At 37.9% G+C, this 72,089-nt stretch overlaps 1 protein-coding gene across 2 annotated transcripts; it reads left to right on the top strand.

Annotated features, from left to right (window-relative positions):
• The first annotated feature begins 12,657 nt into the window (after window positions 1-12,657).
• VAMP7 (vesicle associated membrane protein 7) lies at window positions 12,658-66,869 on the top strand. Of its 2 annotated transcripts, XM_081792897.1 has the most exons (8): window positions 12,658-12,791; window positions 23,792-23,946; window positions 29,163-29,220; window positions 31,516-31,653; window positions 34,260-34,350; window positions 60,289-60,356; window positions 62,924-63,016; window positions 66,613-66,869. In XM_081792897.1, the coding sequence occupies exons 2-8, from the start codon at window positions 23,801-23,803 to the stop codon at window positions 66,679-66,681; spliced, it is 663 nt and encodes a 220-aa protein (XP_081649023.1). In that variant the 5' UTR covers window positions 12,658-12,791; window positions 23,792-23,800; the 3' UTR covers window positions 66,682-66,869. The 2 variants fall into 2 exon arrangements, with proteins under 2 accessions (XP_081649023.1, XP_081649024.1); XM_081792898.1 differs by lacking the exon at window positions 29,163-29,220 and having other exon boundaries at window positions 23,792-23,881.
• Window positions 66,870-72,089: the final 5,220 nt, after the last annotated feature.

The following is a 72,089-nucleotide window of genomic DNA, read 5'->3' as shown; positions in this document are numbered from 1 at the left end:
AATAGACATTGGATTTGAATTTCAGCTTTGCTATTAACTTTTAACAAAGTACTTAACCTCTTTAAACCTAAAATTTCTCATCATTTGTCACCATGTCCTTTTATATATCTACATAAGGAGATGTCTATGGATTGTTTTAAAAATTCTAGTTATTGCTGAAATTTGAAGAGATAGACTTCAAAATTATACCACCCAGATTTATTGGAATATTAACTGAAACCATGTATATTCAAAAATAAACAATGTAAGAAACATTGCCTGACACTCAGTAGGAACTCAAAAAAATGTAATCCCCAAGAGGGCAGAAACTGTTTTCTGTGCCATTAGTATTTTGGACATAGCAAGAACTCAAAAAATTATGTTCAACAAATAAAATGTTAATGTGTTTCCTTTCCTTCTTGTGCCTAATTTGTTCATAAAATATCTCCCATACCAATCATTATTGTACCATGCATATGTATTTGTCTATTTTACACCTCCACCTAGATTGTGAACACATGGTTTTACCCTTGTTTGTAGTCTCCCAGTTCATGGTCTTCAGTAGGATTCAAAATTTGAACATACCCATAACCAGTAAAGAAAGTGAATCAGTAATCAAAAATCTCCCAACAAACAAGAATCCAGGACCAGATGGCTTTCCAGGGGAATTCTACCAGACATTTAAACAAGAATTAACACCTGTTCTTTTGAAGGTATTCCAAAAAAAATGGAAGGAAAATGTCCAAACTAATTCTATGAGGCCAGCATTACCTTGATTCCAAAATCAGACTACAACCCCACTAAAAAGGAGAACTACAGACCAATTTCCCTGGTAAACATGGATGCAAAAATTCTCAACAGGATACTAGCCAAGCAGATCCAACAATACATTAAAAGAATTATTCACCAAAATCAAGTGGGATTCACTCCTGGGCTACAGGGCTGGTTCAATATTTGCAAATCAACATGATACATCACATTAATAAAAGAAAGAACCACATGATCTTCTCAATAGATGCAGAAAAAAGCATTTGACAAGCTACGGCATCCTTTCTTAATAAAAACCCTAAAGAAAGTCAGGATAGAAGGAGCAACGTTAACATTATAAAAGCCATATATGACAGGCACATAGCTAATATCATCCTCAATGGGGAAAAACTGAGAGCTTTCCCCCTAAGGTCAGGAACATGACAGGGATGTCCACTCTCACCACTGTTGTTCAACATAGTAGTGGAAGTCCTAGCCTCAGCAATCAGACAACACAAAGAAATAAAAGGCATCCAAATCGGCAAGGAGGAAGTCAGAATTTCACTCTTCACAGACAACATGATATTCTACATGCAAAATCCAAACGTCCACCAAAAAACTGCTAGAACTGATACATGGATTCAGCAAAGGATATAAAATCCATGTACAGAAATCAGTTGCATTTCTATACACCAATAATGAAATAGTAGAAAGAAAAATCAAAGAATTTATCCCATTTACAATTGCACCAAAAACCATAAAACACCTAGGAATAAACCTAACCAAAGAGGCAAAAGATCTATACACTGAAAACTATAGAAAGCTTATGAAAGAAATTTAAGAAGATACAAAGAAATGAGAAAACATTCCATGCTCCTGGATAGGAAGGACAAATATTGTTAAAATGTCGATACTACCCAAAGCAATCTACATATTCAATGCAATCCCTATCAAAGTAACACCAGCATTCTTCACAGAGCTAGAACAAAGAATCGTAAAATTTGTATGGAACCAGAAAAAAACCCTGAATACCCAAAGTAATGTTGAAAAAGAGAACCAGGGGCACCTGAGTGGCTCAGTTGGTTGAGCATTCAACTTCGGCTCAGGTCATGATCTCATGGTTCATGGGTTCAAGCCCCATTTCAGGCTCTGTGCTGACAACTCACAGCCTGGAGCCTGATTAAGATTCTATGTCTCCCTCTCGCTCTGCCCCTCCCCTGCTTGTGCTCTGTCTCTATCTCTCTCTTGAAAATAAATAAATAAATGTTAAAAAATTAAAAAAAAAGAAAAAGAAAAAGAAAACCAAAGCTGGAAGCATCACAATTCCAGACTTCAAGCTGTATTACAAAGCTATAATGACCAAGACAGTATGATACTCGCATGAAAACAGACCCATAGATGAATGGAATAGAATAGAGAACCCAGAAATGGATCCACAGATCTTTGACAAAGCAAGAAAGAGTATCCAATGGAAAAAAGTCTCTATTGCAAAAGGTGTTGGGAAAGCTTGAGAGCGACATGAAGAATGAAACTGGACCACTTTCTTACATCATACACAAAAATAAACTCAAAATGGAAGAAAGACCTAAATGCAAGACAGGAAGCCATCAAAATCCTAGAGGAGAAAACAGGAAATAATCTCTTTGATCTTGGCTGCAGCAACTTCTTATTTGACATGTCTCTGGAGGCAAGGGAAACAAAAGCAAAAATGAACTACTGGGACCGCATCAAGATAAAAACTTTGTGTACAGTGAAGGAAACAATCAGCAAAACTAAAAGGCAACCAGCCTTTAGTTGGGGGAAGATATTTGCAAACGACATATGAAATAAAGGGTTAGTCTCCAAAATCTATATAGAACTTATCAAACTCAACACCCAAAAAACAAATAATCCAGTGAAGAAATGGGCAAAAGACATGAATAGACACTTCTCCAAAGAAGACATCCAGATGGCCAACCGACACAAGAAAAAATGCTCCACATCACTCATCATCAGGGAAATACAAATCAAAACCACAATGAGATACCACCTCACACCTGTCTGAATGGCTAACATTAACAACTTAGGCAACAACAGACGTTGGCGAGGATGTGGAGACAGAGGATCTCTTTTGCACTGTTGGTGGCAATGCAAGCTGGTGCAGCCACTCTGGAAAACAGGATGGAGGTTCCTCAAAAAATTAAAAATAAAACTACCCTATGACCCAGCAATTGCACTACTAGGTATTTATCCAAAGGTACAAAAATGCTCATTTGAAGGGGCATGTGCACCCCGATGTTTATAGCAATATTATCAACAATAGCAAAATTATGGAAAGAGCCCAAACATTCATCGACTGATGGATGGATAAAGAAGATGTGGCATGCATATATGTATACACACACACACACACATATACACACTTATATATATAGGTGTATATGTATATATATATATGTGTGTATGTGTGTGTGTGTGTATACATGTATACACATACACACACAAACAATATACACCTATATATGTGTGTATACATATATACACATACACACACACACAAACAATGGAATATTACTCAGCAATAACAAGAATGAAATCTTGTTATTTGCAACAACATGGATGGAACTAGAGGGTGTTATGCTAAGCAAAATAAGTCAGAGAAAGACAAATATCATATGATTTCACTCATGTGGAATTTAAGAAACACAGCAGATGAACATAGGGGTAAGGGAAGCAAAAATAAGATAAAAAGAGAGAGGGAGGCAAACCAGAAGAGACTCTTAAATACAGAGAACAAACAGGGTTGCTGGAGAGATTCTGGGTGGGCGGATGGGCTAAATTGGTGACAGGCATTAGGGAGGGTACTTGGGATTCATACTGTGTGCTGTATGTAAGTGAGAATTACTAAATTCTACCCTTGAATTATTACACTATATGAACTAACTTGGATTTAAATTAAAAAAATAAAAACAAGAAACAAATAAAGGCTTACTAAATAGAAGCCATTAGCGTGTATGTTGCTTCAATCTTCCTAAATTAAAAAAAAAATTATTTGAGAGAGAGAGAGAGCGCGAGAGAGCATGCAAGTGGGGGAGAGAAGCAGGGGGGAGAGAGAATCTCAAGCAGGTCCAAGCTCAGCATGGAGCCGAACAGAAGGCTTGATCCCATAACCCTGAGATTATGACCTGAGGTGAGATCAGGAGTGGGATGCTCAACCAACTGAGCCCCCCAGGCGCTCCTCAATCTTCTTAAATTTCCATATGACTTACCATTATACTTAGAAACTTAAGTCTTATTACAAAAAGAATTTACATCTCTCAACAAAGTTCATGGTCTGCACGGCTGCATGAAGATGTACCAATTACCTTCAATGTAGAGTTGAGAGTGTTCCTGTGAGCCACAAGATGTGTGAATGAATTCTAGCCACTTTTTTAGAGCTTCTAAAACTCTACGGAATTATTTTCCAGAGGTGAATAAGATGGACAAATTATATATACTATAACATATATAATATACAACATATATATCCCTTGATTTTGTGTTACATATATACTCACTCACATGTTTCTAATACTCTAAAGCATAACATGAAAACCATTACCTTAACATGAGAGCTATTTAAAGCTTTTGTTTTTATCCTTACAGGGAACCAGTGCAGGCACAGATTTGAAAAAAAAAAAAAAAAAAAAAGTTGCAGGCTGTAGAGGGAAGGAAAAAAATCCTTAAGATATGTTGGGGAGAGCACGGGTTCAGGAGGCAGCCACCTATGGTTCTAGTCCCGGCTCCGCAGCCTCTAACTCCAGGGTGATTTCGAACAACCCCTTTGAGCCTTACTGTATTAGACTCTAGGGGTGAATTCCAGCGGTGCTTTCCCCTTATTCCTAACCCCAGTCTACTTGTTCTTTCGGAGAAATGTTCCCTGTGAACCCGGTGGGGAGGGAGATGAAACCCTGTGTTTTCCAGGAGCAGTAAAAGAGACGGAATAAAAGCAAAGCTAACCCGGGCTGTTAAGTCGCCTTGCTGCTCTAAGGTCTCCGGTCCAGCCCGTTTCCGGCACTTTCTCAAATCGGGTCACGAGCACCACGTTCTCTATCTAAGAAGAGCGGTCCTTGAATCCTCTCACCTATGGAGGGAAGAGAAGAACTACAGTGAAGGCTCTCTGTCTTGTCCTTCCAGCGCACCCTTTGCAGAGCCGTTGCCGCCAGCAGTGACGCGACGCCAGGCCTCCCCCTCCCTGTCCCTCAACCGTATCCTCCTCCCCGCTTTAAGCTCTGAGGCCCTTGGGTATTTCTGCCGAGGTCCCTGGGCGGTGTACTTCAAAAAACTTCGCCCGTTGCTAGAATTACTGTCTTCCAATCATTCTACTGTGAAATGAGCGCTTCCCGCTCCCTTCCCCCACCCCAGCAAAGTCGTCAGAAAAGTCCCCTTTTAAGTGCTGCAGCCCTGGAGGCAGGAACACTAATGAAAGAGAGGCAGGGAAGCAAACAGGTTGTGTACCCACCAGGGACTGATATTGGCAATCAACACTGACTGCCCACCCACTCCTTGTGTTCCCTCTTAAAGAGGTTCTGGGGGCGCCTGGGTGGCTCAGTCGGCTGAGCGGCCGACTTCGGCTCAGGTCATGATCTCGCGGTCCGTGAGTTCGAGCCCCGAGTCGGGCTCTGTGGTGACAGCTCAGAGCCTGGAGCCTGCTTCTGATTCTGTGTCTGCCTCTCTCTGACCCTCCCCCATTCATGCTCTGTCTCAAAAATAAATAAAAATAAACGTTAAAAAAATTAAAAAAAAAAAAGAGGTTCTGAAATTTACACAAGAGCCACAGGGTCAGGAAACCAAGACCTCCATAGGCAAACCTCGGCCCCAGTCAGTTTCTGTGCTGCTTAGAGCCTCCATTTCCTTATCTGGAAAATGAGGTTGACCATAATAATAGCTCACAGCATTACTATAATGATAGAGTGCAGTAATATATATTTACCATAGTAATACTATTTGGTACCAGAAGAGTATTAGTCCTTCTTGTTAGTATGCATGCTTTCAACAAACTGTAATTGAGCACTCACTCTGTGTCACCTTAAGGAGATACAATGGTGGGCAAGAGCATTAAACTTTCTTCCTATATGGAACTTATATTTTCTATAAGTAAATAAAATTTAATGGGGCAAACATACAGTAAAGAAGTAAACATTGAAAAATTATTTTGATCATATATTTTGTAAAGAAAATAAAACAGAAAAATGTTAATGATCACTGGTCATGGAGAGTCCATCTGAGGAGGAGCCATATAAGCTGGGAACTGAATTACAAGAAAGACATGTGCACATATCTGGAGATTCAGCATCAAATGCTGAGTAAACAGCGGATGCAAAAACTCAAAGGTGAGAACATACTTGGTCTGTTCCAAGGTGGAAAACATGCACTTCCAATATGATCATGCCTTGCAGATGTATTTCTACCCCTGCACATGTGAGGATAATTTATATGGGCATCTTCAACCTCACCAAGGAAGAGTTGGAGAATAGGAAATATATAGCTACATGTCCTCAATGTTCTCTTATCATAAAATGACAAAGGTCACTTTATGTGTGGCGAAACAATCCCAAGCCCCTTCCACCAATGAATAATTGGTTACATGGTGAAGGCCTGAGGAGTCACAATCCTGAACAACTTGGAATGAGCCAAGATGTAAAAAACCAAATGCCAAATTACAGGCCTCTTCCCTAGGGATAGTAGGCTTGTGGTTTGCTATTCCATTAGAATGTAGATTCCTTACATCATATGAGAAACAAGCCAAAAGATGTGACATATCTGGATTTTATGCTTAGAACTCAGAACTGGAGGTGTTCTTGACTTCCCATCAGAATTTTAAAGGAGGATGATTTCAACTCAGTGTTTTCTTTTCCTCCATTCCATCATTTTTATGCCTTAAACCTAATCACTTGCTACCTGATAGCAGCAGTATCTACCTCAAAGGCATTAGTATCCCTTATTTTTGCATTGGTTATAAAGATAATTCAAATTAGCCCTTCTTGTAATTTGACATCACCTTTGCTTTAGAAACTTTAAAACTTAAGAAAATGAGTTGCCTTGCCAGTGTTGCACTTCCATGTTCTGTACCAAGCCTCAGGCTTGCCCTTGGTCTTGTCCCTTTTTGAATGTTAGCGTTCTGTGAAGCAGTGTGTAGTTTCTGTTACACACCATTTGGTGTTAGTCATGCCATTAAAGAGAAAATTTAGTGAGCTCCCAATTTCTCCAGAACTAGAATTTTGTGGATAAAAGTAAAAAAGTGAAATGGTCACAAAATTTGGAATTTCTATGTATGGAGGTTCAGTGGTTTTTAGAAAAGGCTAATGAAATTGCTCTCCAGATGGGAGTTGATGTAGACTCTTTATGACTGGCAATAATGCTTCCAGCATTATCACAATGTCATCTCACTTCACCTAAAAAGTGAAGCATCTAAAGTAACTGCTAAGACTCTCTTGAAAATGAGAGGTCAAATCTGAGTAGATGTATTCATGGGTCACATCTAATGAAACTCTATAATCTACAACCAAACTAGAGGCACACTCTGACAGAAAAATGTTGTTCTGGAGAAAAAGAAACATACAAAGGTCATCAGCTTTTCTTTGTTATAGTGCTGGGAGAAGCAAGAAATTAGTCACTTATATGGAAATTGGAAAAACCCCTTTGTATATGTAAATTTCCCATGTGTACATAAAGTTAACAAAAATGCCCAGGAGGGCCTAGGTGGCTCAGTCAGTTAAGCAGTTAAACTTCCAACTTTGGCTCAGGTCATGATCTCACAGTGTTCGTGGGTTTGAGCCCTGCGTTGGGCTCTCTGCTGTCAGCACAGAGCTCGCTTCAGATCCTCTGTCCTCCCCTCCCCAACTTATTCTCTTTCTCTCTCAAATAAATAAAAACTTTATTTATTTTTTTTTTTTCAACGTTTTTTTTTTTTTTTTTTTAATTTATTTTTGGGACAGAGAGAGACAGAGCATGAACGGGGGAGGGGCAGAGAGAGAAGGAGACACAGAATCGGAAAGAGGCTCCAGGCTCCGAGCTGTCAGCCCAGAGCCTGACGCGGGGCTCGAACTCACGGACCGCGAGATCGTGACCTGGCTGAAGTCGGACGCTTAACCGACTGCGCCACCCAGGCGCCCCAATAAATAAAAACTTTAAAACAGTGCACTGACATCCGGCAGTTTTTTGGGGAAATGGCTCCTGCAATTAGAGAGAAAATGAACATTCTATTACTGATAGTTGCACACAGACACTGGAGGTTTAAATTAAAACAACTCTATACGTTTTTTTGTTTTGTTTTATTTTGTTTTTGCCTACTAGCACCATGGCTATGTATAGCCATTAGACTGAGAAGTAATAAATCATCAAAAACTGGATGTTGAAAGTGTTTGGTACGTTATGAGAAGCATTGTTCTACTGCAGATGTAAATAAATGGCACGTTCCCGATATCATGAGAAATTTCATTCCTGTGTGGGAAAGACACCTCAGAGCTGCTTTGCCAAAGCTGGTGTTGGAACCACTGATGCCTCGGAGAAATAGACTAGGATATGTGATGACTGACTGGAATGAGCTGCAAAGAAAAAATGAACTGTACCATACTCAAATGCCAATGATTTTGTAGATATTGGTAATGTGTTAGCTCCCTCTGCTGATTGTGAATTTCAAAGGCGAACAGGCACTCTTGAGGTAGGTCTGTTTTGAGCATAGAACAAGAAGAAAATTTGCCCAAGACCAAATATCCAGGAGAAAAGAAGCATAAACAGCACTGGTGATCAGTGATACATTGCAACATCGTGCATGATTTTGATGCCAACACAACAGTTACTCGATTTGTGAACCACAAAATAACACATCAGGATGCAATCTTGTTAAGCGGAATGTAAAAACAGGGTCTCCCAGATACCACTAGAGCTCTGTATAATATATGTATTTTATTTTAGCCCAACAGATATTTCTGGAGCATCTAGTACATGAAAGCCGGTTTGTAATCCAGACTCTATCATTTCTTAGCTTTGTAATCTTTGTCAAGACCAGAAGATTTTTCATGTGTACAATTAGGAGACTGGATTAGGTTATCTAAGCCATCAGTTCTATAATTCCAGGCTTGGCAGCTGCAGGAATTGAAATGGAAACTGAAACCTTTGCTCCATAAACTCAAACTGTCTAAAATAATGGATTATAAAGAAGAAATTCTATTCTTCAGCAACTTGATGAAATGGTAACAGAATTTCTGAATTGAAAATTATAAAATTATAAAGCCATCTATTTAAATGGTTCTGTATGCACGTTAGTATACACATGCAGGAACATTTTTCTTGGAAACTACCCAACATATTTTTAAAACTGTAGACATTAATTTATTACCAAGATAGTATATTGGCATGTTAAATAAAGCTAGATAAGTTTTTTTAAAACCCATACATCAGATCATGTCACTGCTCTGCTTGAACATCTCTAATGATTTTCTATCATACTTAGAATAAAATCCAAATTCCTTCTCCTGGCTTACACAGCCTTGCAAGACCCTCTGGCCATAAGAAAATAAGATGTAATAGAACTCCAAGCAGAGAGAGCTGGTGCAAAGATCATAAAATGGGAAGGAGCTCAACATATTTAAAGAGCAGAAAGAAGGCTGGTGTGATCTCCTCTCCTAGCACTCTTCTCTCACTTCTACTACCTTCCAGCCACTCCGCCTTTATTTCTGTTCTCTCTTATCTTATTGTGGCCAATTCTTTCTTGACATTCAGGTTTCAGCTTAAATGTTACCTCCTGAGAGAGACCTTCCCTGATTTCCCAATATAAAGGCTTGTGCTAGAAATACAAATTTTGGAACACAGATATTACTTCATGAGAGAAAATGGAGTAAGAATTGAGGCTTTGATAGAGCCCTAAAATCTCTAAATGAAGCAGCATTTAAAGTTCACAGAGCTCTTAACTCAGGATTGTCTGGCTCCAAAACTCATTCTCTTTCTAAGAAACTATTCTCTCTCACAAAGAATAGGTACTGAATAAAATTAATACTAATATGAAAAGCATAACTTTGCAGGTGGTGGATAAAGCTGAAAGAAGCAACATATACTTTGATGTAAAATGAAGACGAGGGGCGCCTGGGTGGCTCAGTCAGTTAAGCGTCCGACTTGGGCTCAGGTCATGATCTCATAGTCTGTGAGTTTGAGCCCCACATCAGGCTCTGTGCTGACAGCTCAGAGCCTGGAGCCTGCTTCGGATTCTGTGTCTCCCTCTCTCTCTGCCCCTTCCCCGCTCATGCTCTCTCTCTAAAAAATAAACATTAAAAATATAAAATGAAGACATGGTATTTGAGATGGGTCTTGAAGAATAAATAAGATTTAGATAGGAGAGGCAGCATGTGCAAAGGTGCTGAGGCATGAAAGAGCATGGTATCGAAGTATTAATTCCACGTAGGCAAGGACATTGTCTTGTTCACTGCTATATCTCCAGAATACATAACAGGCCTGTCTCATAGTGGGCACTTAGTGCATATTAATGGAAGGAATGGATGGTTGGATGAATGAGTGAATGCCACCATAGAGGAGCAGGCTTTAACACAGAGTGTGTAGGTGAGAGAAGCAGAATATGAAGAAGGAGGGGTAGAGAGAGGCCAGATCACAGAGGGCCTTGAATTCTCTGTTGACAATCTTAGACTTTATCCTCTACAAAATGAGGAGCCAATGAAGGCTTCAAGTAGGATTTCAAAGTGATCAGATTTTGTTTTAGATAGAGCAATCTCAAGTGACAAGAAGGGGCAGGTGGGGAGATGGTGAAGGAGATACTATAGGTACAGAGACATTATTTCTGATTTCTAGTGCTCTGATAATTTTAGTCATGATTCTCTGAATGTACTTCAATTTGTCTATAACCCACTCAGAGCTGATAACAATAACTAAGGAATGGCATATCCTGCACGTATTAGATTGGAACCACATGTATAGTGCCTTGTGACCAGTACTATACTTTTGTTATGCTTGGAAAAATACAGAGGAATGGAATAGAGGTAACCTGCACAAAATATCTCACCATTTCTCATTTTTTCCTTTTATTTATCTCCCTGAATATAAACTAAATAAAAGTAAATGCTACTTACCATTATGTAAGACCAAATGAAGGAGAACCAATGACAAACACCATGCTTGTTTGATAAATACTTATTGTCCTTGAGTGCTTACTCTCTGCCTCACACTCTTGTTCATTAATCATTGCAACAAACCATGAAAACAGGTGCTATTATTATCCTTATTTTAAAGATGAGAAAACTGAAGCTTGAGAAGTGAGGTATTTAGGAGACAGAATTAGTATGGCTTGATGATTGTATGGATGTGAACTTTGAGGGAGTGAAATCACTCAAAATGATAGCCAGCTTTCTGGTGTGGCAACTGATTGCATGGTTGTGCTGTTCACTGACATGGGATTAGAGGAGAAGGAGGAACAGGTTATGGGAGAGGGGAGAGTAGAAATGTCTTAGGTCAACTGAGGACTATGTTAAGTTTTAAGCACCTGAAAGAGATGCCCATATGTCATTAGGTATTTCAGTCTGGGTTACAGGAGTCTTTTCTGGGCTCCCTATATGTAGGAATCATCAACATACAGATGACAACCAAACCAATGGGAATGGTAAGATCACCCAAGAAACTTGTGAAGAATGAGAAAAGAGTGTAGGATGGAGCACTATAGAACATGAACATTTCAAAGGAAAATGATGAGCTGCCACAGAACTGGGAGGGGAACAAGGAATGCACACCATCTTAGAGATAAAAGAATAGAGGGCGCTAATAAGTGGATGTTTGTGATCCCCCTTTTTATATGTTGGAGCCCTGCTCCTCAATGTGATGCTAGTTGGAGGTGGTGCCTTTCTAGGTAATTAGGCCAGCTGGTGCCCTTGTAAGAGATGTGTCAGAGAGCTGATGTCTCTCCATCATGTGAGGACACAGCAAGAAGGCAGCAGTCTGCAAGTCAGCAAGCAGGTTCTCGCCAGAACCCAACTGACTGGCATTCCGGTATGAAACTTCTCAGTCTCCAGAACTGAGAAATAAATTTCTGTTGTTTAAGCCATCCAGTTTATTATATTTTGTTAAAGAAGTCCATTCTAAGACAGAGGATTTAAAGAAGGAGGAAATAAGCAATGTAAAATCCTGCAAGTTTGAAGTATGGGAATTGTTGAAAAGTGACAATTGTTTTAGCAACACAGTTGAGAATTTTGACTAGAAAAGAGAGGTGGGAAAAAGACCACAGGTTAAGTCTGTGTGTGGTGACAGGTTTGGGGGGGTGTGGGATTGAGAAAGGCGACTTTGTAATGTTTTAGAGGAGAGAAATTCTGCCAGTCTTTAAATGCTGATAATAAAGAGGGAATAAACAGGGAGCCGTTGAAGAGTCACGAGACAGAAGGGCTCATCAGTGGAGTTAGACTCTGAGTTGGCAAGACTGGAATACGAATGAAAAGCGGACGGGGGAGCTTAGATCAAAGGAGAGGAGTTATTATTATTATTACTACAAAAGCATGGGAGAAAAGATTGTTGAGGGTCTAAGGAGGTCACAAAATTTCGTGGCGAAAGTAGAGAGTTCCTGTGAGACTAATTCTATTTTATTTGTGAAGTAACAGGAGACGTTAACTGCTGACACTAAGCGGGGAGATGGCGGGGTAAGCTTCGCTCTTCGTTTATCTCGCAGACTCAATACTGGTGGACTCCTTGTGGCCCTTTCCTTTTGTGCGTTCTTTTCTTTTGCCTGAGAATCAGCGCTTGATGTTGTTTATGACAAGTTACCTACCAACTGTGCAACAGACCGGGCTATAAACCAATTGGAACTACCATTCCCAGAATGCAGTGCGGCTGCTGGGAAGTGTTGGGGATGGGAATGCAGCAGACCCCGCCCCCCCAGCCCACTCCCATTGGAGGAGCGCTCACATTCCCAGGAGGCCGCGCGCGGGCGGGGCGCTTTACGCGGAAGCCGGCGGCGTCGGGTCCCAGCCTCCTCTGGGAGCGGGCAATCGGCGGTCCGGCTCTGACTTGCGCCCCTCTGTCCTGAGCCCACGCGCTCTCAGGGGGTGCCCGGACAGGTAAATGGAACGGGGCACGCTCGGCAGGAGGCGGAGAGACGACGGCGGAGGGAGGGTAGAGGTGTGGACTGGAAGGTGCTGGGGTGGATTGAGGAAGCAGTGCAAGGGTGACTTGGGCTTCTCTGATGTCGACGGTTCGAATTGTCGGGTAGGTTCAGTTTTGGCGAAGTGCGTTTTCTGCCTCTGAAAAGGCCTCGAATTAAAGAGTGTCAGAATGCGTCACTTAAGTTGTTACAGGAGGAGGAAAATGTTAACTTTCCCTCAGTTCGTATTCTAAAAGACCTCTCTTGAGTCTTTTGACGACTCGTCTCTACGCCCTTGTTTTGATGACGTCACTTTTCTGCTTCATCTCCTACTTCTGAACTCCTTCGTGGGTTTCTATCCTTCCGCGTGCCGTTTCTTCACCACCCATTGTTGACATTCCTCTTCTGCCTCAGTTCGGATAGGTACTCTGTATCTCTACCCAGATCTATTTCCACAGCGTCAGACCTGTATGTTGTTATAATTGGCCAATATTTAACAAACTCTGGCCATGTACTGGACACTTCGGTAAATGCTTTATATCTCCCTCTCCCATAACCCCCGCCCCAAACGACCAGTTGTCAAGTCCTTTTCTTTCTGTCTTATTAATTGTTCTCAATTACCTGTACCTCCATTGCCCCACACTTGATCCCAGAGACATGTTTTCCCTTTGAATAGCTGTGGCTGAGACCAGACCGATTCATATGTCTAACAAATATTGATTGAACAGCTAATATGTTCTAGATACTCTTCCAAGTTCAAAGGATATAGCTAGAAACAAGACATACGAGATTGCTACTCTCATTAGTTCACGTGTTTGTGTGTGTGTGGGGGGGAACAGGAATAATCCAGATGATGTGATGTGGTGGTGGTGGTAGTTAATATAAAATAGAACAGGTTGTTGACTTAGCAGGGTAGGCTTCTATCCTGAGAAAGTCAGAGGGATTGGGTTGGGTTCAGAACATCACCCTGAAAGAATATTTGTAACGCCAAGAAGAATACACCACGTCTGTGACCAGACTCCAGGCTTTTCATAAACACATTTTCCTCTGCCATATCAATATTTGTTCATCATTCTTCTGTCTCCTCTAAGGTTATTACATCAGAATTGGTAGTTTATCTGCCATTGGCTTATTTCCTCCTAAGACCAGGACAGAAGAGTTGGGGATTAGATTAGATTAAGGCAGCTCAACTGCTTTATCTTACTTAAGGAGATAATTTAGTAATCAAAATATCCTTCTTACCAGGTCCTACTGAATATAAAGTTATCTGTTGTTTAAACCAAAACATGCTCAGTATTCATTCATTTAACAAATATTTGTGGGAAAATTATATGCCAGGCACTGTGCTGGGCACTGGAAAGCCAGTAATGATAAAATAGACTTTGACCTTTCTTCCAAAGAGAAATAATTTTAACAGTATGTTAATGAAATGCTTTTTTAAAAATCTGAGTTACATATATTTTTTCCTTTTCAAATTTTTATTTCTAGTTAACATACAGTGCATTATTTTTAAAAAAAAAATTTAATGTTTATTTATTTATTTTTGAGAGAGAGAGAGAGAGAGAGAGCAGGGGAGGGGCAGAGAGAGGGAGACAAGGAATCCGAAGCAGGCTCCAGGCTCCAAGCTGTCAGCACAGAACCAGACTCAGGGCTTGGGCTCATGAACCATGAGACCATGACCTGAGCCGAAGTCGGACACTTAACCAGCTGAACCACTCAGGTGCCCCAACATACAGTGCATTTTTGGTTTCAGGAGTAGAATCCAGTGATTCATCACTTAAGTACAACATCCAGTACTCATCATAACAAGCGACCTCCTAATACCCATCACCCATCGAGCCCTCCCACCTCCCTCCATCAACCCTCAGTTTGTTCTCCTGTCTTCAAGACCCTTATGGTTTGTTTCCCTCTCTTTTTCCTCCCCCCCCCCCATATGTTCATCTGTTTGTTTCTTAAATTCCACATATGGGTGAAGTCGTATGGTATTGGTCTTTCTCTGACTTATTTTGCTTAGCATAATACCCTCCAGATCCATCCACATTGGTTAATTATTTTTGATGGCTGAGTAATATTCCATTGTGTATATATACCACATCTTCTTTATGCTGAGGAAATTCCTAATACATAGGCTGACACCTGTTTTTTTTTTTCTTCACCCAGGTGAAATAATCACAAAACTTTAAGAAATCTGAACAATTGTGTACATTTTTAGATTATTCACTGGTTATACTTTATTTCATTTATTTGTTTATGTCTTTCTTTCCAATTATACTATGGCTCCCTTGAGTATAGAGGTCCTTTCTTAATGGCCTTCATGCCACCAGTGTCTACTACATTGGTTGCCATATAGTAAACCCTTAGGACATATGTGTTGAACTGAAATAGAAAAACTATTTGATCCAATCCATTAATTACTTAACTTATACAAGGCCTTCTTTATATAAGGTCATTAGACTTATCCCTAGTCCTCCCCAACCACCAAATGTGGACCATTCCATCTCATCAGGCTAGTTTACCTTCCCTAATTTGATCTCATTTCTATAGCTTCTCTTGTTCCATAGCTCCCCGCTAGAATGAGTTCCCATCCTTTCCTGAGCACTTTCCATGCCCCTCTCCCATTTAATTTATTGGGCCAATTTAATAGTATAAAAGGGTGGAAAAAATCTAATTGCCATTATGTATTTCCTGTGGAACATTCTGCTAATGAACTGTTGCAGGGATTAACATAACACACCCCCTTGCAATAATATAAATAATGATACAGAATGTGTTCTTTTGATTTTACACTGACTATAACCATGGGCTATGTCAGAAGTTAATTCTTCCACTTCTTTTTTGTTTGAACAGTTGCACATCCTTTATTCATAAAACACATTATAGTATCATTTGGTTTCTGCTTGGTTCAGACATATCTTTAAGTATTATTTTCTCCTTAGCCTGAGATAATTGTTAATGTTATTCTGCTACTCTGTCATCTTCAGCATGTCAAGTCTTAATTCTTCAAATAAAAGGTTTTTATTATGCAGATAGATTTCAATTGTAAATTGTTACTGCAAAAGATAAATTATGTCTTTGTAACTGATTAAAAAACACAACAAGAATACAGGAGTTCTTGAGTCATTATTGTCATTATGATTTTAGGATTTGCTAGCTTAAGAGCAGCCAGACACATGCTTCCAAGACATTAAAAATTAGGCACTGTCATTTTAGAGAATTTCTTGGCACTTAGGCCTTCATAATGCAAATGCAGCATGGAATTGTGTGCCATTGCTCGTTTATAAGGTGTATGTGTAGATCCAGAATATTTACATAAATTTTTTGATGTTATCAAAATAAAAATATAGAATTAAAAAATTAGGAGTGCCTGGGTCGTTCAGTTGGTTAAGCATCTGACTTTTTGACTTAGGTTATTATCCCATAGTTGGTGAGTTTGAGCCCCACATTGGGCTCTGCTGTCAGCGCAGAGCCAGCTTCAGATCCTCTGTCTCCCTCTCTGCCCCTCCTTCTGTCTCTCTCTCTTTCTCAAAAATAAATCAACGTTAAAAATTTGTCAGAACACATAGACTTGAATGTGAGAAAAATTGACTTGGCCTTTTTCTTTACTCAGTTCTCTAAAACAGTCTTCAACCTCTACTTGAAGATGCCTCCACTGAGGAGCAGTGTTTGTATTGTTGCTGTGCTATTTTGTTAGCAATTTTTTTTAATTTTTATTTTTATTTTTTTTTCTGGATGGGGTATGGGAAGCACTTTGTTTTTAATACAGGTAATCCATTACTTACTAATGGATATATTCCAAAAATTCCTTTTTAAGATTATTTGAAACTTGATGCCTTTTTCTTTATAAATAATGCTATTCAGGGCATTTCAGTTGTTATGCCAACTGGTAACATCTTACTTAATCTTTAATTTAATGGACTTAAAGACCTTCACCACAATTTAATAATTCCTCTATAAAAAACTACATCTAGAATTCTCAGTTGGATTCCTCCATAGCATATCTTTTTTTTGGAATCCCAGCAACTGAAACAAAAATGACCTTTCCTTGGAATCTTCTAGGCAGTAGAAACAGGTCTTTCTAACTCCAGGCTGTTGGAGGTTGCCCTTATGGCCCATCACCCTAAAGACAGGCCTATAATGTGAGTAAGGAAAGAGGATAATGGTTTCGGAGAGAAGTGGGAGGCAAGTTGGGATGATGTGAATACATGTAGAAGAGAGAGTAGGAATGATTGGGGGGAACAGTGAGTTTCTAAGATGTTTTGTGTCCTCAAAAATGACATGTTGAATCTTGACCACTGGTACCTATGAATGTGACTTTATTTGGAAATGATGGTCTTTGCAGATGTAATTAAGATGTAAGTTAAAATGAGGACTTACTGGAATAGGTGTCCTAATAAGAAAAGACACAGAGACTGCTGTGTGAAGACATGGGTACACATGGAGGATGCCATATGACTATGGAGGCAGAGATTGAAGTGCTGCATTAAAAGGCAAGGAATGTGAAGGATTGCCAGCAAACTGCCAGAAGCTAGGAAGAGATAAGATTCTCCCCTACACATTTCAGAGGGAGCCTGGCCCTGCCAACATCTTGATTTTGGGCTTCTGGCCTCCAGAAGTAGGAGACAGTAAATTTCTCTTGTTTTAAGCCTTTGCAGCTTTTGATACTTTGTCAAGGAAGCCACAGGAAACTCATACAGGACTCTTAGCAGGAAGGAAGTAGAATTGGGATAACGGCTCTGGGACCCAGAAAGGAATGAGAAAGAGAACTGTGTTGAGACAGGGCTTTCCTTTATATTTCATCATTGGGTTTTTTTCCCCTTCTCTTTTCTCTCTGGCTTATCTTTTTCGTTCTTTTTTTCTTGAATATTATATTTATATAGCATGTTAGGATTTATTAGACATTCACATACTGCTAATAATTAGCAGAGCCAGGTTTTCTCACTTTAAATGCAGTATTCTTTTACAGCTGTTTCTATTATCCCAATACTCATGAAGACATTACAGGTTCAGGGGTACCTGGGTGGCTCAGTCGGTTAAGCGTCCAACTTCGGCTCAGGTCATGATCTCACAGTTCTTTAGTTAGAGCCCCGCGTCGGGCTCTGTGCTGACTGCTCACAGCCTGGAGCCTGCTTCGGATTCTGTGTCTCCCTCTCTCTCTACCAGTCCCCTGCTCACACTCTGTCTCTCTCTCTCTCAAAAATAAATAAATGTTAAAAAAAAAAAAAAAGACATTACTGGTTCAAGTGATGGGGATTAAGGAATGCACTTGTGAGCACTGGGTGTTTTATGTAAGTGTTGAATCACTGAATTGTACACCTGAAACTAATTTTACACTATGTGTTAACTAAACTGGAATTAAAAACTTAAAAAGATGGGGCTCCTGGGTGGCTCACTCAGTTAAGTGTCTGACTCTTGATTTTGGCTCAGGTCATGATCTCAGTCATGAGACTGAGCCCCACGTCAGGCTCTGTGCTGGGCCTAGAGCCTGCTTAAGATTCTCTCTCTCCCTCTGCCCCCCCACCCCCACATGCATGCTCACTGTCTCTAAAAAATGAAAAAAAAGCTGAAAAAGACATTAAAGATTCTATTGCAAGAGAGTTACAGTGGGGGAAGATGAGACTTGATAATAGGTGAGGTTTTTAACAGTCTAGAAGAGAGTAAGAAATTCCTATTATTGACACATGAGAAGAAAGTAGAAATTTCTGTGGCTGTGTACCTGATGTTTAACAGACATTTGTTCCTAATTATATTCCAAATAATGCACTCCCTGTTCTAGGTGACTGTACTTCATGTAAACTTCAAGGCTGCTGTCACGTTCTAAGTCTTCTTTTTGTAATGTTAAATGTTCCTAGTTTCTCTAGCCATTCTTCAAATGATAGCATGTCCAGGTTCCTTAACCATAATGTTGCCCTTCCATCCAATCTTGAAATACCATACTCAAAGTTGAGTTCAGTATTCCACATGTATTCTAACCAGCACAGAGTATAATGGTAATAGTACTTTAAAAGATCAAGACACTGTTTCTTAATGTAATTTAGGATTATGTAAGCATTTTAAGCAATTACCTATGTCAGTTCATAATGAACTCCTGGTCCACTAAGACAGTAGACTTTTTTTGTATTGTTGCCAAATTCAGTTTACTTCTTGAAGCTGCTAAGAGACTGAAGCTGCTACTTTTTCATCTGTTTCATGGACCATATAATTTCTTGTCTCTGTTTCTCTTTGTGGTTTTGTTCCATTCTACTGCATATCTCTTTGACTAATGACTTGCTTCTTTATTGAATTTTAGTGGCTCTTTTACAGCCTCCCTACTATGCATCAGTGAACACAGGTAGTAGCTGACACTTGTTCCTTCTTGAAGCTTGCTTTCCCTTTGGCTTTCAGGCCACCACACTCTTCTGGCTTTCCTCTGACTTTCTCAGTTGGTCCTCCTCAGTCTTCTTTGTGGGTCCCTGTTCATCTACTTTTCTCTCAACTATTTGTTGTGCCGTGAATTTTGTCTTTGGTTTTCCCTTAACTTTGGTTGTGCCTTTGTTTTTTTTTTTTTTTTTTTCTATATGCAATGTCTTCAGCAAATAAATCATGTTTAAAATAACAGGTGTAGATGAGCTCTTCTTGGCATGAGAGCATAGAACTAATACCCATGGAAAGTCAACATTTAGAAGTTAGCTAGAAGAGGAGGGCTCAAAAAGAAAACAAGGAGCATCCAGACATGTAGGAGTGTTTCAAGAAGGAGGGTTAGTCAGCAATGTTGACTGTTCCTAAGAGGTCAAGTAAGTGATAATAGAGAAGTGTCCACTGAATTTTGTAGCATAGAGGCTGTTGATGATCTTAGCAAGCATGGTTTTGTGGACTCTTTAGGGCAAAACCCAGATTATAGTAAGTTGAAGAGGTAAGAACTAGAGAAGCAGAGATAGTGTGTAGATTGTGATTTTAAGAAGTGAAGCAGTACCTGAGGCATGTTATAGGGTCAGTTGAGGCTTTTAGGATCAAGGGATATAATATACAAGAAAGTGATTTGGAAATTGTAACTTGATACATGTGTGTAAAGAGAAATCCAGAAAGAAGATGATGGCGAAGGACACAACCCGGGGGAATACCCTTATTTAGAGAGTGAAGAAGAGACCCTGGAGGTGTTTAGCTCAAGTGACAGATGAGTGCTTCTTCTCTGTGTGCTGTCTTTTAGTGTGAGATTCCAGAAAGGAGTCTGAGGATTCCCTGACCTCAAGCATTTTTATGGTCTGTTGCTGTATTTCACAAAATATGGTTGTGTGAATCACCTGCATCCAGACAGGCTTGTCTTAAATACGTATTTCCATGGTGTCACCTCAAGCCTACTGAATCAGAATTTCAGGTGATGATGCCAAGAATTTGAATTATTAATAGTGACTGTCATTCTTCTGCCCGGGATAACTCATTAACCTACATTTTAAGAACCACTGGCCTGTTGGATGAAACTGAACATGTTAACAAAAAACATTAAGTTGAAGAGTTAGAATAGAAAAGTACTTTGTCATCTCTTTTTATAAATTTATTCTATAGATAAGAGAAATGATGAGGAAGTTACATGGAAAAAATAGTACAAATTCATTATATGAGAAAAATAGACCTAAACTCATGCTGTATATTGTTTTAGAAATGTTTTGTTTATGAAAGACCTTACCATAATTTATAGAGCCATTCCTCTTATAGAAGGTTTGGGTTGTTTCCAGTTTGTTTCTATCATGGATGATGCCTTTAAAGTAGAGGCACTACATAGTTTGGGATAAGATTGTGGGTTCTAGAACCATGCCACCTGGGTATAAATTCCAGCTGTTACCACTTACTAGCTCTGTAATTTTGGGAAAACTGTGTAAGTCATCTATACTTCAGTTTGCTCAGTTTAGTATAAGTATCATAATAGTGTATAATTTGATGAAAGGATTGAGTGAGTTAATAATTGTAAAGTGTTTAAAATGGTCTCTGGCACACAGTAAACACTTAATAAATATGAGCTATTTTTATTGTTATTATGTATTTTTTGTGAATCTAGAGTCAAACTTCTGTTGAACTATTTTCTTAGGATGAATTTTCAGGATGGGATTACTGCATATGTGGAATTTAAGAGACAGAACAAAGAAAAAAGGAGACACACAAAAAACCAGACTGTTAAATACAGAGAACAAACTAGTGATTGTCAGAGGGTGGGGGGGGTGGGGGTTGAGTGAAATAGATAAAGAGGATTAAGAGTACACTTATGGAGGGGCGCCTGGGTGGCTCAGTAGGTTGAGCGTCCGACTTCGGCTCAGGTCACGATCTCGCGGTCCGTGAGTTCGAGCCCCATGTCGGGCTCTGGGCTGATGGCTCAGAGCCTGGAGCCTGCTTCCGATTCTGTGTCTCCCTCTCTCTCTGCCCCTCCCCCGTTCATGCTTTGTCTCTCTCTGTCTCAAAAATAAATAAACGTTAAAAAAAATTAAAAAAAAAATTAAAAAAAAAAGAGTACACTTATGGTGATGAGCACTGAGTAATGCACAGAATTGTTGAATTATTATACTGTACACCTGAAACTAATATAACACTGTATGTTAATTGTGCCTCAGTTAAAAAAAGGATGAAATGGGGCGCCTGGGTGGCGCAGTCGGTTAAGCCTCCGACTTCAGCCAGGTCACGATCTCGCGGTCCGTGAGTTCGAGCCCCGCGTCAGGCTCTGGGCTGATGGCTCGGAGCCTGGAGCCTGTTTCCGATTCTGTGTCTCCCTCTCTCTCTGACCCTCCCCCGTTCATGCTCTGTCTCTCTCTGTCCCAAAAATAAATAAAAAACGTTGAAAAAAAAAATTAAAAAAAGGATGAAACACCTCTATTTATGTCCCTTTGCTTATAGTAATTGCTTTTCAAGTGGTGATATCTGATTGTGTTGTATAATTTGTAAATGCACCCTATCAATGTGTGTGTGTGACATACATTACGTTGTATACACACACATGTACATATTTGGTGTATCTCTATATGTCTATGCATATCAACATGGTTTAGGGTCGTAAGTTTGTACAAGACTGTGACCTTTTTGTTAAGCCTGTTTTTAAGTGTCTTACATTAGTGTTAGTGTTAGTGTTATTGACCTTGGTCAATACTGTTTCCAGGTACACAAACAAATGGAAAGGTACCCTGTGCTCATGGATTTGAAGAATTAATATTGTTAAAATGTCCATACTACCCAAAGCAATTTTCAGATTCAGTGCAATCCATATCAAAATAGCATTTTTCACAGAACTGGAACAAATAGTCCTAAAATTTGTGTGGAACCACGAAAGACCCTGAATAGCCAAAGCAATCTGAGAAATAAGAACAAAGCTGGAAGTGTCACAATCCCCGATTTCTAGATATATTACAAAGCTGTAGTGATCAAAACAATATGGTACTGGAACAAAAATAGACACATGGATCATTGGAACAGAATAGAGAGCCCAGAAATAAACCCACAATTATGTGGTTAATTAAACTTCAACAAAAGAGGTAAAAATATACAATAGGGAAAAGACAGTCTCTTCAACAAATGATGCTGGGAAAACTGGACCACTGTCTTACACCATACATAAACTCAAAATGGATTAAATACCTAAATGTGAAACATGAAACTGTAAAACTCCTAGAAGAAAAATAGGCAGTAATTTCCTTGACATCAGCTTTAGCAACATTTTTTTCTAGATATGTATCCTGAGGCAAGGGAAAAAATAAAAAATAAATTATTGGGACTATGTCAAAATAAAAACCTTTTGCACGGCGAAGGAAACTACTGACAAAACTAAAAGGCATCCTACTGAATAGGAGAAGATATTTGCAAATGATAGGTTCGTGAGCGATTAATATCTAAAATATACAAAGGACTTACATAACTCAACACCATAAACCCCAAATAATCCAGTTAAAAAGTGGGCAAAGGACTTGAATAGACATTTTTTCAAAGAAGACATACAGATGGCCAACAGACACATGAAAGGAAGCTCAACATCACTAACATCAGGGAAATGCAAATCAAAACCACAATGAGATATTATCTCATTCTTGTCAGAATGGCCGCTATCAAAAAGACAAGAAATAAGTATTGGCTAGGATGTGGAAAGAAGGGAACCCTTGTGCACTGCTGGTGGGAATGTAAATTGATGCAACCACAATGGAAAATAGTATGGAGGTTCCTCAAAAAATCAAAAATAGAAATGCCATATGATTCGGTAATTTTACTAGATATTTACCCGAAGAAATCAAAAACATTAATTTCAATGGGTGTATGTTCCCCTATGTTTATTGCAGCATTATTTACAATAATAAACATACAGAAGTAACCCAAGTATCCATTGGTAAATGAATGGATAAAGATGTGGTGTACACACGTACACACACACACACACACACACACACACACACACAGGAATATTATTACTCAGGCATAAAAACGAATGAGCCATTGCCATTTGCAACAACATAGATGGACCTCGAGAGTATTATGCTAAGTGAAATAAGTCAGAAAGACAAATGTATGATTTCACCTACATGTGGAATGTAAAAAAACATGCATTAACAAACCCCAAAAAGCAGAATCGGATGTATAAAAGCAGAGGACAAACATGGTTGCCAGAGGGGAGAGGGGTGGGCAAAAAGAGGTGAAGGGGAGTGGAAGATACGGGCTTCCAGTCACGGAATCAATGTCATAGGAATAGAAGGTATACCATAGGGATTATAGTCAATATGTTGTAATAGTTTTGCATGGTGAAAGATGGTAACTACACTGTGGTGAGCATAGCATAACTTATAGAATTGTCAAATCACTCTGCTGTATACCTGAAACTAATGCAACATTGTACGTCAACTATACTTCAATTAAAAAAATAAATGAGTATTGAAAACATACTGGCCTTGGGTAGGTGTTGGTATATGATAGTTTTCTTTTGAAAGATAATGTCAAAGAAATATTCTAAGTTTTGTGTGTCTTTTTTCCTTTTGATAGATTGAAGCCATGGCCATTCTTTTTGCAGTTGTTGCCAGGGGAACGACTATCCTTGCCAAACATGCTTGGTGTGGAGGAAACTTCCTGGAGGTGACAGAGCAGATTCTGGCTAAGATACCTTCTGAAAATAACAAACTAACGTACTCACATGGCAAGTGAGTTCTGCTCTGCATGGGTAGAGGGTGAAAGAAGTAAATTGTATTATAATCAGCATAGTAGAAAACTGGAAAACGAGGTTCTTGGTGGATAGTTTAAATAAGCTGACAGAACAATAACCTTTACCAACTTAGAAACTGGTTTGCTTCTATTCATTATAAATTTAAATTATTTTATTGAAGTTATATTACTATTTTAAAGAAAGATATGGCAATGTTACTTGTAAAAATGACTTTGCTATAGAACTCTAGGATATGTGCAACATGGAACAGATAAGAGAGATGATATTCCTTTGTTCATTCTTTCAGTAAATATTTACTGAGCACTTGACTATTGCCAGGCACTGGGCTTGGTGCTGGGGATACAACAAGAAATCACACAATATTTGCCCTCATAGAGGTTAGAGTTTAATGGAGGAGAAAGTCAAATCCATAGATAATTGAAGTAGATGGTGGGAGGTAGCAGGTAGGGAGATCGCATTCTAGATAGAACGAACAGCTGGTAGAGAAATACGGAGTCATGAGATCATAGGGCATGTGTAGGGAACTGCAGGTGGTATTCTGTGACTGGCACCCAGCCTGGTGAAAACAAAGCTAAGAGATAGGTAGAAGAGAAGTCATATAGGGCCTCATAGGCCATGTTAAGAGACTGGACTTTACTCTGTGGGCCATGGGAAGGTGTTGAAGGTTTTCAGCTGGGTGTGACATGGTCAGGTTTTGCTTTAGAGTCTGGTGGGCAGTTGGAGAATGGGTTGGGGAGGGCACAGATGGGAAGTCTTAGTAATCGGATAAAAAGTGCCTCCACCTTCCTCATCAGTACTTAAAAAAACTTTTGTTATTTAACTCATCCTGATTTCCTTAGTTCTTATCTCAGAAGGAGGTTCTTATTGCTTTCCAGAGCTACCTCCTTGTATAATTTAGGACCTACTCTAAATCACTGTAAGAGAGATACCCCAAATTATGGTGTTACTTAAATGAGGTATCCCAGCGATGAGTGCTTCCAGGCTGGTGGGGTGGCTCTGTCCTTTACGAGTTAGTGTCTTCGATTAGCTGTGGCCAAGGCAGCTCCTTTAGTCTTGTTAACTCCCTGCACTTGCCCAGTGTTTTTAAAGGCCAAGTCCAGAAGTAGGCCGATGTTTTATTGTTCAGAAGTTTCTGCTTACGTTTTATTTTTCTCTACATAGTTATGTAGCTAACCTAGCTAGAAGGGAGGTTAGAATTTGTCCTTTATAGCTGTGCAACTGTATGTTCAGCTAAAATTCTATTGCTCTAGAAGTTAGAGGATATTAGGAGACAACTTGTGCAGTCTTCCATTCTGCTCTTTTGGGCCACTCAAATATCTGTGTGTACTTTTCTTCCCAAACCTAGAACACGTATCCTCTCTGCAGGAGATGGTCTGAAAGACTCCTGGTCGCTGTCCAGCTCAGAGAGTCTGGGTGACATGCAGTCTTCTCCATCAGGCCCAGGTGTGGCTCCTGTGACCTACTGACCATAAACTAAAAGAGAAGTCATATGTTCCTCCTGCTCCCCCTGCCAACCCAATAGACAATTGTAGAAGAAGAACAACATCACCACAGTGGAAGTTACAAACTCCAATTTAGAAAAGGGAACAATGAGAAACACGTAGAGGTCACTGCTTCCTAGCAGTGTTCAAATAACTACTTCACAGCCATTTCAAAGACTTCCTGTTCTGATCCTAGAGTGGTTAGTGGTTCTGCTTTATTGGAAGAACTCCCTTGTCTTTTCTCCCTGAATCTTGGCTTTGTTCTCCACGAGGCTCTTCCTGGTCCGTTATCATCTGGCTACATCCAAAATGGGTGTTAGAGAGTGTGTCATCTTTGGGAACTATACAGGTTTTGTAGTCTGCTGCCCGCTGGTATAGTTTACCAGTCCAGATGTGGTCTTAGGGGTCAAGTGATCCCAGTTTCTTGTGAGTCTGGCTTTATAATTTTGTCAGACTTATTAGGCTTGTGGTCTCTGTGTTCCGAGTCAGTTCTCAGGAAAATGCCCAGGAAAAGCACATTCAGACCTTCTAGAGGCAAGACCGGGAAGTAGGGGATATACCTTCCACTCGCAGTTTATCAACCAGAACTTAGTCACATAGCCATATCTAACTACAAGGGAAGCTAGAGTATGTAATCCAGTGAAAATATGGTTATAGGTACAAGAAGGAAACATTATGCACCTGCCATGCCTCCCCACCTGCTTCCTAATCTACCCCTGCCCGGTATTCTTTAGAGTGAGGCTCCATCACTGAGTTTTTTCCTTTTAATCTTCTTTGTTTCTTTCTTATAATCATGTTCCATCATCTCTATTAAAAATATCTGTAACTATTGTACACCAGAAGAAAAAAGTCCATTTTTTTTTACTGTATTACAACCATTTCTGCCTGAATCTGATCTTCCTCTTGCTATTTCTTTCTTCTTTAACATCACCAGCCATTCAGTTGGCTAAGCCTAAAATTTAAGAATCATATTTGACTTTCTCACCAAATCCTTGCCATTCTCCTACAAGACATTTTTCAATCCATTCCATTTCCTCTGTCCCCAGTTGTCATAGTGGTAGTTTAGGCCTTTATTGTTTTTCATTTTTAATAGCTTCCTCCTAACCATTCGGCTTCTGGTTGCTCCTTCCTTTAATCTGTTTTGCATATTCCTGTGATTACACTTTCTGGCTTAAAACCCATTGCTTTTAGAGTAAAGGCCGAACTCTGCCTTCACAATTTTGTCCATTCCTGACCTTTCTACCCTTATCTCTATAGGACTCCTTGCCATACCCTGTCCTAGCTGTGTTATTCCCGGCTTTGTTATATATGTATATATGTATATTTTTTCATGCTTTTGGACTGTCTTCCTCCTCCTAGCCCCCTGGTAAACTTTTGCTAATTTTACAGGTCCCAGATGAACTATTTTCTTCATTATTACTTTAGTCCTAAAAGGGCAGTTCTGATCATGTCCCTTTTCTTCAGCAGTTACTCTGTGCAGTCGGTAAAGTTATTAATGTGACTAGGAAGATTCTTCAAGATCTGCCACTGCTTCCTTCTCTGGTCTCATCTGTCACTACTTTAGCCTTTGGTTTTGTTCTCCAGCCATACTTAGCTATTTTCATTTCAGTGCTGGGTTTTTTCTCTCTTCCTATTCTTTGCAGCAGCTATTACCTTTTACTGGAAAATGTTTATCTTTTTTAAAAATCTGACTTTGTCTTTCTGAGCTTTGATATTTCCTTTTCTAGAAACTCTGAACTCCAAGACCAGACCAAGTGCCTCCCTTTTGCTTGTCTCCATAGCATCCTTTGTTTATTCATATTGTAGCACTTATCACTCTGTATCATAATTGCAATCTTTATTTTTTTCTCTGTCCCCTGACGGTAGGCTCCTCAGTGGCAGGGACCATGCCTTGTAACTTTTTGTGGTCTTTGCACCAAGTTACTCCCTAATGTGGTTTAGGAGAAACAAATTTTGTGGGGAAACTGATGACTTCCATTTTGAACATTGTGTTTAAGTTGTCACTGGTATGTCCAGTTGGGTATGTCTAGTAGACAGTAGTGTATGTAAGCCTGGAGCTCAGGAAGTAGGTCAGATCTAGATGTGAGAATCATCATCATAATTGTGGTAGCTGAAAACAAACAACAACAAAACATGACAGTGGATGCCACCATCCAGGTAGTGTGTGAGAAAAGAGCAGGGAGCTGAAGATGCTGGAAAACATCAATAGAGAGGGAAAAAGACTACCACATTAACCAGGCAAGCCTGGTGTTGGGAAATCTAGTGGAGAGAAAACACTTTTCAGAAGAAGGAAGTGGTCAACACTACCATGTTTCAGAGAGAGCCACTGGACATGGCGATGTGGAAGCCATTGATGGAATTGATGTGAACGGTTTTAGAGTAGTGGAGGAAGACATTTTGCCTGAGTTCCCCATACCTCCTTGTTATTCATATTAAGCTTCTATATGGACATTAAAAGTATAATTCAAGAGGTACTCCTATCTATCCACTTGCCCAAGGTAAAATCCAGGAGGCAAAATTGAGTTATCCCTCTGCTTCACTTCCAATAGCCAGTTGTCAAGTTCTGTTCTATTTCTTCTCTTTTCTTTTCCATTGCCCATAGTACTTTAGTTTATTTCCCTCCTCATTTGCTTACCTGCTCTACTACAGCAGTCTCCTGTCAGGTCCTCCTTTCAGTCTGTTTTCCGTGTTCTAGCCAAAACATCCTTTTACGTGGCCCATCTTACCACATTCTCCTCAGGCTAAAACCCTCTGATGCTTGTTCATTATTCTGGGGATAAAGCATAGTGAGGTTGTAACATATTCTATAACCTAGTATTTGCTTACTTCCATAGCCTCATCTGTGCAGCCAAATTGTCTTTCCATTTCATACTCTAGTCATGTGGACTCTAGTCATGTGGACTCTTGACTTTACTAAACCCATTATGTGTTTTTTTTGTTTTTTGTTTTTTTGTTTGTTTGTTTGTTTTTTGTTTGTTTGTTTGTTTTATCTCCAAGTGGTTTTCTACTCTGGAACACTCTGTTTGCTCTTTACCTTGCCATCTCCTACTTACTATTCAGGTCTTGGCTTACACATCACTTGCTCCAGGATGTCTTTCCCGTTACCCTCTGCTAAACTCTGTAGGTGTCTCCTTTATGTTGCCAGAGCACCGTGTACTGCCTCTCCTCATCCTATTTTACCATGTTGCTCTGTAATTCCCTGCACTGTGATCTTGGTGTGGGCGGGGACTGATGGTTTTGCCTATTTGTATCCTCAGCACCCAGCCCGGTAACTGGCTCCAAGTAGATGCCAAACAAATGTTAATGTTGAGTGTTTGGTAGAAAAAGTGTTTGCTTTGAGATCGTAAAAGAAGGCAAGGAAGACCGGATAACCCATTGGAGGTTGATCTTAATGATGTGTCCCTCCTAAGATGTCATCCTTTTTTCAGGCCTTAAGAGTCCAGTTGTGCTTTTGCAGCTGTCATTTTAATAGGTAATGTGCATACCGTTGTGCTATGTAGTTAAGGTAGAGACTTTCTTTTAATGTCTTATTTATTCTTATCAGTTTGACTTGAGAGAAACAGGTGTATAGGGGAGGGGGAGAGGGAGAATAGATAGTATCGGTAAATGATATGGTCACATTGGCAGTACTAAATTTGCTTATACATAGAAGATGGAAGTGAAAGCAATATTGCTCATAACCACAGTAAGTTTTATATCTTTTATCCTACAGTTATTTGTTTCATTACATCTGCCAAGACAGGATTGTATATCTTTGTATCACTGATGATGTAAGTAACTTGAAGACATGTTGCTATTTAAGTATGTATACTGTTAATAGAGTCAGTTCTTAATTATCTATATTTATGGTAGGTAAACATGATGTGAATATAAGTGTCCATAGATACATTTTTTTCTATACTTTGCATTTATCATATGGAGCAGCAAATGACAAGAAGAGGTGATGTCTGGGTACATGCATATCAGCTCAGTTTTGGTAGAGTTTTAGCTTAACTAATCTCTTGCAGCTTCTACATTTATCCTATTGTGCAGTGAGAATTGGTCTTCATAATCGTGACTTTTTTGTATCCAGTCCAAAATTTATTTATCTGAAATATTAAATAGGTTATTTTATTCAATCAATAATGAATTTTTTAATGTATATAGACTTTCAGAAAACAAAATCACAGTATATCATAATCAGTTTTGTAGACCTGTAGTTCACATTGGTAGGCTGTTTTTAGAGTTTGTAGGTTCTAGACCAAAATGCTCAGTAACTTAACAATGCCATCAAGGTCATTTCTCTCTCCTCTGCTATCCTTGGTGTCAGCTTCTTCCTAGATACATTTCCCTATGGTTGCATGCAGCCACATGCTTATTTATTTTGTATTCAGAGAAGAGGGACTATGTCTTCTCAAATCTCTTATTGTAAGAATGAGGGAAGTTCTCCAAAGCACACTGTCCTCTCTCCCTGCTTTCGAAGTGAACTTCTTTTCATGTCTTATTGGCTAGGAGTAGGTTACATACTTATTTCTAAATTGATCAATGACAAGAGGCATGGAATTGGCATGATTGCCATAGGTCAGGGTTTAATCTTTACTGTGCCACAGACTCCTTTGACACTCATAGGCCCCTCCTAGGATGTTTTTAAGTGTATGAAATACGTGATTAGAAACAAAACCAATTATATTGAAATACAGTATTCAGAGTATTTTAAAAATTGATAGAGTAATGTATATGCTTCTTTATGAATTCGTTAAGTAACAAGATCTAGTCAGAGGTCTAATGACTAATAATAATTTTGAAATGGTGATGATATAAATGAGATTTTGAGATATCTATAACTAATGGTATGTGAAAAAAAGATTTCTGTTGGTGACAGAGTGACAGATACTGTTTGGTACTGTTTTGGTTTGTTACCTACACTCAGATTTGAAATTTAAGTTAAAACTTACTGAAAATAATGTCATTTTTCTTTCTATTCAAGTACATGGACCCCTTGAATTCGGACCATTGACCCCAGCTTACGAACCCTTAGCATAGACTAATAATCATCTTGGGTGAAATGGAGATGAGTGTCAACCATAGTGACCATCACAATGATTTTTATCCCTGGTTTCACAGTAGTTTTTTTTTTTTTTTTTTTTTTTTTTTTCATTTTAGAGAGAGAGAGGGCACAAGGGGTGAGAGGGGCAGAGAGAGAATCTTAAGCAAGCTCCATGCTCAGTAAAGAGCCTGATGCAGGGCTCGATCCCATGACCCTGGGATCATGACCTGTGCCAAAATCAAGAGTTGGATGCTCAACCAACTGAGCCACCCAGGCGCCCCATTGTTTTCTAAAATTATTTTTAAAATCCAGCTATATCTGAAATTGCTCATTGGCTGGGAGTAGGTTACATACTTATTTCTAAATTGATCAATGACAAGAGGCATGGAATTGGCACGATTGCCATAGGTCAGGGTTTAATCTTTATTGGAATATATGAGAAATATCACTAAATTTGGGTTCATCAGAGTTGAGTTTTCTGTTTCTTGAGTTGTAATTTTATACATATGTAAATACTTTTTGGCTGGGACCAGACAAGAGGACATCACTTGATCTTTTCAAGTGTACCATCACTACTGAAAAAACCCAATTCAAAGTATTTATCAGTAGTGTTATCTTTGTGTGTGAAAGACTGCAGTATTATTATGGATTTATTAAGCATCTTCTTGTGCTGGGCCTTCTTATTAGATGCTGTGAAAGATATGAAGGAAGTAAAGCCCAATTCTTGCTCTCAAGAAGCTAAATTAGATCCTGTTATCTTTAGTAGGAAGTAATCAAACATTTGAATTGGACTCTCAGCTCTTTCTTTTACTAGTTGTTTAATATTTGGATTGGACTTTCAGCTCTTTTACTAGTTGTTTGACCTTTGGCAAGTTACCTTTTCAGAGCCTTTGTTTCCTTATTGTAAAATGAGGTCAGTGCTAGTTCCTCTTCATGGAATCATTGCTCAGTAATGTTAGCTGTTCTTATGGTTGTTGTTAATCATCCATATCATCTTTGTTTACTTTCTGATGTGAACTCTGTGTTGGTCTCTTTTCAGGATTTTGAACGTTCCCGAGCATTTAATTTTCTGAATGAGATAAAGAAGAGGTTCCAGACAACATATGGTTCAAGAGCACAGACAGCACTCCCATATGCCATGAATAGCGAGTTCTCAAGTGTTTTGGCTGCACAGCTGGTAAGATATTTTTAGGATGTAGTATTTTGATTCCTATCTTCTTTATTACCTTAAGGCACTTTGAATAAAGGAGACCTTGACCTGCAAATATATTTTTCTGATTTTGCCATTAAATGTGAACATAAGAAAACTTACCAGATAGAAAAATTTTAAATAACGTGATATTCCCTATTCTAGTGTTCAAAGTATCTAGGAATGGGGAAGGACATTAAATACCATCTACTTTAGCTACCTGTCTAGTGCATAAATCCACTAATATGCCAAATGGCCTCTTTAACTCATACATTAACCTTCTACCCTCCCATGAGCAATTGTAATTTTTGAACAGCTCAACTTAGTCATTTTCAAGTCTGCTGATCTATATGAATACCTAATCATCAGCTCGGTGAAGTTTTGTATATATATACACCTGTGAAATACCACCCTTTCCAAGATATATCTCCATTACTCTAAAAGTTCCTGATGTCCCTTTGCAGTCAGTCCCCTCCCCCACACTCTGCCACAGGCACCCTATGCTCTATTTTCTGTCACTATAAATTAGTTTTGTCTTTTCTAGAATTTCCTGTAAAGGGAATTATACATTATGTACTCTCGTGTGTCTTGCATGCTCCGTGTAAAGCTTTGGATACTCATTCATGTTGCATAAATAAGTAGGTCTCTTTTTTGCTGAATAATATTGTATGCATATACCACAATTTGTAATAAACCATCAAACTTTTTTCCAAAGTGGTTGTACCATTTACATTCCCACCAGCAGTTCTAATGTTTCTACATTCTTGCCAATGCTTGCCATAGTCTATCTTTTTAATTTTAGTCATCCTGGTGGGTGTGTGGTGATATTTCATTGTGGTTTTAAGTTACATTTCCCTGATGACTAATGATGTTGAGACCTTTATAAATGCTTCCCTTTTATCCATGAAACTATTTGAGTGCAAAGACATATGTTCTATGATTGTGTTGTGAATGAGAGAAAAAAGAATTATTATAATTGAATGTGTTCCTTTTCACTTCTGCTTTAAGTGTTTTTTTAAATATTCTTTTTGAGTATTACACTTATAAATATGCATTCTTCTGGGGATGAAGTTCCTTTAAATAGTTATAAATCTTTATTCAGTCAGTTCATTTGTTTCATACTTCCCACTAGAAAACAATCAAATATATGAAACCATGTAAAACATCACCAACCAGAAATATACCAATGCACAGTCAAAGGTAAATAGGGTGAACTGGCAGCAAAACTTTCAACTTAGCCAGTTCATCATTAGCTCCAGATCTGTGGGTGACCTATGAATGAATCTGTGCCAGGATTGTTATCTACAGATGGAGATAATAATAAAAGCATCTTCATCATGGAGTTTTTGGGTGGATTAAATAATGTTTCTTCTTTGAAGCATTTAGCATGGTGAAGTGACCAGAATATTGTATATTAAGCACTCCATGGATAGCTATGGATAATAATTTCAAAATATATACTGTTGGAGAGAGGAGTGGTAGTGGGTCTAGCAGTGAGGAGGTGCTGGGCGTAGGGAAGAGTGAGGGAGGAAAAAAAAATATATATGTATATATGTGTGTGTGTGTGTGTGTATATATATATATATATATATATATATATATATATATATATATACTATTATCAGTGTCTTAGATTTCTAGATCCTATAAGAAGCCAATGAAAATAGGATGTATACTCAGATCTCAACAGATAAAAGAACAGATGCTCAGAAGCTGGGCCAGTCCCTACTTCATCATACCGAAGAAGTGGGGAACAATTTGGGGTGCTTTTATTTGTCCTGTTCCCCCTGCCCCAACTACAGTCCTCTTTTTTCCTTTCTTGTGTGAGCATAGATTATAGAACCACATACTTCTGTCCCAAGGCAGAATGTATATTGATATATTATAATATACATACCTTTATATTATTTAAATAAGGTGATATTTTTATACTATAACACATGGTATCACTTTTTTATTTAAAAAATCTTTAATGTTTATTTATCTTAGAGAGAGAGAGTGCATGCTGGGGAGGGGCAGAGAGAGAGGGAGACACAAAATCTGAAGCAGGCTCCAGGCTCTGAGCTGTCAGCACAGAGCCCAATGCGGGGCTCAAACTCACAAACTGTGAGATCATGACCTGAGCTGAAGTCGGACGCTTAACCATCTGAGCCACCCAGGCGCCCCTAGATTGTCACTTTTTTATGCTGCCTATATTTTTCCCTAGGTCTGATAACAATTTTTAAATGAAATGGCATGTATCCTTTGTGTCAATACCAGCATAATTTATTTTTTTTATTTTTAATTTTTTTTAACGTTTATTTACTTTTGAGACAGAGAGAGACAGAGCATGAACGGGGGAGGGTCAGAGAGAGGGAGACACAGAATCCGAAACAGGCTCCAGGCTCTGAGCTGTCAGCACAGAGCCCGACGCGGGGCTCGAACTCACGGACCGTGAGATCATGACCTGAGCCAAAGTCGGACGCTTAACCGACTGAGCCACCCAGGCACCCCAATACCAGCATAATTTAATAACATTCCTCAATGTCATTCCTCTTCTTTTTGTTTTCCTATTGTAAACAATGTCTGGTAAGTTAAATCTTATTTTCTTATAGAAGCATCATTCTGAGAATAAGGGCATAGACAAAGTGGTGGAGACTCAAGCCCAAGTGGATGAACTGAAAGGAATCATGGTCAGAAACATAGGTATGTTTCATGGCATAGTTCACATGCATGTGGGCAAAAATGATAATAGATTACTTGATTGGGATCAAATTATTCTAGAAGGGCTGAAATAATACTTCCTTATTCTTACTATTGGAAACTAATTATTGGCTAAGATATGGGTATTACGTACTTATGATACTGCCTGCTATATGAATGGTTTTTTCTTAGTACTATAACTGTTCTTCATTCTAATTTGTTAGTTGACTTAGCAATACTAATTTCTGAGACTCTTACAAAAAAGTTCAGCAATGAAGAATAAATTAATCAGTTTTGGCTAGAGATACCCAGATAGCTGATGTTATCAGTAGATGCCTAAAGTATAACTATTTGACTTCCTTAGAAAGTTTGTAGCTCTTGATTGAGAGAAAGAAAGAATTGGTCCAAAAAAACTGACTGTTGTATTCTTCAGAGGACGAACTATGATAGAAATTCAGTCAGCCTGTGTTTTCTCAAGCTGTTCAGCACATTAAACTAATCCAGAGAAATTCATCAAGTTTATTTTATTTTAATGTTTCTTTATTTTTGAGAGAGACAGAGTGCAAGCAGGGGAGGGGCAGAGAAAGAGAGAGACACAGAACCTGAAGTAGGCTTCAGGCTCTGAGCTGTCAGCACAGAGCCCAACACGGGGCTCAAACTTGTGAATCACAAGATCATGACCTGAGCCAAAATCGGATGCTTAACCGACTGAGCCATCCAGGCTCAGTTTATTTTTTAATTGATTATGCAGTTGTATTTAGATTTGGGATGATGCTAATTTTTCTAAAAACACTGGTTCTCAAACTGTCCCTGGGCCAGTAGCATCAACATGCCTTGGGAACTGGTTAGAAATGCAAGTTTTTGGGACCCACCCCAGACCTGTTGAATCAGAAACTGTGAGTGGGGCCTAGCAATCTGTGTTTTCAGAAGCCCTCCAGAGGATTCTAATGTATATTCAAGTTTGAGATCCACTCTTTCTAAGGGGAATATCTCAGATGATAACTTGTATAAAATTGAATGAAACTGATTATATTATTGTTTTATAAGATATTTAATTGAGATTGTTAAATTTCATAAATGTCAGTTTACTTGTAATTTTGGATTTAGTATTTGAATTACTTTTACGTTTATTATTAGAACAGGTACAAACTGTAAAGACATTTTTAAAAAGATTACTCTTGGTCTCACCATTCTGAAGATTTATTTCCATTTTTTTTAAATTTTTTTTATCCATATATACATATTATAATAATAGTTTATATTCAGTTTTGTTTGGGCAGTATAATACAGTGACCAAGATTTGGAGTCCTATGTGCTGGAGTTTGAGTTCTGATGTCACTTCTACCTCCAGTCAGTCCTTGGTCAATCCTCTAACTTCTCTGAACTTTGTTTCCTAATCTGCAAAAAGGAGATGATAGCACCTAAGGTTACCAGGATAAAGGAGAGAATATTTGTGAAGCATATTGTACAGTGCCTAGCATATAGTAAAAGCTGAATTACTGTTAGCTATCATGAGTCTACTTTTTGCTCGTATCGTATGTAATTGGGTTATATTATAGGTTACAAATCATGTCCTTATTTTGGACCTTTGGTTCTTTAGAGAAGTGGTATTCAGAATACTGTTTTACAACCAGATAAAGAGCTTGCTCCAGCATGTAAGTCAGTGCTGTGCTTCCTTCATTGAGAACATCTTGTTATGAATATGTCAGTTGGACTGAACTCTGTGATTAGAGATAGTTGAAGCAGTAGCAAACACTCTTAGGTAGTCACTGATTTAGAGGTTTGTGTTACAGTAATAGTACTGTTATATATGGTTTTGTGCCTATTCCCAGGAATGAGATTAATAGTCAAAAGGGAAGAACTTTTTTTTAAATTTTTATTTTCATTCCAGTTAGTTAACATACAGCGTAATATTAGTTTTAGGTGTACAATATAGTGATTCAACACTTCCATGCAACACCTGGTGCTCATCACCACAAGTACAATCCTTAATCCCTATATTAATTCCCCCACCCACCTTGCCTTTGGTAACCATCACTGTGCTCTGTATAGTTGACATTCTGTTTCTGGTTTGCCTCTCATTTCCTTTTTTTTCCATTTGCTCATTGGTTTTGTTTCTGAAATTCCACATGTGAGTGAAATCATATGATACTTGTCCTTCTCTGACTGACTTATTTCGCTTAGCATTTTACTCTCTAGCTGTATCAACATCATTGCAGATGGAAGGTTTCATTCTTTTTGATTGCTGAGTAATACTCCTCTGTATACATAAACCACATCTTCTTTATCCATTCATTAGTCTGTGGACACTTGGGCTGCTTCCATAATTTGGCTATAGTAGATAATGCTGCTATAAACATTGGGCTGCGTGTATCTCCTTGAGGTAGTATTTTTGTATCCTTTGGATAAATACCTAGTAGTGCAATTGCTGGATTGTAGAGGAGCTGTTTTAACTTTCTGAGGAACCTCCATACTGTTTTCCAGAGGGACTGCACCAGTTTGCATTCCCACCAACAGTGTAAAAGGGTTCCCCTTTCTCCACATCCTCGCCAACATCTGTTGTTTCTTGAGTTGTTAATTTTAGCCACTCTGACAGATGTGAGGAGATATCTCATTGTAGTTTTGATTTGTATTTCCCTGATGATCAGTGATGTTAAGCATAAAAAGGGAGAAACATGCAATTCTTGATATGTTTTGTCTCTTGGTTATTTGAAGTGATTTCCTACCATTGATTTTAGTTTGAGTTGTATGTCTGGATGCAAACTAGAGAACCTATGGAATGAACTACTAATACTTACTTTTCCTCTATTTTTGGTTGTCAGATGTATTTACTTCTCCTGAAAGTGAAGCATCCAACTGCTACAGTGTTATTACAAATGCATGAATTTCTCAGAAAATGAACCTTTTAAGTCAACTTTTAAATGACTTACTTATTTTTAGAATTACAGAGATATCCAATTAAAATTTAGCAAAAGCATTTCTAATAATCTCAGTTTGATTTTTTAAACAGCTTTATTAAGATAAAAATCACACGCCATACAATTCACCTATTTAAATCATACCATTCAATGGTTTATAATATATTCAGAGTTGCGCAGCTATCACTGTAATCAACTTTAGATCATTGTCATCACCTCTAAAAGAAATCCTATACCCATTTATAGTCACTTCTCTTTCGCTCTCAACATCCAGACCTAAGCAACAATTAATCTTCTGTTTGTCTCGATCGATTTTCCTCTTCTGGACATTTCATACAAATGGAATCATATAATACGTAGCCTTTTGTATCTTGGCTTCTTTCACTTACCTTAATGATGTTGAGGTTCATTCATGTTGTGGCATGTATCAGTACTTCATTCCTTGTTATGGCTATGTTATAGTCCATTGTATTGAAACCAGTTGATGGACATTTTTGTGGTTTCCACTTTTTGGTTATTATAAATAATGCTTCTGTGAACAGTTGTGTATGAGTTTTTGTTTGAGCCTATGTTTTCAGTTCTCTTGGGGAAATACTGAGAACTATTATTGCTGGGTCACATCGGAACTCTACGTTTAACATTTTGAGTAAGACCAAACTTTCCTAAAGTGGCTACACCCATTGTACATTCCCAACAGTGTACAAGCATTCTGATTTCTCCACATGCCCAAATTTATTATTGTGTTTTTTATTATAGCCAAGCTAGTATGTGTGAAACGGTATCATATTGTGGTTTGGTTTGCATTTCCCATATGACTAATGATGTTGAGCATCTTTTCATGTGCTTATGGGCCATTTGTATTTATAGATCTTTGGAGAAATTTCTATTCAAATTTCTATTCTGTTCTATCCATTATCGTTTTATATTTTTTATTTTTTATTTTGATTTACTTATTTATTTTTTAGACACAGAGAGAGTAGGGGAGACGGGCAAAGGGAGAGAGGGAGAGAATCCCAAGCAGGCTCCATGCTCAACATGGAGCCCGACACAGGGCTCGATCTCACAACCCTGGGATCATGACCTGAGCCAACATCAAGAGTTGGACACCAAAATGACTGAGCCACCCAGGTGTACCCCATTGTCATTTTTTCTTTTTTTCTAAATTTTTTATGTTTGTTTATTTTTGAGAGAAAGAGAGAGTGAGTGAGCAAGCATGAGCAGGGGAGGGGCAGAGAGAGAGGGAGACACCAAATCTGAAGCAGGTTCCAGGCTCCAAGCTGCCAGCACAGAGCCCAATGAGGGGCTCAAATTCACAAACCGAGATCATGACCTGAACCAAAGTCGGGCATTTAACTGACTGAGCCACCCAGGTGCCCCCCACATTGTTATTTTTTAATTGGGCTGTCTTAATAATCTTGAGCTGTAAGAGTTTTTTGCATATTCTGGGTATTAGGCCCTTATCAGATATGATTTGCAAATATTTTCTCCCATTTTATGGGTTATCTTTTCATTTTTTTGATAGTGACCTTTGAAGCACAAAAGTGTTTTTTAATTTGTTGAAGCCCAATTTATTTTTTTTCTTTTGTTGCTTGTCTTTTGGGTGTCATATCTAAAAAACAATCCATTGCCTAAGCCAAGGTCACAAAGATTTACTCCTGTGTTTTCTTCTAAACATTTTATAGTTTTAGCTCTTACCTTTGGGTCTATGATCTCTTTTGAGTTAATGTTTGTGTATAAGGTAAGGAAGGGGTCCAACTTAATTCTCTCAAATGTATATATCCAGTCGTCCCAGTAACATTGGCTGAAAAGAGTTTTCTTTTCCTATGGAATGATCTTAGCACCCTTATCAAAAATCAGTTAATCCATAGATGTATGGGTTTATTTCTGTACTCCTAGTTCTGTACCATTTATCTTTATGTCTGTCTTTATGCCAGTATTACACTGTCATGATTATTGCAGATTTGTAGTAAGTTTTTAAATCAGGAATTATGACTCTTCCAACTTTGTTCCTCTTTTTCTGGATTGCTTTGTCTATTCTGGGTACCTTTCCTTTCCATAAGAATTTTTTGCAGTTTCTGAAAAAAAAAGGTAGCTGGAATTTTCATAGGGATTGTGTTGACTCTGTAGATCAATTTGGGAAATACTGCCAAATTCAACAATATTAAGCTGATCCATGAACATGAGATGTCTTTTCATTTATTTAGGTCTTTTTAATTTTTTTTTTGACGATGTTTTATAGTTTTTGGCATACAGATCATACATGACAAAGAGTCTCTGCTTGACCGAATGTTAGACCATCTCTTCTCAGCCCTCTGTTTGTCCAGGCCTCATTCTTAGGCTATGTCCCATGTCTACCTGAGTCTTAACCAAAGAATCCTGCTAAGTCAATCCCTTACCCTTGATATCTGATCACCCTTGATAGGTGATCAAGTTCCTCATCCTCTACCTTTGATGTAAAGTCCTTGGCTTGCCTTTAGGAAGATACTTTTAGGCCAGTTTAGGCCTACCCTTGATTTCTGCCAGTAATTTTTCATCTACTGACCACCCCTTCACTCTACTTGTTGGTTAATAAAACCCTACTTGTCCTTGTTTTTTTATTTTACTGAGATATAATTTACATAAACATCATGTGAGTTTAAAGTGTACAACATGTTAATACATTTTAAATAATGCAATATGATTGCCACTTTAGCTTTTAGCTAACACCTCTATCACATCATATAAATTGTCATTTCTGCAGTGAGAACATTTAAGATCTAGTCTCTTAGCAATATTGAAGTATATAATACAGTGTTGTTGACTATACTCAGTATGCTGTACACTAGATCTCCAGAATTTATTCATGTTCTAGTTGCAGGTTTGTACCCTTTAACATCTCCCTGCTCTGCATCTTCCAGCTCCTGGTAACCTTCATTCTACTTCCTGTTTCTACAAATTCAGCATTTTTAGATTCTTGCATTATGTATAAGTAGTATATAATCTTTGTCTGCTTATGTCACTAAGCATAGTGCCCTCAAGATCCATCCATATTGTCACAAATGGCAGAATTTCATTCTTTTTTATGGCTCAATAATATTCTGTGTGTGTGTGTGTATATATATATATGTGTGTGTGTATATATATATATATGTATATATATATGTGGTGAAGTGTGTTGGTCATATATGACTTTTATTATGCTGAAATATGTTCTATACTCAATTTGTTGAGGGTTTTTATTATGAAATGATGTTGTGTTTTGTAAAATGTTTTCTTCTGCATCTATTGAGGTGATTATAAGTTTTTATCTTTCATTATATTAATGTGATATATCACATCTGTTTATTTGTGTATGTTAAACCATTCTTGTATGCCATAGATAAATCCCAGTTGGTCGTGGTATATGATCATTTTAATGTAGTTTGAATTCAATTTGCTAATTTTTTTTTTTGAGAATTTTTGCCTCTGTGTTCATTAGGAATATTGGCCTATAGTTTTATTTCCCTGTTGTGTCCTCATCTGGATAATGCTGACCTTGTAAAAGGAGTTTGGAAGTATTCCTTCCTCTTCAGTTTTTTGAAAGAGTTTGAGAAGGATTGGCATTATTTTTTCCTTAAATGTTTGGTAGAATTCACCAGTGAAGCCATCTGGTTTTGGGTTTTTCTGTGTTAGAAGCTTTTTGGTTACAGATTTAATCTCCTTACTCATTATTGGAATGTTCATAATTTCTAATTCTTTCTGATTCTGTCTTGTAGGTTGTATGTTTCTAGGAATATATCCATTTCTTCTAGGTTATCCAGTTTGTTGTCATATAATTGTTCATAAGAATCTCTTATGATCCTATGTATTTCTGTAGTATCAGTTGTAATGTCTCTTCTTTCATTTCTGATTTTATTTATTTGAATCTTCTTTTTTTCTTAGTCTAGCTAGAAGTTTGTCAATTTTATCTTTAAAAAAACAGCTATTAGTTTTGTTGATCTCTTCTGTTATTTTTCTGGTTTCTATTTCATTAATTTCCACTCTGAACTTTATTTCCTTCCTTCCACTAACTTTGGGCTTAGTTTGTTCTTCTGTTTCTAGTTCTTTGAAGGGTAAAGTTAGGTTGTTTATTTGAGGTCTTTTGTTTTCTTAACATATTCATTTATCACTATAATCTTCCCTCGCAGAACTGCTTTTGTAGCATCCTATGTGTTTTGGTGTCCTATGTTTCTATTTTCATTTGCTCAGAGGTTTCTTTTTTTTCCTTTTGATTTATCTCTTTAACCCGTTAGTTGTTCAAGAGTGTGCTGTTTACTTTCCACATATTTATAGATTTTCCAGCTTTCCTCTTAGTGATTTCTATTTTCATACTACTGTGGTTGGAAAAGATACTTGGTATGATTTCAGTCTTCCTAAATTTGTTAAGATTTGTTTTATGTCCTATCATATGGTATATCCTGGAGAATGTTCCTTGTGCACTTGAGAAAAATGTGTATTTTGCTGTTGGATGGAATGTTCTGTGTATGTCTGTTATGACCACTTGTATGGTTTAAGTCCAGTGTTTCCTTGTTGATTTTCTGTTTGGATGATCTACCCATTGTTGAAAGTAGTGTATTGAAGTCCCTTACTGTTATTGTATTATCTCTTTCTCCCTTCAGATCTGTTAGTATTAAAAATCTTATTTAGGTGCTCTGATATTGTGTGCATGTATATTTAAGATTGTTATATCTTCCTAATGAATTGACCACTTTATTATTATATAATGACTGTATTTGTCCTTTTTTTTTTTTTTTTTTACTGTTTTTCTGTACAGTCTTATTTTGTCTAAGTATAGCTATCCCCACTTTCTTTTGGTTTCCACTTGCATGACATATCTTTTTTCATCCCTTCACTTTAAGCCTATGTGTGCACTTAAATCTAAAGTGAGTCTCATGTAAGCAGCATATTATTGGATCTTTTTTTTTTAATCCATCCAGCTACTCTGTGCCTTTTGATTGGTGAACTTACTACAGTTAATTTTTGAAATATAAGAGCTTACTAATTCCATCTTATTCACTGCTTTCTGGTTGTTTTTATAATTTCATTGTTCCTTTTTCCTTCCATTTCTGCCTACTTTTTAATTTTTTCCTTTTATTTATTATTTCCCCCCAGGCTATATATATACATACATATGTATGTACGTACATATATACGTACATACATACGTGTGTGTGTGTGTGTGTATCCCAGAAAATATATGTAGTTTTTAATTGAAATATAGTTGAGGGGCACCTGGATGGCTCATTCGGTTAAGTGTCTGAAGCGTCTGACTCTTGATTTTTGGCTCAGGTCATGATCTCATAGTTCATGGATTCGAGCCCCACATCGGGGTCTGTGCTGACAGCATGGAGCCTGCTTCAGATTCTGTTTCCCTCTCTCCCCGCCCCTCCCCCACTTGCATGCACGCTCTCTCCCTCTGTCAAAAAAGAAAAGGAAAATAGTTGACACACCGTATTGTATTCGTTTCAAGTATACAACATAGTGATTTAACAATTATATACATTATGAAATGCTTACCACAAGAAGTGCAGTTACAGTCTGTCACCATAGAAAGTTATGATATTATTGACTATATTCCCTATGTTGTACTTTTCATCCATGTTAATTATTTTATAGCTGGAACTTTCCACCTCTTAATCCACTCCATCTATTTCACCTATCCCCCCCTCCCTTTCCCCTCTAGCAACCACCAGTTGTAATTATTTATGATCTGTTTCTGTTTGTTTTGTTTCTTAGGTTCCATGTATTAGTGGAATCATATGGTATTTGTCTTTATTTCATTTAGCATAATACTCTCTAGGTCCATCTATATTGTCCAGAATTTCTGCCTACCTTTTAAAATTGGTGATGTTTTGGGATTGTGTGCTCCATTTTCCCTTTATCTTTTGTGAATCTATTCTAGGCTTTTGCTTTGCAGTTACCATGGGGCTTACATAAACCATCTAATAGATAAAATAGTCCATTTTGAGGTGATAGCAACTTAACTTTGACTGAATACAAAACTACCTATTTATTCCCCTTTTATACTTTTGATGTCATAATTTACCTCTTTTTATATTGTGTATTTGTTAAAAATTTATAGTAACTGTAGAGATTTATAATACTCATTTCCTTTCATCTTTATACTATAGTTAAGTGTTTAACACACCATCCTGTTACAGAATTGGAGTTTTCTAAATCTGTATACTTAACCTTTACCAGTGTATTATATACTTTTGTAAGTTTTCATGCCACTAATTAGTGTCTTTTCCTTTTAGCATTTCTTGTATGGCAAGTCTAGTGGTGATGAACTCCCCCAGCTTTTATTTGTCTGAGAATATCTTTATTTCTGCTTCATATCTGAAGAATAAATTTGTTGTATAGAGTATTCTTGGCTGGCAAGTTTTTTTCTTTCAACACCTTGGATATGTTATTCCACATTCATTTGTGGCCTTTAGGGTTTCTGCTACAAAATCCATTGACAGCCTAATGGGAATTTCTTTGTAGATTACAATCTTGTTTTCTCTTTGAGTGCTTTTGAGAGTTTCTCTTTATCTTTGATTTTTGACAGTTTTATTATAATGTATCTTAAGGTCTTTTTGTGTTGAGATAATAGAGTGATCTTTTAACTTCATGAACTTGGATTTCCAGGTCTCTCTCCAGGTTTGGGAAGTTTTCCACTATTATTTCTCTAAATAAGCTTACTGTCTTCTTCTCCCTGTCATCTCTTTTTAGAACCCCAGTTATTCTAATATTTGTACATTTGATGGAGTCCCATAGATCATGTAGGCATTTTGGTTATTTTACATTATTTTCTCCTTGTTATCCTCTGTGTTGTTTCAAAGTTCCTATCCTCTAGGTCACTTATGTCTTCCATTTGGTCTACTTTGAGGTAGATGTTTTCTATTGAATTTTTCATCTCATTCATTGAATTCTTCAGCTCCAGAATTTGATTCTTTGTCATGATTTCTATCTCTCTGTTAAATTTCAGATTTTATTCATGTAGTGTTTTCCTGATTTTGTTAATATTTATTTGAGAGAGAGACAGAGTGCAAGAGGGGGAGGGGCAGAGAGAGAGAGAGGGAGACACAGAATCTGAAGCAGGCTCCAGGCTTTGAGCTGTCAGCACAGAGCCTGACGTGGGGCTCGAACTCACAGACCAAACTGTGAGATCATGACCTGAGCCGAAGTCGGACGCTCAACCAACTGAGCCACCCAGGCTCCCCTCCTGATTTTGTTGATTATCTTTCCGGGGTTTTTTTGTTTTTTGTTTCCTTTTTGGGGGGGGGGGGCGGGTTGCAGATTGTTGAGTTTCTTCAAAGCAGCTATTTTGAATTATTAGCTAGATTGCAGAATTTCATGCTTTTGATTTCAGTTATTGGAGGATGGTTGTTATCTTACAGTGTTGACATATTTCCTTGATTCTTTATGTTCCTTGAACTTTTGTGTGGCTGCCTTCACTTTTAAAGTAGCAGACACCTCCTAAAGTCTTTGCTAGTTACCCTCAGGTAGGAAATAGCATTCGTCGTCCTCTTATCTGGGGTTTTCTGCAACTTTGTCTGGATATTCCTGCTACATGTTTCTTACTCTTGTGGCAGAATTCTTAAGCTTTTATGTCTTTTCTGGTCTTAAAATTCACCATGCTGGCAGCTAGAAACCTTTTTATTGTTTTCCATAAAATGACACTACAGTTTGAGTTTATGGTTTCTCCCTTGCCCTCAGATCCTGATCTGATATTCTGAGAGCACTCCTTTTACTGGAGCTCACTCTTGCCATTGCACTTGGGAGCATGCATTAGGAGCTGGCCACAGAGTGGGAGGAGGTGACTTTGCGACTGGTGTGTGGGGAGGAATCATTGGGTGAGGGTCTCCAAGAGGTTTGTGGGTAGACTTCCTGCTTAAGTTCTGAGCACAGTCATCAGGAAGTATGTTCTTTTCGTGTCCTGTGATATTTTTATTCGCCTCTTTCCCAGTCTCCTCCCTGCCCACAGTCTTGGAGTTCTTGCCTCGGTACTCTGGGTGCTGCTGAAGAGACGTGAGTTTCCCCAGTAGCTTGTCACATAGCTGATGTAGCCAGGTACTCACTCACTGTTTTTCCTTTCCCCTGGTAGAGAGATTGCCACCAGCTAGTTCAGCCCAATGTTGTGTTACCTTGGGGATGGTCAGTGCTGGCAAAGTTCCTCTTACCCTCTCCAATGCATCTAAACTTAATATCTATATTTTATGCTCCAGTCCCCTGCTGAAATCTCCTCTTGGCAAAGCTGGCCTTCTATAAATTATGTCTTATCCATGAGTACCTGCCTAAGTCAGTACTCTTCAGGTTTTCTCCAACTGTGGCCAAGAGGGCTTAGGGCAGGTTCACTGGTCCTGCTGGTTCCACAGCCTGCACTTAGGTCTGTCTGCCTGTTACCAATGTATGGGTGCATGGGACCCCCTCAGGTCTTTGGCATATGGTGTTGGATCTGACAACTTCGACATAGGTGCTTTTGTTTGAGGATGGATGCCTAATTAGTTTTTTAAAAGAGGGAACAAAATAGAGGGATGTCTTACACTGCCGTGATGCTGACATCACCCCACTTCTTGTTATATTTACGGTGGAGCTCAATCTTTCTTAACCTATTTTGATAGTTTTGATCCCTATTGCAGTCATCTTGAATAAAATTTTCCTTACCATTTTTGATAGGTGTCAGAATAATTTCCCTTTAATAGTATCTCTCTTCCAACATACTTCTTGCCTTGTTTCTAAGTATTTTATTTTTTAGTTTTTTGATGCTATTGTAAATGGATTTTTTCTCTATAATTTTTGGATGGTTTCATTGCTCATGTATAGAAATACAGTTGATTTTGCATATTGATTTTGTATTGTCAACGTTGTTGAACTTTTTATTAGTTCTAATAGTTTTTTAGTGAGTTCCTTATGTTTTTCTATATACATAGAATAATACATAAGGATGTTAGATTCTGCCAGGTGCTGTTATGCACCAGTTGATCTTATGGATTTCGGATTTATTCTGTTAATACAGCATATTATAATATTTGGTTTTTTGATATTAAATCAACCTTTAATAGTGGAAATAAATGCCACTTCATCATGAGGTATAATCCCTTTAATATATTGCTGGATTTCTTCTAATATTTTACTGTGGTTTTATGTCTCATATTCATGAGATAGTGATCTGTTTTTCTCTGGTGATGTCTTTGTCTGATTTTGATATCAGAGTAAAACTGGCCTCGTAGGATGAGTTGAGAAGTATTCCCTCCACTTCTATTTTGGAAGAGTTTTTGAAAAAATGGTATTAAGTCGTCTTGAAATTCATCTTTGAAGCCATCTAGTCATGGGCTTTTCCTTGGGCAAAGTTTAAAAATTACTGATTCAGAAGTTCCAGTTCAAGTTGGCAATGTAGGAAGACCCTGAACTCACCACAGTATGGTACTAAACAACCAATGGTTCAATGAAGAAATCAAATAAGAAATCCAAAACTACATGGAGACAAATTAAAATGAAAACACAATGGTCCAAAATCTTTGGAACACAATGAAACCAGTTCTAAAAAGGAAGTAAATAATATACAAGCCTATTCCAAGAAAGAAGAAAAAGCTCAAATAATCTAACCTTACACCTTAAAGAACTGGAAAAAGAACAAAGCCCAAGGTGAGTAGATGGAAGGAAGTAATAAAGATCAGAGCATAACTAAATGACATGGAGACTAGAAAAAAAGAAAAAACGATAGAAAAAAAATAATGAAACTGAGAGCTGATTGTTTGAAGGGATCAAACAAAATTGACAAACCCTTAGCCAGACTCATCAATAAAGAAAGGGAAAAGGAAGGAGGCTAGGGATATTGTTGAATAGGAAGGAGGACCCTACACTCACCTTGGCCCATGGATGCAACTACATAACAGTCACATCGGTGTAGATAACCCAGAAAATGACTGGAAGACTGGCAGAGCAAACTCCACAACTAAAGGTAGAGAAGAGGCTACACTGAAGAGGGTAAGAATGGTGGAGATGTGGTGGAGAGCAAAATGGACCATGGCCATCCATGGTGGTGGCGGTGGGGCAAGCCACGGGTGTGAAGAGGGGAGAGAAATAGACTATTATACCAGGAAGCATGCATGGTGAAGACAAATCCATGTAATGTTTGGCTCTGAAAGCTAGAAGGGCCAAATTTCATGAGTTCTTATAACCAGTGGGACTTAACACCTGAAATCTTAAAAATCCTCAGTTCTGGGAGAGCCTAGAAGGGTGAGCGTAAACTGAGTCCCCACCTTTATAGAGACAGCACGATGAACAGCCTGTGGAGATACAGCATAGAAGTAGTAGTTTGGAAAACACCTGGGACATATGGGAGGGAGAGTAGCTCGCTCATTTCAGAGCATGTCCCAGAGAAGCAGGGATGGCTGATAGACTTCTATAGGAACAAAGTAGCCGGCAGGCACCATCTTACATCCCCACCCCCCAGCATAAACACAGGGCATCTGTGGGAACAAGTGTGGGGCCAACACTTACTACCTAACCTGCTCACATGAAACTCCGCTCTCCCTGTGCTTTGTTGGATCTACCCTTCCCAGTCATACTTGCCTCATTCTCAGTGCTGTGGATCCCCTCCCTCAGAAGAGCAGTGCAAGCCTCATCAACACTGCATCTTCCTATCCACATGTTTTTCAGGGCCTCGGTCCTGGAGGTGGGGGCAGCAGCGGTGGTGGCAGGCCTTGTGGGAGCTTGAGACTTACCTTATTAAAATTACATGTCCTGTATGCCTTGCAGATCTGCCTAGGCTGACCTGGTCCTGGTCCTCGTGGTGGCTGCAGGTCTCATTTTGCAAGCAGACTGGTGTGCACCTTGTTAAAACTTTACAGCCTACCCTGACCAGAGACCAAACACTGCCCACAGCAGGCAAAGAGAGCCTCTGCAGATGCACCAATTGAATGAAAAAGCGGCCAGGACACAACAGCAGGGTGCATGCAGCACACATTGGTATATCCCATGAAGCACCAGGTCCTGGGGAACAAGGGACACTGAACTGCAGAGTACTACAGCACCTCTTCTTCATAAGGGCAACACCTTCAAGAGTAGGATATGTAGCTGACTTTCCTAACACACAGAAACAGACACAGAGAAAATGAGGAGAAAGACAAATATATCCCAGATGAAAGAACAGGACCAAACCACAGCAAGAGACATAAGTAAAATGGATATAAGTAATATGCCTGGTAGAAAATTTAAAGTAATGATCATAAAGGTACTCATCATATTTGAGAAAAGAGTGGAGGGCGTCAGTGATACCCTTAAAAAAGAGATAAGGGGCGCCTGGGTGGCTCAGTCGGTTAAGCGGCTGACTTCGGCTCAGGTCATGATCTCACGGTCTATGAGTTCGAGCCCCGCATCGGGCTCTGTGCTGACAGCTCAGAGCCCGGAGCCCATTTCAGATTCTGTGTCTCCCTCTCTCTCTGACCCTCCCCTGTTCATGCTCTGTCTCTCTCTGTCTCAAAAATAAATAAATGTTAAAAAAAAAAAGAGAGATAAAAAAGAACCAATCTGAAGTGAAGAATACAGTAAATGAAATTAGAAATATCCCTGTTGGAATAAATAACCAAACTAGAAAAAAACAAGGAGTGAATTAGCGACCTGGAAGACAGAACAATGGGAAATAATCAGGCTGAGCAGCCGAGAGAAAAAAAAAAGTTATGCAAAATGAGAATGGTCTTAGGGAACTTAGCGACTCCATCAAGCATAATAATATTCACATTGTAGGTATCCCAGAAGAAGAGAAAGGAGGGGCAGAAAATTTATGTGAAGATACAATAGCTGAAAACTTACCTAATATGGGGAAAGAAACCTATCCACATGCAGGAGGCACAGAGATCCCTTCCCAAAATTCAGCCGAGGGGGTCCACACCAAGACACATAGTAATTAAAATGCCAAAAAGTGGTAATGAAGAGATAATTTTAAAAGGAGCAGGAGAAAAGACCATTATACACAAGGAAATTCCATAAGGCTGTCAGCTGATTTTTCAGCAGAAACTTTGCAGGCCACACAAGAGTATCATGATATACTCAAAGAACTGAAAGGAAAAAAATCTGCAGCCAAAAATATTTTATGTAGCAAGGCTATTATTCAGAATAGGAGAGATAATGAGTTTCTCAAACAAAAACTAAAGGAGTTCATGACCACTAAACCAGCCCTATAAGAAATATTAAAGGTGACTCTGAGTGGAAAGACTGTAATTAAGAGTAGGAAACACAAAAGCAATAAAAATAAGTATATCTGTAAAAATCAGTCAAGAGATCCACAAAAGGATGGAAAATATGATGCTATATATGTAAAACGTGGTGGGGGGAAGAGGAGTGAGAAATGGGTTCACACTTAAATGACCATCAACTTCATACAGACTGCTATATGCATATGTTATATACAAACCTAATGGTAATCACAAATCAAAAGCTAGTAATACATATGCAAAGAATAAAGAGAAAAGAATCCCAAGTATATTACTAAGGAAAGCCAGTAAACCATGAAAGACAAAAGAGAGGATCAGAGAAGAACTACAAAAACAACCACAAAACAAGTACCAAAATGGTAATAAATATATATCTATCAATAATTACTTTTAATGTAAATGGACTAAACAATCAAAAGGTACAGGGTGACAGAGTAGCTGATAAAATAAGAAAAAGGTTATGAGAAGTGAGGGGATGGAAAAACATTTATCATGCAAATGGATGTCGGAAGAAAGCTGGAGTAGTAGTACTTCTATCTGACAAACTAGACTTTAAAACAAATACTGTAACAAGAAACAAAGAATGACACTATATAATCAGAAAGGAGAAAACCCAACAAGAAGATATAACAATTGTAAACATTTATGCACTCAACATGAAAGCACCCAAATAGATAAAACACTTAATAATAAACGTAGAAGACCGAATTGATAGTAATATGATAATAGTGGGGGACTTTAGTACCTCACTTACATCAATGGACACATCCAAATTTAAAATCAAGAAGGAAACAGTGGCTTTGAATGACACACTGGAACAGATAGATTTAACAGATATGTACAGAACATTCCATCCTAAAACACATTCTTTTCAAGTGCATGGGGAACGTTCTCCAGAATAGATCACATATTAGGCCACAAAACAAGTCTCAACAAATTCAAAAATATTGAAGTCATACCATATATTTTCTTTGGCCACAATGCTATAGAACTAGAAATCAACCACAAGAAAAAAATCTGGAAAGACCACGAATACATGGAGGTTAAATGACATGCTACTAAACAATGAATGGGTCAACCAATAAATCAAAGAAATCAGAAATCACATGGAGAGAAATGCAAATGCAAATAAAATAGTCCAAAATCTTTGGGATGCAGTGAAACCAGTTGTAAGAGGGAAGTTTATAGCAATAGAGGCCTACCTCAAGAAGCAAGAAAAATCCCAAGTAAACAACCTACCCTTATACCTAAAGGAGCTAGAGAAAAAAACAAACAAAACCTAAAACCTGCAGAAGGAAGGAAGTAATAAAGATTAGAGCAGAAATAAATGAAATAGAAAGTTAAAAAAAAAAAAAAGGCAATAGAACAGGTCAAAGGAACCAGGAGCTGCTTCTTAGAAAAGATCAACAAAATTCATCAATCTAGCCAGACTCATAAAAAAAGAGAGTATGCAAACAAACAATCAAATAAAGGAGGAGAAATAACAACTGACACCACAGAGATAGAAATGCTTATAATAGAATATTATGAAAAATTACATACCAACAAATTGGACAACCTAGAAAAAAATGGATATATTTCTAGAAACATATAACCTACCAAAGCTGAAGCAGGAAGAAATAGAAATTTGAACAGACTAGGGGTGCCTGGGTGGCTCAGTTGAGCATCTGACTTTGGCTCAGGTCATGATCTTCCCATTCTCAAGTTTGAGCCCCATGTCGGGCTCTGTGCTGACAGCTCAGATTCTGACAGTTTCAGATTCTGTGTCTCCCTCTCTGTCTCTGTGCCTCCCCCACTCGTGCTCTGTCTCTCTCAAAAATAAATAAACATTAAAAAACCTGGAATAGGCTAGTTACCAGCAATGAAGTTAAATCAGTAATGAAACAACTCCCAACAAAGAAGCCCATGACCAGACAGCTTCCCAGGGGAATTCTACCAAACATTTAAAGAAGAGTTAATACCTGCTCTTCTCAAACTTTTCTAAAAAATAGAAGAGGAAGGAAATTTTCTAAATTCATTCCACGAGGCCATCATTGCTCTGATACCAAATCCAGATAAAGACGCCATCAAAAAAGAACTACAGGCCAGTATCTCTGATGAACATAGACGCAAAAGTCCAACAAAATAACTAGCAAACCAAATCAGCAATACATCAAAAAAATCATTCACCACATGCAAGTGGGATTTATTCCTGGGCCACAAGCGTGGTTCAGTATTTGCAAATCAATTAATGTAACACATCACATCAGGAGGAGAAAAGATAAAAACTATATTATCATTTCAAAGGATGCAGAAAAAGCACTTGACATTGTACAACATCCATTCATGATAAAAACCCTCAGCAAAGTAGGTTTAGAGGGAGCATGCCTCAACGTAATAAAAGCCGTATATGAAAAACCCATGGCTAACATCATACTCAGTGGTGAAATCCTGAGAGCTTTACCCCTAAGGTCAGGAACAAGACAAAGATGTCTGTTCTCACCACTTTTAATCAACATACTACTGGAAGTCCTAGACATAGCAGTCAGACAACATAAGAAATAAAAGGCATCCAAATTGGTAAGGAAGATGTAAAACTTTCACTGTGTGCAGATGATGTGATATTCTGTATAGAAAACCCTAAAGACTCCATCAAAAAACTACAGCTGATAAATGAATTCCATAAAGTCGCAAGATGCAAAATAGATGTATAGAAATCCATTGCATTTGTATACGTTAATTAATGAACCAGCAGAAAGAGAACTTAACAAAACAATTCTTTTTACAGTTGCGCCAAATATAATAAAATACCTAGGAATAAACTTAACCAAAGAGGTGAAAAGACCTGTACTCTGAAAACTATCAAACTTTGATGAAATAAATTGAAGATAACACAAAGAAATGGAAAAGCATTCCATGCTCATGGATTGTAAGAAAAAATATTGTTAAAACATCTATACTACCCAAAGCTGTCTATACATTTAATGCAAACCCTGTCAAAGTACCACCATCATTTTTCACAGAGCTAGAAGACCCCAATAGCCAAAGCAATATTGAAAATGAAAAAATTGGAGATGTCACAATTCCAGACTTAAGTTACATTACAAAGCTATAGTGATCAAAACACTATGGTACCGGCATACAAATTAATGGAATGGGACAGAGAGCCCAGAAATAAACCCACAATTATAAGATCAATTAATCGTTGACAAAGGAGACAAGAATATGCAATGGGAAAAAGATAGTCTCTTCAACAAATGGTGTTGGGAACACTGGACAGCAACATGCAAAAGAATGAAACTGGACCTCTTCCTTATATCATACACAAAATTAAATTCAAAATCTATTAAAGACCTAAATGTGAGACCTGAAACTATAAAAATCCTAGAGAAGAGCACAAACAGTATTTTCTCTGACAGTTGTAGCAACATCTTCCAAGATAATGTCCCCTGAGGGAAGGGAAACAAAAGCAAAAATAAACTATTGGGACTTCATCAAAATGAAAAGGTTCTGTACAGTGAAGGAAACTACAAAACTAAAAGAATCTATGAATGGAAGAAGATATTTGCAAATGATATATCTGATAAAAGGTTTTTTCCAAAATATTTAAAGAACTTGTACAACACTAAAAATTTAAGCCAAATATTCTAATTAAAAAATGGGCAGAAGACATGAACAGATATTTCTCCAAAGAAGACATTCAGATGGCCAACAGACACCTGAAATGATCTCAACATCACTTGTCATTAGGGAAATGCTAATCAAAACCATGATAAGCTGTTGCCTCACACCTGTCAGAATGGCTAAAATTAAAAACTCAAGAAACAAAAAAGTGCTGGAAAGGATGTGGAGAAAAAGGAACCCTCTTGTACTATTGGTGGGAATAAAGTGTGCAGCCACTGTAGAAAACCATATGGAAGCTCCTCAGAAAGTTAAAAATAGAGCTGCCTTACTATCCTTAATAGCACTACTGTGTATTTCCCCAAAGAATACAAAGCACTAATTCAGAGGTATATATGCATGCCTATGTTCATAGTAGCCTTATTTACAATAGCCAAACTATGGAAGCAGCCCAAGTGTTCATTAATAGATGAATGGATGGATGAAAATGTTAGACACACAGGAATATTATTCAGCCATGAAAAATAATGAAATCTTTTTATTTGCAATAACATGGATCAATCTAGAGTATAGTACTGAGTTAAATATGCTAGTCAGAGAAAGGTAAATACCATGAGTTCAATCTTGTATAATTAATGAACAAAACAAATGAACAAAGGGAAAAAAGAGACAAATCAAAAATCATACTCTTCATTATAGTGAACAGAAGATTAACAGTGGGGAGGTAGGTGGGGAGTGGTGTGAAACGGGTAAAGGGGATTAAGAATACACTTATCTTGATGAACACTGAGTAATATATGGAACTATTGAATCACTATATTGTACAACTGAAGCTGATACAACACTGTATGTTATTTGCTGGAATTAAAATGTATTCATTCATTCATTCATTTATGGTGCAAAAGGTGACCCATGGGCAGAAAGAGCTACATTGGGGTTGTGAAGAATGGTTGGTTTTATACTATGGAGTTGGGGGGGGGGTACAGTCAAAGGGGAGGCCTCCAGAGGGACTTTGATATGCTAAAGAAGACTCCTAAGATACCTGAGGCCTTGCTATTGTCAAGCTAAGGTTGTTTTCCCCTCTAGCAAAGCATTAACATTAGGACCATAGGGGGTTCCTGGAGAAATGCTGTGCTTGCTTGCCTTAAGTATCTGTCAATGGGCTGCAGGTTATGAGGAAATTTAATTTTACCTGCCATCTCCTTCTTGCCTTTGTTCCTCCTATCACTGTGGAGGGGCGATACTGGGTCATATTATGTCACCCACTGCAGTAAAGCTATAGGGGCATTTTTCATGGGCTCCTATATCCAAAATAAAACCTGTACCCCCTTCACAGGAAACTAATGAGCAAACCAATGTGCCTTCTCATTCCTGTGAACCTGTGAAAGACGTCAAACTTCTCTTATGATGGTTGTACCTTTCTTTTTCATTCTCCTTTCCCCAATTTATACTAATAATTCCTTCTTAAAATGGGCCGTTCAAAAAGATCATCACAGACATTTGGATTACAAACCAGAAAAACCCTTCTGATTCCTGCTGTTTGTTCCAACTCCCATTTGAGGATGCTTCAAGCCTGACATCTAAAAAACTTTTCACTGGCAGCACTGGCAGACCCTGGGTTTGTAATTTGCTCTGTTTTATATATATTTATATATATATATATATATATATATGGAAAGCCAGTGAACCATGTTGGTATGTAATATATATACTATATATTAATCTATATTTTTCTTGTTTCTATAAATATGCCTTTTACTAATTACCTGATTGTTTACTAAACAAAACAGTCTATATGATGGCTAAACACCACCTGTCACACAGTTAAGGCCTTAAATGGCTCTCAAAGTAAAATTATATTATTAAATACTGAAATAACTCAAATGCATAAAATTATTTTAATTTAAAAAATAAAGGGGTACCTGGGTAACTCAGTCAGTTAAGCGTCCAACTCTTAATTTTGGCTTGGGTCATGATCTTACAATTGTGGGATCAAGCCACGCATTAGTCTCCTTGCTGAGCACAGAGCCTGCTTAAGATTATTTCTCTCCCCCTGCCCCTTTCCTCCATTTGTGTGTGCTCACTCACTCACTCACTCACTCGAAGGAAGGAAGGAAGGGAGGGAGGGAAGGAAAGGAAAGGAAAGGAAAGGGAAGGAAAGAAGGAAGGAAGGAAGGAAGGAAGGAAGGAAGGAAGGAAAAATAGAGAAGGACCCATATAAATAAAATCAGAAATGAAATGGAAGTAATCACCAACACCAAAGTAATAAAAAGGTTATAATAGACTACTTTGAAAAATTACATGCCAAGAAATTGGGCAACCTAGAAGAAATGGATAACTTTCTAGAGACATACAATATTCCAAAACTGAATTAAGAAGAAAGAGAAAATCGGAAAGACCAATTACTAGTAACAAAATTAAATCAGAATTAAAAACCTACCAAAAATTAAAAGTTCAAGACCAGATGGATTCACAGGGGAATTCCACCAAACGTTTAAAGAAGAGTTAGTACCCATTCTCCTCAAACTATTCCAAAAAGTAGAAGAGGAAGGAAATCTTTCAAATATATTCTATGAGGCCAGCATTACCCTGATATCAAAACCAGACAAAGACATCACAGAAAAAGAAAACAGGTCAATATCCCTGATGAACATAGATTCAAAAATCCTTGACAAGATATTAGTAAACCACATCCAGCAATACGTTAAAAGGATCATTACCACAATCAAGTAGGATTGATAATGGGGATGCAAGGATGGTTACACATTTATAAATCAATCAATGAAATACACCATATCAACAAAACAAAGGATAAAAATCATACAGTCATCTCAATAGGTGGGGAAAAAGCATTTGACAAAATTCAATATCCATTCACTATAAAACTCTCAGCAAACTGGTTTTAGAAGGAACATAATTCAATATAATAAAGCCATATGACAAATCCACAGCTGACATCATGGTCAGTAGTAAAACTTGCAGTGCTTTTCCTTTAAGATCAGCAATAAGACAAGAATGTCCACTCTCACCACTTTTATTCAACATAGTACTAGAAGTCCTAGCCATAGCAGACAGTAAAAAGAAATAAGTGGCATCCATATTGGTAAAAGAAGAAGTTGAGCTGTCTCGTTGCAGATGACATGATAGTATACATAGAAAACCCTAAAGACTCCACCAAAATGTACTAGAGGTAATAAATTCAGTAAAATTGCAGGATACAAAAATAATACTCAGAAATCAGTAGTTTGTATGCTTATAACTAAAGTAGCAGAAGGAGAAATTAAAAAAATTCCACTTGCAGTTGTACCAAAATAAAATAAATAAAATACAGTAAAATACACTACCTAAGAATAAATTTGACCAAGGAGGCAAAAGCCTTGTAATCTGAAAACTAGAAAAAGGTCCATGAAAGAAATTGAAGACAACAAAAGCAAACAGAAAGCTATTATCCCATGCTCATGGATTCGAAGAATTAATATTGTTATAATGTCCATACTAGCCCAAAGCAATCTACAGACTCAATACAATCCCTATCAAAATACCAGTAGTATTTTTCACAGAACTAGAACAACTAAAACTAAAATTTGTGTGGAACCACAAAAGACTCCGAATAGACACTCTCTTTAAGGAACGGTGTTGAGAAAACTGGACAGCTACATACAAAAGAATGAAACTGGACCACTTTCTTTAACCATACATGAAAGTAAACTGAAAATGGGTTAAGGAAATAAATGTGCAACCTGAAACCATAAAAATCCTAGAAGAGAACACTGGAAGTAATTTCTTTGACATTGCCTTAGCAACATTTTTCTAAATAGGTCTGTTGAGGCAAGGGAAACAAGCAAAAATTAACTATTGGGACGGCATCAAAATAAAAAGCTTTTGCATAGTGAAGGAAACCATCAACAAAACAAAAAGGCAATGTACTTAGTTGAAGATATTTGCAGATGACACATCTGATAAGGGTTTAATATCTAAAATATATTTTAAAAACTTGTACAACTCAATGCCCCAGTCAAATAACCTGATTAAAAAATGGGCAGAAGACCTGAATAGACATTTTGCCAAAGACAACTAGATGGCGAACAGACCCATGAAAAGATGCTCAACATCACTCCTCATCAGGAAAATGCAAATCAAAACTACAATGAAATATCATATTACATCTGTGAGAATGGCTAGTATCAAAAACACAAGATACAACAAGTACCTGTGAGGATGTGGGAAAAAACCCTCATGCAGTGTTTGTGGGTACATAAATTGTTACAGCCTCTGTCCAAACAGTATGGCAGTTCCTCAGAAAATTAAAAATCGAAATACCATATGATACAATAATTGCACCTCAGAGTATTTACCCAAAGAAAATGAAAACATTATTTGGAAAAGATATGTGCATACCTGTGTTTATTCCAGAATTATTTACAATAAGGAAGATATAGAAGCAAGCTAAGTGCTCATTGATAGATGAATGGATAAAAATGATGTGGTATGTACATATAATGGAATATTATGCAGCTATAAAAAAGATATCTTGCCATTTGTAGCTACATGGATGCAGCTAGAGGGTATTATGCTAAGTTAAATAAGTCATATTGAGAAAGACAGATACCATATGATTTCAGTCATATGTGGAATCTAAACAACAAATGAATATATCAAAAAAGCAGAAATAGACTCATAAATATAGACAAAAAATTGATGGCTGCAAGAAGGGAGGATGGTGTGAGATGGGCAAAATGGGGAAAGGGGAGTGGGAGATACAGTTATGGGAGTTAACAAGTCATAAGGATGAAAGGTAGAGCATAGGGAATGTAGTCAATGATAGTAGTATATGGTGACAGATGGTAGCTACACTTGTAAGCAGAGCATAACAAGTTGAATCACTGTGTTGTGCAGCTGAAACGAATGTAACATTGTGGGTCAACTATACTCAAATTTAAAAATTATAATTATTCAGTCTATTATAACTGTTCAAATTGTCTGTTTCTTCTTGAGTCTGTTTTGATGGTTTATGTCTTTCTAGGAATTTGCCCATTTTATCTAAGTTATCTAATGCATTGACATACTCTTATTCGTAGCATTCTCTTAGGATCCCTTTCACTTCTGTGAAGTTGATAGTGATTATTTCAGTAATTTGAGTTGTCTCTCCTTTCTTTTTTTTGGTCAGTTTATGCAAAGATTTGTCAATTTTGTTGATCTTTTCCAAAAACCTATTTCTGGTTTCACTGATTTTTCTCTAGTGTTTTTCTCTACTGTGTTTTAAATTTTTCTGTTCTAATTTTTATTTCCTTCCTTCTGTTAGCTTTGGATTTAGTATGCTCTTCCTTTTTCCAATTCATTAAGGTAGAAAGGTTATTAGTATGAAATCTTTTTTTCTTACTCTGCTCAGGCTACTATAAAAACATTATTGTAGACTGTGTGGTTTAAATAACAGAAATTCATTGTTTCACAATTCTGGAGGCTTGAAGTCCAAGATCAAGGTGCCTTCCTAGTCATATTCTACCTAGTCAAATTCTGGTGAGAACTCTCTTCCCAGATTGCAGATGGCCCCTATCACTATGTCTTAACATGGTAGAAAGTAAGACAGAGTAAGTTCTTTGGTGTCTCTTCTTACAAGTGTACTAATCCTACCATAAGCCCTCATGGCCTCATCTAAACCTAATTATCTCCTAAAGGCCCCTATCTCCAAAGCCATCACATTAGGGGTTAGGGGCTTCAATATATGAATTTGGGGGGATATGATTCAGTCCATAACATTTTCCTTCTTTTTAATGTAGATGTTTACTGCTTTAAATTTCCTTCTATGAACTGCTTTTGCTTCACCCCGTAAGCTTTCCTTCTGTTACTGATTTTTAAATATCATTCCACTGCTAAGTCCAATAGGTGACACCCCCCCCCCAGGTAAGTTTCCAACCTGTGCTCTTTTCCCTGTAGATCACAGTTTCCTCTTTTTTTCATATCTCATAATTTTTTGTTGAAAACTGGATGTTTTAGGTAATGTATCATAGCAACTCTGGGTACTGATTCCCATCCTCCAGAGTTTGTTGTTTTGTTGTTTATTTGCTTAGTGACTGGGCTGCACTTTTTCTTTGAACTTGAGTTCTCCTACAGTGTGCAGCCTCTAATGTCATTTCTCAGAGGGAATAGCCTTGAGCGTATGCAGTCACCCTGGAATGACACAATCCTCTTCGAGTGTCTCTTTTCCTAATGTCCCTGTCAGGCTGATAGCTGGTCTGCCTCTGTTGTTGTCACACCCAGATGTCAGCCTCCACTAATTGCAGGCTAATTGCTGTATTCTTTGGTAAGAGGTCCCCCAGACATAAATTACTCCAGTGTAATCTAATAAAGCTTCCAATAGAGCTTCTGCCCTATGTGTGGCAGTAGGTGAAGGAAAGGAACCCAGGCCTATCAGGTGTGCCTTGCTGGAACAGAGCTTTTGCATTATGGAGCTAGGGGTAGCGTGGGATAGGAGGAGAAATGTTAATGACTTGTCCCTTGTGGGGAGAAAGCATAGCCTTTGACTGGGACCTGGAGGGAAAGAGAGCCTCCTGGCTTTACTTGCCAGGACTAGAACTTCTGTGTCAGTGTGCTGAAAGATGGGGCAGTTCATGGTTCAAATGCTGTAGACTCACTGTTTTTACTAAGAATTAGTTAATTTTCTTGTGTATGTTTCTCCCATTTGCGGTATGCCCGTAGGACACTTTAAATGGTGGTAGCTGTGGTTTGTTTTCATAATTTTTCAAGTTATAGTTGTTTTGTTGGAGAGAGCATCTGTGGAACTTCTCACACTGAAATTCTGGAAGTGTCCAACTCTCACTCATGTTGAGGGCTCCATTTTTGAAAACTCTCAAATCATACCCTTAATTTAGAGCTTTACAAACTATAGCCTTTGGATCAAATCCACATAAAGTTTCATTGGAATACCATCATGCCCATTTGTTTACATATTGTCTATGTCTGACAGAGTTGAGTAATTGCAGCAGAGACCATTTGCCCCAGAAAGCCTAAAACATTTAGTATCTGGCCTTTTACAGAAACAAAATCTGCCAATCCCTACTTTAGTTGGTCAGCTTTACTAAAGTCTTTTATTACTTAAAGGTGCTCCTGTAGTAAATGAGTTGTCAAGAATACCAACTACAATTAAAATCATATTTGTCTTAAAAACAAAAATAGAAGATTTATAATATAAAATGATATTTACTGGGTTTTTTTCCCAACATTTTCAGATTTGGTAGCTCAGCGAGGAGAAAGATTGGAATTATTGATAGATAAAACAGAAAATCTTGTGGATTCGGTAAGTATGGGATATGGTAATATTTTTTCAGGGTCTAAATAAAGTAGAGAAACTGTGGTTGATGGCTAACATAATAGGGAAATATGTTAAATTTAATAATTTGCAATTTTTTTTCCTTTCTAACCTCCATTATGTGATAATGTTGTGATGATGAGGATAATAATGAGGTATAGGTATAGAATAAAAGCCACAAGCCATTAGAAGCCATTAAGAAAATTTTGGTTTGGGGAATATACTCAATATACAGTATGGAAACAGTTTTGTAAAGCTTTAGATTGGTGCCTTTATAATTTAGCTCAGCAGCATATACCAGTTTCTATACATTTTTGTGAAACATGAAACAAATATGCAGGCCAGTTGTGAGCCAGCATGAATCATGAAAACTGAACAGTTCAGTCTCTTTCTTGCTGACCATGGCAGCTTGAGCCTTCATTGTATCAAGCAAGAGTCATTTGATATTGGGAAGGGCCAATGAGCCCTACTTATGCTACAGTTATATGTGTCTTTGCACTTTCCATCCGGAAAGTGGATGAAGGTTTTGAGGAAAAGATGATAGATATACAGTGAATAGATGTGAGTAGATGGAGGGCAGAGATCAGTTAAATTTTAGGTCTACACAATTACAAATTTAAATATAGAGTAGTTTACACCTTGAAATGGATCAGTAAGTAATCATGTTTATTCTTACTGGCAGCTAGATCATAGTGGTTAGGAGCACAAGCTCCACAGTCAGGATGCCTGGGATGAATCACATCTTTGCCACTTAGTAGTTTTGTGATCTTAGGCAAATTACTTAACCTCTCTATGCCTCAGTCCTCATCATCTGTAAAATGGAGATGTACCTCATTAAAGCAGGTAATGCATGCAAAATGCCTAACACAGTATCTGGTGCAAAATAAGAGTTATTTCAATGTTTACTGTTACTGTTAGTTTTATAGAGACATCTATTAACAATAGTTCTTAGGAGGATAATAGTTTTATTTCAGTCAAAGCACATGGAAATTGGAGGAAGGGCGGTACCATACAGCAAGTCAGAATACCAAGTTTTTATAATGGCTCACTTTGTCACCCATTGCTGTGGGGCAAAGAAGTATCTGATTCCAGATCTGCAGACCAAATTCTTAATCTATGAAGATTGCCCTATATTTAGCTAGAACAGTCTGTGTTTGGCCAGTGTTAGTATAGTTTGTACTTTCCAAATAAGTCTTTAATTTTGTTGGCTGTGTGACCCGGAATAACGAAAGATACTAATTAACTAACAGATGTCTCTCTTTATGGAGGAATAACCTATATAGGATAAAGTGCGGCAAGTGTACCATTCAGTAGTCTTACACATATATCTATACCTATGTAACCACTGCTTGTGTCAAGATGAAAAACATTTCCAATACCTCAGAAAGCTGCCTCATGCTCCTTCCTATTAATAATCCCCAACAGAAGTAGCCATTTTATGACTTATTTCACTCTAGATGATGTTTTGCTTGTTTTTAAATGTATAGAAATGGATTCATATGTTATATACTGTTTTCTCTCTGGCCTCTTTCACTATTAGGCCTATGAGATTCATCCACATTGTTGCACGTGGTAATAGTTTATTTTATTGTTTTATACTATTCCATTGTATAAATTTACCTACCACAATTTGTTTATCCATGCTCACCTGTTGGGATTCCATTCTAATTCTAGATTCTCTATTTTGTCCCATTGATCTGTTCATTTTTTCAGCCTTTTTTCTTTCTGCATTTCATTTTGGATACTTTCTATTACATTTCTTTTGTGGTTTGTAATCTGTTATTATTCCCTCCTCATATATTTTTTGTCTCTACAAGTTTGATTTGGTTCTTTTTTAGATCTTCCACATGTTTCCTTTGCAGATGCATACTTTCCTCTACCTTCTTGAGTATCTGAAGTATATGTATAATTGAAATGTTTCTTCCACTTTTGGTGAACTTGAGCATACAACTTTGTTTGGTATATACCTAGGAGTGGAATTGCTGGGCTATTAGGGAATTTTGTTGTTCGGTTGTTTTAAACTGTTTGTGTCCTGGTGGGAATTATTGAGAAGTCACTCTTGCAGAAGAAAATGGATAATGGATGAAGCAAAGGTCCTTGGGTTTTGGGCCTCATACAAGTAAATACATAACCTTCTTGTGGAAATTGAACAGATTTTTATGGCTCAAATCCCACGATTATATTAGGCAGAACAGGCAAATGTGTTTGCAAACAACTGACTTAGAGGGAACCTTTCTTACTGGAAAAGCGTAAAGAGGGAAAGGCTTTCACACTAGCAGGAAGAACCACTTCTGATGCTTGGCACCATGCATATTACTTTGGTGGAGAAGAAAAAGGGGTGAAGCTTTTCCAGTGGGCTCATACTGCTTACTGTATACCTGACAGAGTCCTGCTTCTGAGAACTAGTGATTATGAATGGCTAGTCTCTACCTGTGATGACAGTAATAAATTCTTGATTCAACATGATTAATGAAAGTAAAATGTTACAGAAATTACTACAAATCAGTCATGCAGTCAGTGCCAGGGATCAAATAATTCATGTTTTTTTCCCCTAGTCTGTGACCTTCAAAACAACCAGCAGAAATCTTGCACGAGCCATGTGTATGAAGAATCTCAAGCTCACTATCATCATCATCATCGTATCAATCGTAAGTTTTTGGCATTATAGTGTGTTACTTTATTTTTCAAACTTTAAGAAGTTCGAAGCTGGAATTCTTTCTCAGTTGTTAGCACTCTGAAATGAGCTACATATAACTTTCCGTGGTAAGACACATGAGCAAGAAGAGGCTTTGCTATGAATTCACTCCAAAATATTCTACTTACATCTCATCTTGCTATTGAGAATGTTTATATGTAAGGAGTCATACAAGGCATTCCAAATATTCCTGGATATTTAATGTTTTTGTCACTACTGAAATGGCGTTCTTTTAAAATTACATTTTGTGGGGCGCCTGTGTGGCTCAGTCGGTTGAGCCTCCGACTTCAGCTCAGGTCATGATCTCACGGTTCGTGAGTTCGAGCCCCGTGTTGGGCTCTGTGCTGACAGCTCGGAGCCTGGAGCCTGCTTCGGATTCTGTGTCTCCCTCTCTCTCCTTTTGTATTTAAAAAAATACATTTTGTAATTGACTCCATATTTTCTAATTACATTTCTATTTTCTAGTTGATTGCATGTTCCATTTCTTTATTTCTCTTTTCTTTTCTAATCTGTTTTTGTGTCTGGCAACTTTCCATAACTCTTATTAGTTATAGTAGTTGGTCAGTTTATTCTGTATTCTGATTCTTCTGTCAGGAGTCAGCAAATGTTCTGTAAAGTGCCAGGTAGTAAATATTTTAGGCTTTTTAGGCTGCATGTAGTCTCTGTCACATATCCTTTTTTTAAAAACAAACCTTTAAAAATATAAAAACCATTCTTAGCTCACAAGCCATGGGCTGTAATGTGCTGGCCCCTGCTATAGGTAAATTATGATACCATCTGTTAATAATTTCAACCTCATCAAATTTATACATGCACATTATATATAATTCTGTGTAATTACATATAAGTATGTATACATATATATATATAATTTAAAGTTACTAGCAATGTGGAATAATTATGGTATCAGTGGCATCTTTAGTTTCTGGTTTTAATAGGAATGCTTCTAATATTTCATTTTTAAGAGTAATAGTAATGAATTCTTGTTAGATTTTTATTTTCAAGTTAAATAATTTTATTTTTGTTTCTAGATTGCCTGAAGTTTTAGTCAGGAATAGGCATTTAATTTTGGGAAATGATATTTCTGTTCCCAATGAATTAATAATATGACTATCTACATTTAATATTAATATAAAGAATTACATTAATAAACGTACTTAAAATTATCCTTTCATTTCTGGGATAAAATACTAAGTGGCTATTATGTAGTATTCCTTTAATGCATTATGAGTTCTGTTTCATAATGTTTATTTAGTAGTTCTCTTATCTAGTATTTCTCTTGTCTATAAATATAAATGAGTCTATATGCTGTTCTCCTTTTGTAACCCCTATGTAAAAATAAATTGGACCTCTTCTGAACTATCCTAAATGTCTGGTAACCATTTTAATATGCTTAAACTCCTTTTTGCATTGCATTCTGAAAGAATCATTCAGTTCACTCTTCCTGCAAGTTAATTTTCTTTTCAGCTCTCTTCATTCTATGTATTTATTTTTCATAGCCATGCTTTAAATTTCTAAGAACTCTTATTATTCTTAGTATAACTTTTTTTTTTCCATGGAATTGTCCTTGTAACAGATGTACCATCTCCTTGAATTTCTCCGGATATATATTAAGATATGCATCACAGGGAAGTAGCTTATGCTATGGTGGGAACGGCTAGGCAAGTTCAAAATCCTCAGGGCAGGCTGTCAGGAAGGGCAGGCTGGACCTCTGGGGCAGGAACAAAGCTGTAATGCACAGGCATAATTTCTTCTTCATCAAGGAAACCTCAGCTCTGCCCTTAAGGACTTCTAACTGGTTGATTTAGGCTAATTCAGATTATGTAGGATAATCTGCTTTACTGAAAAGCAACTGATATATGAGCTTTAATCACATCTACAAAATACAGTAACACCTAGATTTGTGTTTGATTGGGTAACTGTGTGCTGTAGCCTAGCAAAATTGACACATAAAACTGACCTTGGAGAAAAATAGTTATGTTTATCTCTAATGGGTCTGTTATTTTTATTTTAAGAGCTATTTGGAATCCTCAATAAATTTTAAGAGTATAAAGAGGTTCTGAACCAAAAGTTTGAGACTTGCTGCTCTCAGGAGAGTGGGAGGAAGATGCTTTACATTGAAGGTAGTTTGTGGCTGGGCAAAGCAGCCTTTCTCCCTATCCTGTTGCCATTTGCAGAAGCCCAAAGTTAATTCTGAGCAGATTCCTCTGAATCAGCTCCACTTTTCCTTGACCCCCTGTTGAAAGACCTCCAGTTTAGATAGCTGGATCTACCTAACAGAGAAGGGCAGCCATCGATCTGTTGATGTTCTACTGGAAATTGTGCCATGGCCTTGAATGTTTCCTTGCTCAGGATACTCAGGTGGCACATTCTAGGCTCCTTAGTTTAGCCTTCTTCCTTCTGCTTGGGTCTGGGAATTTAGATTGATTTATAAAGCTAGATTATTGTTAAATTCAGACTGTATTTATTGATTACTTACTACATGCATAGCACCGCTCTTAATGCAGTATCAGTCTTTCCCAAAAGCTGTTGTCACCTAATATATTGTACTTTAGCTTTAAAAATCCTTATATTTCGTCTGTAGCAAATAGTCAACTTCATGTCAAATTGGAATATCTGTGTGTGTGTGTGTGTGTGTGTGTGTGTGTGTGTGTGTAGAGTTTAAGCTATTCATTAATAGCCAGAATTTGCTATAAACCATCCCCCTCCCTGACATTTATAGAGTAGGCAAAAACACTCTGCTGACTTTTGGAAGTGAGCATGGAATTCATAAATGTATTTTTTTCCAGGCACTGAGTAATGAAATCAGCCACTTAAAGATCTCAAAAAAGTTGAAATTTAAAGAAAGACAAATGACTAAATTAATGCAGTGAACCTAATTTTTAAAATAAATATATCTTTGGAATTTAGTAATGTGAACAAGCATATACCATTAAAAAATCATACTTTAAAATTACAATAGTTAAAAAGCTAACACATCTACAATAGGACTAGTGTTTTTACTGTTACTTGTATCGTCAGCTTTCCTTTGATTCGGTAATTGTAATTATATCATTATTCACTAAAAGTTTCATAACATTCTTGCTCATAGATTATGTAGATGTAGAATCTCTCCTTATACTTTTAAATATTTCTAATCATCCTAATAATGAAAAGCAATGCATGTGTAAAACCTAAAAATGTGCTCATAATAAAATCACACTTCAGGAGAATTATGATAATTTGCGATCTTGATAATTAATGATGTTTCATGAGAGTTAACTCATGTAGCTTGATTCTGCCTGGTTCCTAGTGAAGAGAAACAACTCCAGTGCTTTCTCTCCCAATGAAGAAAGTATAGTGGAATTCAAACGTGTGAGAGCTATAATAAAAAGGATCATTTTAATTCCCCTTCTACCTTTGAAAATACTTGGTTGGTGTATTATATTATTACACAACTGCTACTGTAATGGAACTAATATCTGTTAATAGGTTTTTGCTTTGCTTTATATCTTATTTATGAGCCTATGATAGATTCAAGAAAACAAATTGCCTTCCCTCTCCCTCTAGGTGTTCATCTATATCATTGTGTCACCTCTCTGTGGTGGATTTACATGGCCAAGTTGTGTGAAGAAATAAAACAAGGAAAAGTTATCATTAACCAAGGATATGAGAGAACAAGGAGTTAAAAGCAATCCATGTGATTCAAGCCTTTGAATACTGACAGATGGTGTCTGCCAGTCTCTTCAACTCTCTTCTATTTCTTTTTTTTAATCTTGTTGTATGCTTCCAGATTTATCTTTGTCCAGTTTATTCCAGTGCACTTCAGATTGAACCATTTATTGCAGCAGTAGCCTTAAAAAGGCTTTTGTTTCTTTAGTTCATTAACTAGAGTCATCTGCTTAGAGAAACATTTTTGTTTGCAATTGCACAAAGCTATCACCAAGGTAGAAACCACCAGTCTTAAACACTGTCTACTAAGACTTTGGATGAACTTTGTTTGTGCACACAACAGTATTCAAGAGAAAGCATTGCTAACATCTCATCCTAATGTCTTTTGCTATTGAAGAGTTTTAGGTGCTTGAAAACAATATAAATGGAGAATTGTTGTTACTTGGGGAATTGTAATTAATTTGTTGGTGCTGCTTGTTTCCAGGAGCCCGTGCAGGTAAAGTTTTAAACATTTTCTTTCAGTCATATGGGGAACATTTTGCTAGCCCATTAGAAACACACAGATGTAACCTTGTCCTCCTAGTATTCACTTTCAGGAAGAAAGTTTTAACCATTCACAAACTTTGCAGAGCTTGATATCCTCTCTTTCCCCCATTGCAGTTGATTTGAAAAGATGATGGTTTAAATATTGTTGAAGGTTGTGGTTTTTTATATATTTCTTTCTCTTTGGTGGATAATTAGGGCAATTGTACGGTTAATAGAATGGGTAGTATAGGAGGTGGAAAGGCAAATTCTTCTGGCTTACCAGAGAAAAATAAAAGAACCACAGTGGATGTGCTAGTGTTTTAGAGATGTATGAAGAGGAGGTAGTGTGGGTAATTTTTTCCAGTCTGGGAGAAGCCCAAACTGAATATAGTCAACTGCCAACTCTAGGGTTTGGGTTTGACTGCTGTTGAATACTAGTTTTAGTATCCTTTGTGGATTAATAAATTCTCTAATCTGACTAGTTTTGAAGAATTCTTTTGTGAAACTTGAGAGTAGACATTATGGTGTATAGAAACATTATCAGAAATTTTAACATCCATTTAACTGCAGTGTGGGAAAACTGGAGTGTGATCATACTGCTTTGGCTACACTGGCATCTGTTAGCTATTATGTAGTTTGGTGTGTATCTGAAAGGACATTTGCTGCCCTAAATCTAATTGCATTTATTTATCAATAAATGCCAGTAAATGGAAATTATATTACATTTGACTATTTTCCAAATGAAAGAACAATGTAGTTTGTAAAACCTAGCCATCTGTGTAATCCTAGTCACGTGCCTTGAATATATACGTGTCACATAATCTGACTCATGCTACCTGTTCTTCCATCTGCATACACCTTTTCATTCATGCTCTCTGATTCATTTCTTTGACATATACTTTAGGCCAACTGGAACTCTTCGTGATCACACATAGCACAAGTGTTTCTTGGTCTTCTTTATCAACACTAATGCCTTTTAATTACATCAGCATTTCCTACTGGAAAACACATTTCTTCCAGGAGAACATTTGGCATTCCTGAATAATAATTTCCAAATGTCTTTAATCCAAAGAAAAAGACTTAAAAGCTTATTTCCCTTTCTTATACACACCTGAGTAAAAATGATGTGCATGTTTTAGGGATAAATTACTTAACTGTTCATTGGTCTATTTATGTATAAGAATGCTTTTGAAAGCACATATCTTGTTTTAAATGACGCACAAATTGAAGGCATTAATAAAATTTAAGACTACTGCAATGAGCTTTCCTCCTTGAATCTAATTTCGTCTGATGACGTTTTATCATAGTTCACTTATGCTAAAAATACATTAAGAACTGTGGCCCGGGAAGAGTTAAGATGGCAGAGTAATAGGGGGACCCTATGCTTGCCTCATCACTTGAGCACAGATAAATATCAAATCATTCTGAATACCCAAGAAATCAATCTGAGGACTTAGAGAACAAACTGCACAACTAGTGGGAGAAAAGAGGCCACACTGAGGAAGGTAGATGTAGAGATGGGATCTGGGGGAGAATAGAATCATGGGTGCTGCAGAGAAGCAGAACCCCTGATTAGGGAGAGAGGAGAGAAGGAGAGTGAGAGTGCATGTGCAGTGCACAAGGTAAACAATTCCCCAGGGGTGCCTGGGTGGCTCAGTGGGTTAAACATCTGACTCTTGGTTTCGTCTCAGGTCATGATCCCAGGTTATGGGATCAGCCCCATATCAGGCTCCGTGCTGAACATGGAGCCAGCTTGGGATTCTCTCCCTCTCCCTCTGCCCCTCCCTGCCTTGCGTGCTTGCCCTGTCTCTCTCTCTCAAAATAAATAAACTTTTAAAAAATTCCCCAAAATCATTGATGGGGAAAATGAGAGGACCTGATTATCCCAAGTTTTTATAAGCAACAGAGCTCAAAGTCTGAAGTCTTAGAAGTGCATACCATCACCAGGGTGGAGCTTTGTGGGCATAGAGGTGTTCCTGTGGAGGAGGGCAGAGGCCCAAGAATGGACAGCATGGTCTGAGAATCCTCTGGGTGGCTCCAGGAGAGACAGTTCCCCTTCTTGGAGTGCATTTAGGAGAGGTGGCACTGTCTCTCCACAGACAGCAGAGTCGTTAGGTACCATTGAGTTCATTAACATAGCAGAGGCACCTGCTGAGGGCAGCTAACTTGGATGTTGGCTTTTTGCTGCACTTTACCATAAACTCCAAGCCCCTGTGCATTTGTGCAACTGCCCTTCTGGGACACACCACCAGCCGCAGCACAGCAAGACTCTCCCCTAGAAAATCAGTGCAGGTCCATGCCATGACAGATCCCTAAAATTTGGAGTTTTGAAACCCAACCAGTGCACCTGGGGTACAACACAGGACTGTGCTGCTGGGTGGGCAGATAAAACACAGGACTGTGCTGCTGGGTGGGCAGATAAAACACAGGACTGTGCTGTTGGGTGGGCAGACAGCTCAGACACAGGGTGAAGTCAGGGATCTGAGGGATACCTGGGACACATGAGGGGAGATTATTTACTCTTCTATGAGAGCTTCATGAACAGCAGTGGGCATGAACTCCTCAGGGATGAGAGAGGAGTGGGATGATGCCATTTTTACCCCTGCCCATCAGTATGGACAGACTTCAGTGAGCAGCACAGCGCCCACAGTGGAGTCTTGAGCAGCTTGTGCCAAGCCCCGCCACCCCACCCCACCCCCGTGTTCTGCAGGTGCTTTTTTACTACGGCATGTGTGCTGTGAGAGCAGCAGTGGGCCCCTCCCCCAGAGGACCACAAATCCACACACACACACACCAAGTCTGCTGGCCATAGAGTGTTTCAAAGCTTCAGCTCTTAAGAGAAATAGGATCTAGCCTCTTTTTTTTTTTTTTTTTTTTTTTTTTTTAACGTTTATTTATTTTTGAGACAGAGAGAGACAGAGCATGAACGGGGGAGGGGCAGAGAGAGAAGGAGACACAGAATCGGAAACAGGCTCCAGGCTCTGAGCCATCAGCCCAGAGCCCGACGCGGGGCTCGAACTCACGGACCGCGAGATCGTGACCTGAGCCGAAGTCGGACGCTTAACCGACTGAGCCACCCAGGCACCCCAGGATCTAGCCTCTTTTAACAAGCAGACCAAAACACACCTAATTAAAACCCACCAACAAGTGGGCAGGGTCCAAACACTCCCCAACACAGGTGGAGAAACTCTGCAGAGAACTTAACGGAGGGAAACAGCAGCCAAAACACAACAGCAGAGTGAACCCAGCATGCACCAGAAACACTGAAGCTCCAGGCCCTGGACAGTATATGACATCTTCTTAATAGATCCATTACTGTCAGGAGTAGGAAACATAACAGGCATTCCTAACATACAGAAGACAGAGACCTAGACAAAATGCCAAGACAGGAATTTGTCCCAAAAGAAAGAACACAGAGAGATCATGGACAAGGATCTAATCAAGAAAGATAAAAGTAATATGAACCAGAATTTAAAACAACTATCATAAGGATACTAGCTGGGCTTGAGAAAAGCATAGAAGATACCAGGGAGTCCCTTACAGCAGAGATAAAAGACCTAAAAATTAGGCTGAAATAAAAAATGCTATAACTGAGGTGTAAAATCAACTGGATTTAATGACCATAAAGATGGAAGAAGCAGAGGAATGAACAAGTGATATAGAGGATAAAATTATGGAAAATAATGAAGCTGAAAAGAGGGAAAGAAAAATATTGGATTATAAATGTAGACTTAGGGAACTCAGAAACTCCATAAAGCATAACATTCATATCATAGAAGTCCCAGAAGAAGAGAAGGAAAGGGGGACAGAAAATTTGAGCAAATTATAGCTGAAAACTTCCCTAATCTGGGGAAGGAAACAGACGTCCAAATCCAGGAGGCACAGTGAACTCCCATCAAAATCAACTAAAGCTGGCCAACACCAAGACATATCATAGTAAAATTTAAAAAATACAGAGATAAGGAAAGAATACTGAAAGCAGTAAGGGAAAAGAAATCCCTAACCTACAAGGGAAGACAAGATTAGTAGCTGATCATTCCACAAAAACTTAGCAGACCAGAAAGGAGTGGTATGATATACTCAGTGTGCTGAATGGGGAAAATATGCCAAGAATACTTTATCCACTAAGGCTGGCATTCAGAATAGGAGAGATCAAAAGTTAACCAGATAAACAAAAACTAGGAATTCCTGACCACTGAACCAGCACTACAAGAAATATTAAAGGGAAAGACCAAAAGCCACAAAGACTAGAAAGGAACAGAGAAAATCTCCAGAAACAATGACTTTACAGGTAGTACAATGGCACAAAATTCATATCAATCAATAATCACTCTGAATGTAAATGGGTTAAATGCTCCAATCAAGAGACATAGGGTATCAGAATGGATTAAAAAAGACAAGACCCATCTATATACTGCCTACAAGAGATTCATTTTAGACCTAAGGACACCAGCAGATTGAAAGTGAGGGGATGGAGAAACATCATGCAAATGAACATCAAAAGAAAGCCAGAGTAGCCATACTTATACTAGATTTTACACCAAAGACTAACAGATGAAGAAGGGCATTACATCATAATTAAGGGGTCTATCCATGAGGAAGATCTAACAGTTGTAAATATTTATGCCCCTAACTTGAACATCCAAATATATAAAACAATAACAAACATAAAGAAACTCAATAATAATACTACAATAATAGTAGGGGCTATAATACTCCACTTATAACAATGGATAGACAATATAAGCAGAAAATCAACAAGGAAACAATGGCTTTTAGTGACACACTGGACCAGAAGGACTTAACAGATATATTCAGAATATCTCATCCTAAAGCAGCAGAATGCACAT

The sequence above is a fragment of the Panthera onca genome, chromosome X, assembly GCF_046562875.1.
Source record: "Panthera onca isolate mPanOnc1 chromosome X, mPanOnc1 haplotype 2, whole genome shotgun sequence".
Classification (NCBI taxonomy): Eukaryota; Metazoa; Chordata; class Mammalia; order Carnivora; family Felidae; genus Panthera; species Panthera onca.
This window is presented reverse-complemented; position numbering and strand designations above follow the sequence as displayed.

What these genes read in the sequence shown, in the direction of transcription:
- VAMP7 (XM_081792897.1), top strand. Translation starts at nt 23,801, where the DNA reads ATGGCCATTCTTTTTGCAGTTGTTGCCAGGGGAACGACTATCCTTGCC. An exon ending in ATCTTTGTATCACTGATGAT is followed by an intron (nt 29,221 to 31,515) that starts GTAAGTAACTTG and finishes GTCTCTTTTCAG; the next exon opens with GATTTTGAACGTTCCCGAGC. An exon ending in TCATCATCATCGTATCAATC is followed by an intron (nt 63,017 to 66,612) that starts GTAAGTTTTTGG and finishes CTCTCCCTCTAG; the next exon opens with GTGTTCATCTATATCATTGT.